This window comes from Meriones unguiculatus, chromosome 10, assembly GCF_030254825.1.
Source record: "Meriones unguiculatus strain TT.TT164.6M chromosome 10, Bangor_MerUng_6.1, whole genome shotgun sequence".
NCBI classification, from domain to species: domain Eukaryota; kingdom Metazoa; phylum Chordata; class Mammalia; order Rodentia; family Muridae; genus Meriones; species Meriones unguiculatus.
The window spans coordinates 112,652,191-112,723,432 of record NC_083358.1 but is presented as its reverse complement, the minus strand read 5'-3'; the positions used below and the strand labels follow the sequence as shown (position 1 = coordinate 112,723,432).

Genomic DNA, 71,242 nt, shown 5'->3' with positions numbered 1-71,242 from the left:
TGGAGGGATGTGTTTTATTTTCCAGTTCAAAAGTTTTTCAGCTTGGTGCAGTGGCACACACCTGTGACCTCAGCACATGCAGGCGGAGCTCAGTGAGTTGGAGGCCAGCCTGGTGTACAAAGTGAGTCCAGGACAGCCAAGACTACACAGAGAAACCCTGTATCAAAAAACCAAAGGGGAAAAAAGCTGTGTTTCTGGGTGTTTTGTTTTTGTTTTTAATTCAAAATCCTGGATGTTTGACTCCAAATGTAGCAGCTGCTAAATAGCTTTTCAAGCCATGCTTACACCTAAATCCCTGAAACCTATAAATTTACCCTTTTTTTGGAGATAAGATCTTTCTCTGCAGCCTAAACTCACTGTGTAACCAGGTTGACCCTAACCTCTCAGCAACCCATCAGCCATCCAGGTGATGTATCAGGCATGAACCACTACAACCGGCTGGAAAAAGATTTGGCAGATGTGAGTGACTGCAGTATTTCACGTGAGGATAGTGTTCTGATTATTCTGGTGGGTTTTAACTGCAATAGGAAGTGTCCTTGAGAGAAAGACATGAAAGAGGCCTGGATACAGAGGAGGAGATGGAGAAGAAAGTGGAGTGCGGTAGTCAAGCTGAACTAGGTTAACACCAGCAGGCAAGACACAGCCTGCGCTGTAGCACATGCATATAATTTCATAGAGGCCTGAGGATCGGGAGTTCAAAGTCATCCTTGGCTATGTAGCTAGTTCTGGTTCAAGGCCAGCCTGAGTTAGTATGGACCCTGTCTACAAATACTCTTTTTAAGGAAATGAATACTCCAGATCTTGTAAAGGGAACCTGGTCTTGCCAATGTGTAACTCAGAGAATAAATTTCACAGGAGACTGGCACACTAAATAAGCTATAGGAGGTCATAGTCGGTCAGTCCACCTGTTCTTAAAAAAAAAAAAGTAGGTGATAAACTAGGAGCTCAATTTTGGAGGACACAGGAGATGGCTCAGAAGGTAAAAAGCACTTGCTGTGCAAATCTGGGAACAAGCTTGGCTTCCCAAACAAGCGTAAATGCCACATGGGTGAGGCAACATGATGGTAATTCTAGCACACAGGAAGCAGAGACAGGGGATCCCCAGAGCAAGCTGGCTAGCTAGATCAGCTGAGTTGGCCAGCGCTGGCTTCAAGTGAGAAACTCTGTCTCAGTATGTAAGGTGAACGGTGATAAGACACCCAACACCAACCTGTGACCTCCATATATATGAGCACACACATGCAAATATACATACATGACTATACATATGTGAATATGCACATAATACACACAACACATACACCTCAAAACAGAAACCATATTTCTAAGAAGGTACCAAAAGGCTGTGAAAGAAATGAGGACTAGATGAACTAAAATTCCAGAAGAGTCCATCTTTTCTGCGGTGTGCTAAGCATAGGCTGAGAATCAGGCTTAACCAAGGCAGAATGCCAAAGCTTTTCCTGGTTGTACAAGGATTAGCTAAAGCTGCAGCAACAGAATTAAACTAAAAGGACTAGTTTTACCCAGAGAGCCTTTGGTCAACATTGGGGATATCCAGGAGGCTGCCGCGTGCAGCACTAAAAGCTTCTATCGGGCTGGAGCTGTTGATGAGAAAATGAGGACCCTGGAACATCTGCCAGGATCTCATGACCACAACTTTCCTGCTGCTCTGTCGGCATTCCCGCAGAAAAAGCAAGAGGTCTGACATGCCCATCCCACAGGGGTATAGCCAAAAGTCATTTCTGCCAGGGGACTGTTTCAAATGCAGCCAAAGGGGATGCTGGTCCTGCAGCTGCCTCAACAAACCATGGCTGCCTGCTGGCAGACTGGCCTCTGGAAGTCAAGAAGCTCCGAGGCAGGCTTGTCCTCTGTGCTCAGCCACGGAAGTTCAACCAGCACAAGAGCCAGCTGACTTCGATGCCAGGTTTCCCCTCACTAGACCCGCCTGGGACTACAATACAGCTGAAGGTAAGTGGCCTCCTAGTCTACCGCTAGGCTCTGTTAGCAGGTCTCAAAGTGGACACTAGATGGATCACAAATCTGACCAAGGTGTACGATGTCAGACAGGAACCTAATGAAAGCCCAGCAGCTTTCTGGAAAGGGTTATGGAGGCATTTTGCCTCCATATACTCCATATGATCCTGAACAGGAGGAACACCGCTCCACGGTGGCTCTGGCTTTCATTAATCAGGTAGCCCCAGACATTAGAAAGAAACTGCAGAAACAGAAAATATTAGGGGAACAGTTACTTAGAGACCTGGTGGCCCTGGCAGAGAGAGTTTAGAACAATAGAGATAGTCTGGAGGAAAGACAGATAAAAGTGGAAAAGCAACAGAATGGGACTTTAGCAAGAGTCCTACTGGCAGCTACTGTGGAACCTGGGCATTGCTAACTTAAGCAGCTGGCTGGAGGAAAAAACAACAAGGGACACTGCTGGACCCACTGGATAAGAACCAATGCACCTATGATATGGAAGAAGGGCACTGGGCCAAGGAATGCCCTAAGAAAAAGCCTAAGCCTAAAATCATGATTGAACCCAGGGTAACCCTTAAAGTGGAAAGGAAGCCAACAGGCTCTTTGGTTGAAACATCAGCAAGTCTGCCTGATGTTTCCCGTAGATATGTTTACTTCCTTTAGCAATTCTGCCGGATGACACCCACCAATAGCAGTAAAGGTCACCTCACTTGCTCAACCCTTGCCCAATCCTGTAACGCCAAGGCTTGGAATTCCCTGCTTGTGGTTCTTTTTCCCTTTATAAACTCTGCTCCCCTAGACTTGAGGCCGCTCTCCTAATCTGCTGTGACAGGGACAGTTTGTGGCCAAAGTTTGAGCTTGCAATAAATACCCTTCTGTGTTTGCATGGGAATTAGCTTCCTGGTGGTCTTTTGGGGGTCTCGTGATCTGGGTGTAACACGAGCATTCCAGTTTCTCCAAGCTGATTTTAGTCCAGTGAGGGTGGTGGTAAGGGAGAAGCACAGCGTCTGTCCTGTTCCTGTTGCTTGGAGCACATGGCAGGTCTCAGCAGTCTGAGAGGCCTCAAGCAGAGGGACAGATGTGCAGGGTAAAAGGCATGTAAAAGGCAAGGCAGAGCAGTTGAGAGAAAGCGTAGTTTTGGGGCATATGTGGTGGAGTGGTGGTTAGGGATAGGTGGAACAGAAGGAAAATTTGTTGTGGGCATCATGGTTGACATAAGGGGTCCTGACATGACCAGACCACTACCAGGCACTACCAGGAGAACCCAATGAAATGATGATGCACACACAGATATTATATAAAAGGTTTATTGTATGGAGACAGAGAGAGAGAGGAAGAGGGAGGGAGGGAGGGAGGGAGAGAGAGATGTGATGGGGGAAGGGAGCAGGTGTCCTGACAGAGAAAGGGGAGAGAACAAGAGAGAAATCAAAAGAGAGCAAGAGAAAAGAGAGCAAGGTAAGAGGCAGGGGTCCATTTACAGCTTCTGCACAGTTGAACCACGCCTGCCAGGTGCATCTACCTGGTGGGTGACACGATGACATCATAGGTTACTAGGCATCTGAGAAGCAGGGTGCCTACATGCTAACAAAGAGTCCCCCCAGCATTCCAATAGTGCACACACACACACACTCACATACACACACATAGAGCACATGCATGTGAAATAAAATTAATAATTACAAAGAGTATACAATAAGTAAGCATGAAGATTAGCAGATGCAAAAAGTGGAAGGGGAAATACTGAGGTAGAAAGGTTTAAGGAGGGGCAGGTAGATGGGGAGAAGATTGAGGGAGGGTAAGTCAAAACTAAAGATGTACAAAAACGCCACAGGGGAAGCTTAGTTACTGAAAAGAAGTTTGAGGGGCTGATGATGTAGCTCAATTGGTAGAGTGCTTGCCTAGAATTCATGAGGCCCCATGTTCAATCCCAAGCATGGGGTGGTGGCTCACTGCCACTCCAGTTTGAAGAGATCTGATGCCCTTTTCTGGCCTTCAAGAGCTTCAGGCATGCTAGTGGTACACAGAAAAGACACACAAAACATCCATGCACACAAAAAACAAAAATAAATGACTCTTAGGAAAAATAAAGAAAGGAATTTAAACTGGGGTGTTGTGTATGGGTAGATTAAGCTGCACAGAAGACAGAGGCTATTAGTGACAATCCCAGAGCTAGGGGCAGGCTGCCTGTCTACGAGATGTTGGTTAGAGTCCCCGAGATTCTCAAAACAACGTAGCCTTTGAGATTTTGAAAGTCTGCACCGTGCCCAGTCAGCTCTCCATTTCCCCTCCAACTTGTGGATCAACTGTGAGCTCTCAGCTTCTGCCTCACCACCCTGTCTGCCATGCATCCTGATGTGACGGCTACATCTTCTCTTAGATTCCCTCTCCCAGTGGTGTAACCATGGTGATGTGCCCATGTGCCTATAAATAACCCTTCACCCATGCTTCATAAGCAACCCTAATTAAACTCCCCAGGCTACACATGTAAACACACAATGATATGAAGGTAAAAGGATTAACTGAGAAGGGGGGGGTCAGGAAGATCAGCTGACATGGGAGGCAGATGAGAGGGTAATAAGGGGTGATTATGATCAGAATATGCGTATACATGTTTAAAATGTTGTAATTAAATCCATTATTATATATAATTAATGCATAGTTTAACATAATATAAAAATAAATCTGATCCCATTATACCACTTTGGGGTATTTGTCTGGGCAAGGGAAGGCAGAATACAGAAGGAATGCCTGCATATTCATTGTTATTGCAGCACTACCCACTGTAGTAAGGTATGGAGTCAACTGGCCTTGGGGCCTGTCAACAGATGAATGAATAGCACACACAAACACGCGTGTGCACACACGCTCGCGCACACACACACACACACACACACACACACACACAGTGTCAGAGTCAGCCATGAATAAGAATGAAATTGTGTTATTCATGTTAAGAACAAAAATCGTACAGAAAAGTTTTATGTTTTCTTGCATATGTAGAAAATAAAAACCAAAACATAAAATACATATGATGCATACATAAGTAAATTAGGGAGATTATGGCCAAACAGATGAAAATATTCAAATTTAAACAGAACTGTAATCAGTAAAGTAATGAAATGTGAACAGTAGCTCACATCTGTAATCTCAACATTTGGGAGGCTAAGAAAAGAGCATTATAAGTTTGAAACCAGCCTGCATGGCTCAGTGAACTTTAGAACAGCCATGGAGTGAGCCCATCTCAAACAAAGCAAAGCAAAATCGAGAATGGGCATTCTAGAATTAAAAAGCTAAAAATCTGTCATTAAAAAACCAAAAATCTGTTTGTGTGAATTTATCAGCAAAACATTCATTAATGAATTTGGCTTATACTTAAAAGCCTAACATTTGGGAGGCTGAGGCAGGAGGATGACAGTTGGAAGCCAGCTTAGACGGTGGAAAGCCTTTTAAATATGCTGGCACACACGCCTCCGCACACAAACAACTTTTAAAAAGTGGAGCAGTGGAAAGGTGGATGTGGCAGCTCTGACAGCTGCTATTGATTCCAGCTTAGTGGGGTTTTATTTCCCTTCTCAGGATTTCAGGGCATTACCTAGAACCAAGGACAGCCTGACACAGAACCAGCTAAGGGATTACTAACTTAAACGCTTGATCTTTGCTGAGGCTGGGTAGCAATGAAAGCCACAGCCAGCATATTTAAAAGGCTCTCCACCATGTGTTGGACCTACTTGCTTTTTTGTGGTTACTGAGACAGGGTGTTAGCCCAGGCAGGCCTGAGACTTGCTATGCAGTCCAAGCTGTCCTCAAATTTGTAGCAATCCTCCTGTCTCAGTCTAGATTCCAGACCCTCCAGATATTCGGCTGAAAAATTTCACCGATCAGGCTACAACTCCTTCTCTCTCTCTCTCTCTCTCTCTCTCTCTCTCTCTCTCTCTCTCTCTCTCTCTCTCCCTCTCCCTCTTTCCCTCTCTCAACCCCCAATCTCCCCCTATCTCTTCCCCCATTAAGAGTTGCTGAGAGGAGCTGATGGGCTGCCCACTGGGCTGCTCACTTTTTGATAAATTATATCAAATTCCTGCCACCCAAGAACTTTAAAACATTTAAGAGTAAACACCACCACCCCCCTTTGGCTGGCAGGACCCCTACCACACTATAACTTTCTTAAAACTTTATAACTTAAAACCTTATAAGTTTCTTAAAACTCAAACTGAAATATCTGACTCAGTGTTTTTTTGCTGGAACTTACTCTCTTTTCTCCTCTCCCTCCCTAAAAAAACAACCAACCAACCAACCAACCAACCAACCAACCAACCAACCAACCGAACAAACAAACAAAAAACCCACACCCATAATTTTACATTTGGAATCCAACATGGCAGGCATGTAATACAAACTTAGACAGAAATCCAGACTTAGAACAAAGGATACAGAGAATAGAAAAGTCCCGGTTGGAAGGCATTTTCCTAGCGGGCTGGGAGCGAAAGGCGGCTTCTCTAGAGCCCCGGCTGTGGCTGCTGAGTACTTCAAGAGGGCTTGTGGACAGCAGGTGACACACGGAGCACCTGAATTCACAAGGAACTCAGCCTGGCCCGTTAAGGGGAGGAGGGAGCTACAGGGGGGATACAACGTGAATAAACTGTAATTAATAAAAAGAAAAATAAATAAATCAAAAGAAAAGAAAACCCAGGGAACCGGCTCTACAGGCACCGCCATTTTGGAGCCTCGGAGGTGCATCGAAGCCTGAAGCTAGGAAACAGACATTAAATTCTTGAGCGAATCAAAATAGAATAATCCCCCAACACTGGAAAGATAAGACAACAGCAATATTAGAACCTGATCCTCAGTTACAATGGTGATCATGGTGGAAAGAAGAAGTTAAGGAGATAGAACAGAAAAATAGGGCTAGAGGTATCAATATTTCCTAAGATGAGTTGTTAGGTGAAGGTACAGATGCAAGTTGTATATGAGGCCACCTTGGCTTTATGCCAAACAGCAGATTTAAGTACTTGGGGCAAGGTTGAAGAAACAGGAAAAAGACTTGAACCTGTTTACTCAGATTTTACAAGGTCCAAAAGAAATGTTCGCTGACTTTTTCCAAAGGTTGACTTCAGCTGTAAACAAGATAGGTATCAGATCCAGAAGCTAGGAAAACACTGACCGAATTTTTGGCTTTTGAAAATGCTAACATTGAATGCAAAAAGGTAATCAGGCCCTTAAATTCAAGATCAGCACCAATAGATGAATGGATTAGAAATACAGCCGATATTGGATCTCATTCATATAATGTAACTTTACTAGGAGATGTAATCACTAAAGGTTTTAATGAATGTCTTAATTGTGGTATGCAAGGTCATTTCAAAAGGAATTGTAGGCTAACCCAAGCTAATCCAGAAAGAAGGCCTGAGCCTTCTGGAATATGCAAAAGATGCAGCAAAGGCCCGCACTGGACTAATGAATGCAGAACAACAAGAGACTAGCAGGGTATTCCCTTGTCAAACGCCCAGTGGGGGCTCTTGAAGGCCTGGAAATCAAATTAAAATCAGCCATCTCAGGTCAGCAGTGGAGAAACTAATCCACAGCACAAGTAATCGACACTGCTTTGAAGATAGACAGTAATAACCCAGATATCAAAGTCGGAACAGATAAAACAAAGAACCAGAAGGCATTAGAAAAAAGTATTTTGGCAAATTTCCAAAGATCAGAGGCCAAAACTAAAGACATTTATAAATAATATCAAAATCGAAGGAACGGTAGACACTGGAGCAGATGTAACAATAATTTCACCAAAATCTTGGCCTCCAGATTGGCCTCTTCAGGAGATATTCAATTTCAAGGGGTTAGAACTTTATTCCAGGTAAAACAAAATGTGAGATGGCTTAAATGTATAGGGCCAAAAAGTCAAATAGGGCAATTAAATTTGTGTGTCTAATACAGCCATGAATTTATGGGGAAGTGATCTATTGCAACAATGGGAAGCATGGATAAGTATTCTTCCAGCTTCGGGGACAAGCCATAAAACAGGAGATGCTCCTGATGAAGGTACTGAAAAATGTTATCAAGAACAGTCATGGACTGTCCAGGTTGTTCATAAATAGGTCACAACAGAGGCTGACTCTCCAACTTCATATGAGGGAGCCACTGCTGGTGGAACACCAAAGGCCCTACTACTAAGGTGGTTGACTGACCTATGACAAAAGGAAAATTACTAGTTCAAGGACAGACGGGGGCTCAGCATATAGAAGAGTCCACCAGCCCTTGCAATTCTCCTATATTTGTCATTAAAAAGAAAACTGACAAATAGAGGATGCTGACAGATCTGAGAGCAATCAATAAAATCATTCAGCCAATGGGTTCTTTACAACCTGGAATCCCATTGCCTTCCTTATTACCTAAGGCCTATTGTAGTGATTGATTTAAAGGATTGCTTTTTCACGATCCCTTTGCATGAGCATGATAAGGAAAGGTTTTCTTTCTCAATACTTATAATAAGAGTTGTCCAATAAGAAGGTATCATTGGAAAGTGCTTCCACAAGGAATGTTGAATAGTCAGTCCTACCTTATGTCAATATTTTGTACAACAGCCATTAGAAACAATTTGTAAGCAATTTCCTCAATCTGTAATTTATCATTATATGGATGATATTTTGCTATTCAAATGGAGATACCTTAGATAAAATGTTTGATGAAGTAAAGAGAATTTTGCCTTACTAGGGATTACAAATTGCTCCCGAAAAAATGCAAAGAGGAGATTCTACTAATTATCTAGGATATAAGATAGGTAGGCAAAAAAATGACACCAAAAAGTACAAATCAAGAAAGACCAATTAAGAACTCTTAATGATTTTCAAAATTTGTTGGGAGATATTAACTGGATAAAGCCCACAGTTGGGTTAATTATTCAAGAAATAAGTAATTTATTTCAAACCTTACAAGGTAATAAGGACTTAAACAGTAGAAAAATTATCAGTGGCACTGAGAGAGAATTGGCTCTGGCAGAAAAAAATCACAAGAGGCATATGTGAACCATTTAGATCTAAAGCAGTTATTTTGCCTTCTATTCACTCTCCCACAGAAATACTTTTGCGGAGAGATTATATATTAGAATAGATATTTTTTAGCACACAAACAGAGTAAAAAAATTAAAGACTTATATAAAAAAGCTTCTGGATTGATTCTGAAAGGAAAAATGAGACTTCATCTATTAACAGGAATAGACCCACAGAAATTGTAGTACCTTTCATTAATGCTGAAATCGCCTCATAATTTGCAGAAAATGAACATTGGCAAAGAACTTGCAGTAATTCTTTTGGAGGAAATTAACAACAAATATCCCCCAAAACAAGCAACTTCAGCTTATGAAAAGAACTAATTAGTCTAGTGCAGTGGCACACGCCTGTAATTCCAGCACTCAGGGAGGCAGAGGCAGGTGGATAGCTGTGTGTTTGAGGCCATCCTGGTCTACAAATTGAGTCCAGGACAACCAAGGCTACACAGAGAAACCCTGTTTCAACATGCCCCTCCAAAGCAAAACTAATTGGATTTTCCCTCATATAGTAAAAGAAACACTAATTTCTGGAGCACTTACATTTTATACAGATGCAAATAAATCAGGAAAGGTGGGTTATAAGTCAGGAAAAATAATTAAAGTGGCTCAGAGCCCTTATGATTCAGTTAAAAAATCAGATATGTATGTCATTCTTATGGTATTATGTGATTAGGTGCTCCAGATACAACCAGTCTGCCACTCCCACCCACTCTCTCTGCTTCTCTGTCTGTCTGTCTCTCTCTTTCTCTCTGCTGTGGTTTTCCCCTTCCCTCCTCTCAGACTTTTCTCTCAGCGGGGTAGGAGGGTGCTCCTACTATGCTCCTCTTTCTCCTCTCCTCTAACTCCTCTTCCTTTTCCCTCCCCCAAATAAATCTTTTCATATCCAGATCTGTTGAGTGTGTGGCATTTTAAAATATATTCTAGCTTTGTCTCTCTCTCTTGATCTTTTGAGGGTTTCTCTGTGTAGCCTTGGCTGTCCTGGACTCACTTTGTATACCAGGCTGGCCTCAAACTCACATCGATCCTCCTGCCTCTGCCTCCCAAGAACTGATAGTAAAGGTGGTCACTACCATGCCCAGCCTGAATCTCTTAATACAGTTACTGACCTACAATATACAGAAAGAGTTGTTTTTTGGAGATCAGGAACCTCTGGGAAGGGGGATGAGGGGGATGGAGCCCATGCAGAATCCCAGGAATCAGACTTCGGAGACCAGACTCAAAGGTGCAGAGCTAACTTTATTGTCCAGTGTAACAGCTTTTAAATGACTGAAAGGTCAACTAGAACATCCCATGCCAGCCTCAAGCACCAGTAACAATCTGGTTGGTGCGACTATAAGGAAAGGTGGGAGATGGGGGAGCAGGTGTGTGTGGGGGGGGTCAAGGTCATCTTAGGAGAATTCTGTAAAGAAGGGAATAGGTGGAATGTCCTAGCCTCGGATCCATTTTGAGACTTCACTAGTGTGTCAGGAGTCCCTAGTGGATCAAGACTGTGTGCAGTGGATCAGGACCTTTTGAGTAGTCTTAGGAATCACTGACACTTCACTCGCCATTCCCCATGGGCTTCCAAAAGGCTTTCCTCAACCTTCCCCACACTGTTTTACATATAGAAACTGCTGAACTTATTCCAGATGGTTCAGAATTAACTTCGCTATTTATTCAACTGTAACAGGTAATCAGGAATAGAATTCATCCATTGTATGTAACACATCTCATATCCCATGTGGGTCTGCCGGGCCCTCTACTGCAAGGCAGTGATAAGAAGTTTATTAGAAGCTTCAGAACTTTATAAGAAACACCATGTTAACAGTAAAGGTTTAAAGAAAGAATTTTCTTGGCAACAAGCCAAGGAAATTAAAAGAAAATGTCCTATTTGTTCTTTGTATAACCAAACTCCATTACCTGAAGGAAGTAACCCAAAAAGTACCCAAAGGAAAGAAATTTGGCAAATGGATGTGTTTGATTTTGCAGAGTTTGGAAAATTAAAGTATGTGCACCATGCTGTGGGCACATATTCAGGATTTCAATCAGCAACTGCTTTGAGTTCTGAAAAGGCTGATTCTGTAATTATACCTTTCTTAGATATTATGGCTATTATGAAGATACCTGTACAAATTAAGACTGGCAATGCTCCAGCATATGACTCTGGTAAAATGAAACATTTTTTGCATATAACAATATAAAATGTATTATAGGTATATTCTACAATCTTACAGGACAAGCAGTTGTAGAGAGATCTAACCATATTTTAAAAGGAATACTTAATAAGCAGAAAGTGGTAAAAAAAAAAAAAGACTCCTAGAGATAGAGTACATAATGCTTTATTAACTTTACAATTTCCAAATGCTAATGAACAAAAAAAAGCTGCTGAGAGACAATGGTTTATGGAAAAAACTGCTGAACTAAACCAGCCTATTTATTTTAAGGATGTCTTAACTTCAGAATTGAAGGCAGGAAATGTGTTGCATCAGGGAAAAGGTTTTGTCTTTCTTTTAACAGGAGAAAAAAGTTAGGGATTCCTTCAAAATTTGTGTTGGTGTTACTTTTTACCTCTGTTTTATTTGAGGTTCCTTAATGCCTATACCTCCCTTCTTCACCCCTTATCCCTCTTAATATCTTACAATACCCTAACACTAAGTAGGAGAAAAAGGTTAGAAGGAAAAGAGGATGTAGACCTCTTTGGACTTAGTTCCTTCTGATTAGGATCATAGGGTCCTTTGGGTCAATACCAATCTCAGTCATCAGGATATCCAGCAGCAGCCTTTTTCCTTCTCCAACCGGCTCTTCAAAGTGTTTGGAATCATCCTTTCTTTGTCAGAGGATCCTTGAAGCCTCCTTTCTCTCTCTGGGCTCTGGTATTTATACCCTCTCTGAGTCCTCAGAATTTAATTGCAGCTGGCAAAGACCAAGCCTGCCTTTGCCTCCCAAGTGCTGGGATTAAAGGCATGTGCCACCACCACCTGGCTGGTCACAATTTGTTAATGGTCTTGGTTAGGGAGGAAACAAATTAAAAGAGATTAGAGTTAGGAATCTTTTCTTTTTCTTTTTTTTTCCCTCTATCCTTCTTTCTCTCCTATCTAGTGTTGGGGAGAAGGGATGAAAAGAAAAAAGGGGGATATAAGAATGATTAGAGAAAAGGGTAGATTATTGAATCTACTTTTGAACTAAAGAGCATTCAACAAGCCAAAATTTGACACTGGTATGATCTTTGTATATTGATACAAATGTAAGAGCATATTTTGTTACAATATTATTTATATTATATATATATATCTGCATATATATGTTTCAACTGTTGTTTTAGATATTGTACCTCTGTGACTCATTTAAAAATGCAGTGTAGGGGCTGGAGAGATGGCTCAGAGGTTAAGAGCTCTGTCTGCTCATCCAGAGGTACTGAGTTCAATTCCCAGCAACCACATGGTGGCTCATAACCATCTATGATGTGACCTGGTGCCCTCTTCTGGCCTGCGGATGTGCATGCACATACAGCATTCAAAATAAATAAAGAAAATCTAAAAAAAAAAAAAAAATGCAGTGTAAAGTTCTAGTCCTTTTAAAAGCTACATTATGGAGGCTGGAGAGATGGCTCAGAGGTTAAGAGTACTGGCTGCTCTTCCAGAGGTCCTGAGTTCAATCTCCAGCAACCTTATGGCAATCATCTCTGATGACATCTGATGCCCTCTTCTGGCTTGCAAGCACACATACAGACAGAACATTGTATACATAATAAATAAATAATTTTTTAAAAGCTACATTATAAACTGTGTAGTATAATTAAGAAATGCAAGTTATTAGTCAGTCAATCAAACTGATGGTCATTTTAGGTACTAGTTTTCAAAGTTAAACAGATATTAAATAGCTAGAAACAAGCTACATTTGCCTATTCATATATACTATAGATAGATGGTCTTCAAAAACCTCAGAGATCTACAGAATATGACATTTAAAGGTGCTTTATTAGTAAAAAGGTTTTTTTCACAGTGAGACATGGCTCCTCCTGGCAGCACCCCTATTCTACTTCAAAGAAGATGATGGACAAAGAAGATGAAGAACCTCCATATGGAGTTCGCCTCAGATGTGCCAAGCTAGGCTCTGGGCAAGAAACTGTCCTTGCTTCAATTACTGACAGTCTGCTGTCCAAACTGGACAAGTGGGAGGTGGAAGAAGTTACTGCTGAACTTTTCAAGGAGAAAGTAAGCAGTCCTTCATAATACCTGCTTCACAGAAATGTCTATCATATCCTGGGCCAAAAGGCTGAAGATGAAGCCCCAAAAATACTGAGAAGCCTTGACTGTCCAGGCAGTAAGCTGTCTCTGTCATTTCTATATTTTTGGAAACTGCTTTCTTTGTACTTCCTGTTTACTCGGGTAACATTTATTTTTCTAAGTTCTTTTACAGGGTTAAAGACTAGATAGTTATAGTCTCACATTAAGTTTAAGTTGTTAAGGATATAAGAAAAGTATTTTAAGGTCTAAGGAAGATACCTATAGGTTGATAAATGCATGTTATAATAGAAAATGATTTAAACACAGAACTCTGAACTCATCAAGATAGGATAGCTAGAAGAGTACTTTCTCCAATATTGCCAAATACAAATGGACTGGACATTGTGAATGTAATTTTTACCTGATAATTTTCATAGTTTTTATTGTATATAGTTTATTAACATGGGAAAAGGGCCTTTTGTTAGACTAAAAGGGGAAAATGTTGGAGGATGTTTTCGTGCATTGTGTATTCAAATGCTGATTTCTGTACCCAGAGATCTGGTTGCAGTCCAGACTTTGGCATTGCCATTTCTATGAAAATCTCCTGTCTCACTGTTGTGTAAAAATTGTTGTCTATCACTTCCTGATTGGTCAAATAAAGAGCGGAACAGCCTATAGTTGGGCAGGAGAGGTAAAGGCAGGACTTCTGATCCCAGTGAAGTGGTCTCTGGGGGGGACCAGAGAGAGAGTGTGTGTTACCATAAAGAAGTCACTATTGGGAGTTACCGTGAGGACATGGAGATGCCAGAGTGAGACTCAGATGGCAGGTAATAGTCCACGTGCCTGGGAAGTAGGCCAGGCCATCATAGGTTAAAATAGCTCGATATCTGCCCAGTTATAGTGCCTGAAGTTTTATAATAAAAACAATAGGTCTCTGTGTCATTATTTGGGAGCTATGGCAGACATAGGGGGAAAAAACCTTATTTTTATAATTATGGGCTTACAGTCTGTAAAACGGCAGAAAATCTTTGCCAGCTATATATCTGTGATAGTCAATTCTGCTTGTCAGTGTGGCAGGGTCTAGACTAACCTAGCAGACAAACTCCTAGGCATCTGTGGGTCTCCTCTTCCTTGGGGGGTTGTTAGCCAGCAGCCCATGCAGGCAGGAGGAGGTGAGGCACAGGGCTCGGAACAGCCTCTGGGAACCACTTCAGCAACGTTCAACTTTCTTCAGGGAGAACAAAGGCTAGGTACCCCGCGGGGAGTGGGGAGTCCCAGGGCATGTATACATAATTGGTTAGAACTGGGCACCTCAAGGATGCTTGATTTGCATTAAACAGCATGTATATGAAGGGGAACACCACACCTAATTATCCCACAGGCAAGGGAGGGGAGAGTTAGCAGGGAACTGTGCCAAAGGCCATATATCAGACATGGTTAGGGGCATCTCTGCCTAAAGTCATTCTCCAGATGAGGTCAGGCAGAGAGTAGGAAGCCCTGCCGGGAGAGGGTATCCTCTCAGAATAGTTCTCCAAACTGGGAGGACTCCAGCCTCAAATAGCAGGGTTCTCCAATAGGCATCTGTGAGGTTGTTTCTAGAATGAATTCAAGTGGGAACACATAACCTAAATGTAGGTGGCACTGTGCCATGGGGTCTGGGACTTAACACAAAGGAGAAAGCAAGTGTTGCAGATTTTTGTATCTCTCTGCTTGCTGCCTGTGTGTGTAATGTGACCTTTACCTCCTGCTGCTCTGTGACTTCACTTCCATGATGATCTGTATCCCTTGGAACTCTAAGCCAAATAAGCCCTTCCTTTCTTGAGTATGTTTGTTTGTTTGTTTGTTTTGATTAGGTATTTGATCAAGTAATGAATATATCATCTGAAGTAAGATTAATATTTAGACTCTATAAAGAAATTTAACACTGGGACTGGAGAGATGGCTCAGCAGTTAGGAGCATTGACTGCTCTTCCAGAGGACCTCAGTTTAATTTCCAGCACCCACATGTCAGCTCACAACCTTGTGTGGTACACAGACACACGTGCAGGGAAAACAACCGTACACATACAACAATAAAAAATTAAGATAAATAAAAGAAACTCCGACATGGAGGGCAAGTGGAGCACACCTTTAATCCTAATACAGGTAAAAGAGGTGGGAGAATCTCTGCGAGGGAGAGGCCCTCCTGGCCTACACATTACATTCCAGGCCAATCAGGGTACATAGTAGGATCCTGTCTGAAGAACAAGAAAAGGAGGAGGAAGAGGGAGGAGGAGGCAGAGGAGGAGGAGGAGGACAGTAATAGGAAAAGAAAGAAGAAGATGAAGAAGAAGGAGGAGGAGGAGGAAGAAGAAGCAGAAGAAGAAACCTTATAGTTAAATTCCTGTCCAATCTTCTAGTCAATAAATGGGCTAATGAATTCTCAATGGAAGAAGTAAAAATGATTGGGAGGTGCTTCAGTTGCTAAACGGCCTACCTTGCAAGTATGAGAAACTGACTTTGATGCCGAGAAACTATATAACAATCTGGACACAGATGCATGCATTTGTAATCTCAGCACTAGAGAAACAGAAACAAGTGGGTCTCTGGTGTTCCTGCTGATGATTATTAATATTTATTATTGATTTGTCTTTTAGTTAAACAGACATTATTCCTAAACCAGCTATATACCGAAATCACCACACAGAGACTGGGATTTATTTAATTCATCTAGAGCACAAGAACATTATACCAACAGGTTCTCATGGGAGGTTGTTGTCTGGCTTCTGCATGCACACCCACATATAAGCACACATGTACACCTGCACACATGAGCATACATGGAAAAAATGACCACTGAATATTTAAAAACATGCATACACATCATTAGAATGTAAATTAAAACTGCTTTGTGACTGTCTTCCAATCCAGCCAGAATATCTATCATAGGGAAAACAGACAATGGCAAAGACTGGCAAAGACGTGGGGGAAGGGACTGCAGAGATGACTCAGGGGTTAAGGCCTACTCTTCCAGAGGACCAAGGTTTGAGTTGTGGCACCCACATAGCAGCAATACAACTCTTTGTAACTCCAGTCCCAGGGAACCCAAAACCCATTTCTGGCCTCAGTGGACAGAAAAGGTACATGGTTGTGGTGCATAGATATATGCAGGCAAAACACTCAAGCACATAAATATAATTTTTAAAAAGTTACTGCTGTGGGAAGGAGCATGTGCATGTTGCTGGAGAGGAGGCGAACTTAGGCACCAGCACAGAGTTTCCTCAAAACAAATAACAAACCTAAAAGTGGATAAATAACCTTGTTTATCTGAAGGACTAAGTCAGCACGACGAGGTGCACTTCCACATCCATGTTTATTGTCACACCATTCACAAGAGCTAAGAAACGGAACCAGCTTCAATGTCCACCAGCAGACGAACAGGTAAAGAAAATGTGCTATCATTCACAAAGGAACTTCACTAAGATACAAAGAAAAAAAAATTATGACATTTTCAAGGAAATGGGTGGAACTAGAGAGTTATGTTAAATGAAATAAGCCATATTCAGAGAAACAACATTTATATTTTCTCATATGTGGAATCTAGGTGGGGTGGGTGTGTCAGGAAAGTAGAAAGGAGACCATATGAGGAAAAGAGGGCTCTTAAGAGATTGGGGTGAAGGGATTAGAAGGTAATAGAATATGTGTCACATGGAAGCACGCAGGATATACTTAGACAGAGGAAGGAAACAAGCAAAAGGAGACAAGAAGATAGGGAAGGGAACAGGGCTGGGGCACCAATAAGAACAGAGTAAAATGGGACCCATTATTTTGCATGCTATCTTGGGTGGAGGCAGGCATTGCTCCACTGTCTCTAGGTCACAGTGGATTCTTTTCCTTCTGCTTAGTAAATGGGCAAGGTCATCTGACAACAAAGAAATGTTCAGTTTTGTCCAAGGTCCCAGGCTGACCAGCCTATCACATATTCCAAGAAGGCATTTTCTTATTAAAAGAACAAACTTGGCTGGGCATGGTCGCACATGCATTTAATCTCAGCATTCAGGGAGGCAGAGGCAGGTGGATCTCTGAGTTTGAGGACAGTCTGATCTACAAAGCGAGTCCAGGATAGGCAAGGCTACACAGAGAAACCCTGCCTCAGAAAGAAAAGAAGAAAAGAAAGAGAAGGAGGAGGAGAAGAAGGAGAAAGAGGAGAAGAAGGAAGAAGGAAGAAGAAATAAGGAAGAGAAGAATAAGAGACGAGGAAGAGAAGAAGAAAAAGGAAAGAAAAACAACAAGAAACTCATTGCTTTTGCTTTATTCACTATTATTGCATGTGTATGAATTCAAGGTGAACACGAAGGTCAGAGGACAAACTTCAGGAGCTGGTTTCATTCTTCCAAGGTGGGACCCGGTGACTAACTTCTTCGCCCACGAAGCACTCCCCCACCCCAGAACAGGGTCTCTCAGTTGTCCAGGTTGACCTGGACCCAGAATGTAGTACTGGAAGCAATCCAGCCCCAGCCCTGAGTGCTAGGTTCCTGGAATGAGCGACCCCCACCCTTTCATTATTCACCACGTAAGTGCCTGGTGCCCTCGAGGCCAAAGGGGGTATTGGATTATTTGGAACTGGAATTACAAATGGTTGTGGGCTATCACGTGGGTGCTGAGATTTGAACCAGGGTGCTCTTAACTTAAGCCATCTCTCCTGCTTGGTTTGTATCTTTTCTGCGTTTTACTGACTGTAACGAGGTAAATCACTGTAGTTCAAGCCTAGGCTTCTTATCTATAAAATGGGTTGATAATGTCTGTTACAAGGACCTGCTTTGAGATGTAAAGCTGTAACAGAGCTTGGGTTCAGTGATTCTTCAAACGGAGTTTGGGATACTGATCCAAACAGAGCATGACAACCGGCTTTGTTGCTTGTCCCACGTGGCCTGTTCCTCCTGAATTGTCAGATGCTCAGATCTAGTCATCCCTACTGTTGGGATCCGTAATCAGGCATCTCCATAGCCAGCCCCCAAGGTACCTGACAAACGGGTCATCAGGCATCTGTGAGGCCACCAGCATGGGCTTCTAAGAGGACTCGCCTCTCTGCCTCTGTCTCTATCTCTCTCCCCCACCTTGACCAGAGGCGGTCTCTGTAACCCCCCCTTCCCCTAATAAAACCTTTCACGTGGAACCAGTTTCGTGGCGTGATTTATGAACCCGCCTTGGAACTCTGCAGCACAATCCTAACAGCTACTGCAGTGGTACACAGGGATGAGAAGCTATGTATTTCTGTCAGTCCCAGCCATTACTCTGGACCAGGATTCCTCAGGCCACTTCATTAGCACGGTACCCGGAAGTCCTGGCGGCTGGACGTGATTGGCAGGAAAAAGAGAGGCGTAGCCGAAAAGAACCACTTCCGCTTCCGGTGACGCAGTGCTTTCATTTCTTCGGCTGCGGTGACTAAGATGGCAGCGCTTTGGGAGTCGCGGGCTGGCCACTGGGCCGGGGGTCCGGCTCCGGGACAGTTTTACCGCGTCCCGTCCACGCACAGCGCCCTCGTGGACCCGGCGTCCGCGCTCTGCGAGGCTCCAATCACTCGGACGCAGTGAGTTGCGCTTTACCCGCGCAGGGACTGGGACGTGGGGGCTGCGGCGCGCGGGCGGTAGCACCCGGGCCGGGCCGCGGCGCTCAGAGACCCTTTTCACTTTCAGGAACCCCATGGTGACTGGGACGTCCGTGCTCGGGGTGAAGTTCGACGGCGGCGTGGTGATTGCTGCAGACATGCTGGGCTCCTACGGCTCCCTGGCTCGTTTCCGCAACATCTCGCGTATTATGCGAGTCAACGACAGCACTATGCTGGGTGCTTCAGGGGACTACGCTGATTTCCAGTATTTGAAGCAAGTTCTCGGCCAGATGGTGTAAGTCGCCAACCAGCGGAGCGGACAGCCCCCCGGTGTTAATTCCCGTAGGTGGAATGGAGGGACCTGAGGCTTTGGGGAATTGATGAGAGCCAAACGTGAGAAATGTTTTGGAATACTTGGTGGGCACTGGGGAGGCTGGAGGTTACACGTAGATCACGGGCGGATGGGGAACCAGACCCCTTCATTGCCTTCTCAACTAATTTGCATTTAAGGATTGATGAGGAGCTGTTGGGAGATGGACACAGCTATAGCCCTAGAGCCATTCACTCATGGTTGACAAGGGCCATGTACAGCCGCCGCTCCAAGATGAACCCGCTGTGGAACACCATGGTCATCGGAGGCTATGCAGATGGAGAAAGGTATTTGCTAACGTCTTTGACCTGCTAACTTAGCACCTACAAAGTGTCTCTCCAAGTCTTTAAAGTCAGACTCTTCTACCGCGTGGATTTGAGGGATTTGACTTGGGTCATCAGGGATGGTGGCAAGTGCCTTCACTCACTGAGCCATCCTGCTTCCCCCACCTCCAGACTCTCTGATCCCAGCGTATTCCCATCTTTTAATTCAAACCTTGTGGTCCCATTCTTCAGAAATAGAAGATTAAGTGAGTTCTTTGATGTGTTTGCCCCTCTAGCTTCCTTGGTTATGTGGACATGCTTGGTGTCGCTTATGAAGCCCCTTCACTAGCCACTGGTTATGGCGCATACCTGGCTCAGGTAGGTAGTGGGCCTAGCAATGGGGAAAAAACAGAAATGAGAAGCTAATCTTGTTACTCTGTTTCCCCTGGAATTCTTCTAAGAGACAGGCTGGGCTCCTGATGTTGGGCAGCTGGTTTTGTTTGTATAAGGAAAATGTTTACATTACCTTCTATCAAAATGTGGCCATGGGAAGAATAAGCTTGTTGCAGAGTGGAGGCCTGGGACTTGCCCTTAAGAGTGTCTTAGCTGGGCATGGTGGTACACACCTACACATCTGTAGTCCTAGTGCACAAGGGGCTGAGGCCAGAACCGTGTTTCCAGACCAGCTTCCACGATACAGCAAGCCTCCATCTCAGAAAAAGAGTATGTGTGTTTGGGGGAGGGGGAAGCTCCCTGGGTAAAGGTAACTTGCTGTCAAGGCTGACACCAGCAGCCCGTGGGGGAAAGAGACAGCCAACTCCTGAAAACTGTTTTCCCATTTCTGTATGCATATGCACACACATACAAAATAAGTAAATGTCATACCAAAAAAAAAAAAAAAGCCAGCCCCCAGGCTGGAGATGAGAGGATAAGAGCACCTATTGCTCTTCCCGAAGGTCCTGAGTTCAGTTCCCAGCAACCACATGGTGGCTCACTACCATCTACAATGAGATCTGGTGTGCAGGTATACATAAAGGTAGAACACTGTATACATAATAAATCTTTTAAAAAACAAAACACCGGATTCCTTTGAGGTAATCTGTAAAAGCCTGTCACTTTGGTGTTTGTTTACATGGGTTGGAGCAGGTTACCTGCTGTTAAGCCAGTGTTTAATTTCTCCAATGTTTTGCACACCTCTGTAGCCTCTGCTTCGAGACGTTCTGGAGAAGCAACCAGTGCTGAGTCAAACTGAGGCCCGGGAGCTCATAGAACGCTGCATGCGAGTGCTGTACTACCGAGATGCTCGTTCTTATAACCGGGTAAGAGATGGACTGAAATGTGCAAGTTGTGGAGCCAGACACAGTGGCAATACCTTTAATCTCAGCACTTGAAAAGCAGAGGTGGGTAGACTGGGTTTGAGGCCAGACATAGTGATACCCTGTCTTAAAAACTAAAGTATAGCCAGGTGGTGGTCGCACATGTCTTTATTCCCAGCACTTGGGAGGCAGAGGCAGGCAGATCTCTGAAGCCAGCCTGGTCTATGGAGTGAGTTCCAGGACAGCCAGGGCTCTACAGAGAAACCCTGTCTCAAAAAAAAAAAAACAAAAGTGCAAATTCTGGGACCTGTTGTCTGTTACTTTTGTTTTCAAATGAGGGCATAACCCTCTGTTGGACCTTTGTTCAGACTGGTTATTTTCATTGCATGTTTTGTTTTCTTTCAGTTTCAAATTGCCACTGTAACTGAAAAAGGTGTGGAGATAGAAGGACCACTCTCAGCAGAGACTAACTGGGATATTGCCCACATGATCAGGTAATTGTTAAAAAAAAGAAAAAAAAAAGGAAGCTCTTGGCTTTCACAGAGCTGTCCTTCTTTCTGGGGTGCTCAACCAGAAATTCGCCAGGTGGGTGGTTTTGGAGGGGCAGCTCCTTCAGAAGCTGATGCCTTTGTACTTCATTTTTTTTTTCCTAAAATGTTTGTCTTTTTAGTGGCTTTGAATGAAATCCAGATGAACTGTCCAGAGTTGAAGCTGTACCTTCCTAAACCTGAACTTGGCTCAAAGACTTTTGTAAAATAAATCAATCCTTTGATGTGTTGATTTTTGTTTTTTGTTTTTGAAACCGGATTTTACTATGTAGCCCTGGCTTGCCTGGCAACAGAAATCTTCCTGTCCCTGCCTCCCAAATGCTGGAGTTAAAAGCCTGTGCTACCAGTGTTTTTATTTTAATGGGGTCACACCAAGAGCTCAACTTCCAAGTACTGCTGTGTGCTACCTCTGTGCTGTTTCCTTCCCTGGACAGAGAACCATTTCCTTCTTTGTGTGCATCTCCAGAGTTTGATGTCACAAGGCTTCCTCAAACATCTTAATTTTTTTTGACATAATTTTTATGAACCCAAACCTACCAATTCAGCTAGGCTAGCCAGCCGTCAGACCCTGGGGAGCCTGTCCACTACTCTAGTGCTTGAATTCTAAGTGTGCAAGCCGCAGCACAGGGGTGTTGAAGGTTGAAGTCAGGTCTTAGTACTTGCATTGCAAGCACTTGCCCGAGCCGTGTTCCATAGCCGCCTCACTGTATCTGAGGCTGGCCTCAAACTCAACAGTCTTTGTGCCTCGGCCTTGGGATTATTAGGTGGTGATGGGGCATTTACAATTTTAGCAGGTATGGGATTCTCTACATGACCCAGAAGACCCCAGACAGTACTAATTTGTAACTGCCCTAGAATGAGCTTCTATCAAGTTTATTTTGCTAACACAATTAACTAGCTTACATATTCTCTTTATTTTCTCCCATTCACTAAATTCTAAAAAGAATTTTTGTTTTTGAAGGGTGTTAATGATGGCTGCAAACCTGACTTGTTAAATACAATTTCATAAGGTATGTAGCAGAGCTACTGTGTGTAAGGTGCTCAGCCCCGAAGTCTCCACATGTAGCCGCATATTCAAGCGACAATAAGCACAAACAAGGTTTATTGTCTGTAATCCTAGTACCTGGTTCTTTGAAGAAGCATTTGTGTTCATTACAAACGCTGAAGGGGGTGGGGCTAGAGAGATAACTCAGCATCTAAGAACAGGTACCTTGCAGAGGATTTTTGATTCCCAGCACCCCAGGTGGGAATCCCAACTGCCTCTTAATCCCAGCTACAGAGGACATCTGGTGACTGGCCCCCATGAGCACCTGTACTCACGTACACACCTACACATACACATAAATAAAATCATTAAGAAAACTTCCTAAATGGGGCTGGGAAAATGGCTCAGTTTCTAGAACACTTGCAGTTTAAGTGTGAAGACGTGAACTTGAGTCCCCAGAACCCATGGTAAAGTTAGATAAAGTAGCTCAAGTATTTGTATTCCAGGTCCTCTACAGGGAGGCGGAGGGGAGGCAGAGGCAGGAAATGCTCTGTACGTTTGAGGGCCAGGTAGCCTGGCATAGGAAACAAAAACAGCCTATCTCAGGCTAGAGAGCAAGGACTGGCACCCAAAGTTGTCACTAGGACTCCCCACTTGTGCCAGCATTCACACGTGAATACACACACAAACTCCTAGGACATAGCTGAAGACCAGAGTTTAATCCCCAGACCCCACAAGTTGGTAGGAGACTTTGAGTTGTCCTGATCTCTTAACAGCATGTGGCGCCTATGCTAAACACAATAAAATGAGCCGTATCCCCTCCCTGGGGTGGTAATAATTTGGTTTGTTGTTTTTTGTTTTGTTTTGTGAGACAGGATTTCTGTATAGCTTTGGGTGTCCTGGAACTCAGAAAGATCTGCTTGCCTCTGCCTCCTGACTGCGGGGATTAAAGGTGTGCGCCACCACTGCCTGACTAAACCTTGGTCTTTAAAAATGGAAAATTGTAGTTCTCCGGCATGATGCTCTCCAGACCCTTTCTAGAATGGCAGAATGGCAGATAGCTGCAGACAAATACACACAAGAAAAATCTTGAGCTTTCAAGTGGGAACTTTTGACATACTTGACCTCAACACAGAAAGTTGTCAATAAATACGTTTATTGATTAAACTGAATTATTAAAAAAAAAAAAAACACAAAAACCTTCCCTCTACTACTAAGCCATGCAGGCAGAGTCGACAAAGACACCTTGCTTGCCAAATCCACTGTACCATGATTGTAAAAAAATAAAAATTACGCATCCAAAGTCAGTGTGCAGAGGCCAGGAACCCAGCTCTGCTAAGGCTGTGGCTGCTACAGAGACGACCAGAAGGGTTGGGTTGTAGACTGAGGTGACCACAGTTCTCCAGCTTTCTCAAAGGCAGGAGGTTGGCTCTCAAGTGCAGTCTGTCAAAAAAAAATGGCAATGAGCAAAAAGCTGGGGAACAGAAGCCAGGTGGATTCTCAGTTCAGACCTCCAATGCCATGGCTTCAGAGCTGACCAAACCCCTGGGACCAGTCCTGGTCACTATGTTACAGTATGCTGGGAGTTAAAAAAACTTCGAGGAGTGATGAGTGGTAACAAATTCTACACCTGTACCGCCAGGTCATCACATCTTGAACATCTCCCAGTCTATTAAAGCCTATTAAACAGGGACACATAGAAAAAAGTTTATAAATCCATTTCCTCTCATTTTATTTAATGTTCCACTTATGTACATTTTGAAGATGAACCACTTACAAGCGTGTGCAGGTTCCTCCTTGGTTCACAGGAGGGAACATTGCTGAAAGCTCAGGATGGACAGAAGGGTGTGGCTGGGAGAAAGGTAGACTTGGTTTTCTGTTCTTTCCCTCTGCGGTACAGTACATTTTGGTTTATCACCACGAGGACAGCATTTTCTTAAAAAAACAAAAACAAAAACAAAAAAACCATGCAAATTGTAGAAAACTTTTCCTTGTAGTTGGCAGTGAAAAATAAATATTCATGTCTTTCTCTGTGCACACCTCTATGCTTCTTTCTTTCGCATCAGTTTCCTCTCTAAACATTGAGAGAAACGGGAAAGCCACATGTAAGCACAAGTTCAAGCGTTCTTTGTAGTTCAACAGTTAACACGCCAGTTAGTACCTGTGCCGAGCAGGTGCGCCGTCAGGACATGCTGCCTGGCAGGTCCAAGCTCAACAGAGCAGGAACTACGATGGGGGCTTGCTGATGAAGACAGGCTAGGAATGACTTCCACTCAACAGTGATCACCTCACTCAGTGCCTCTTACTTGCTAGGGGACAAATGTGTGCCATTGTCTCCCAAGTAAAGGATTGTGAAAATCAGAAAAGGGGTCAAAGGTCACAGAACAAAAAATTGTTTCTGTTGTGTTTTGGAGGAGAGTGGTGAGGAACGAAAAATCTATTCCGGATTTATCAGGGTGGTTCATGCATTTTTTTAAAGCCACAATTTTATATCTAGAGTTGCTGTAGAAACCAACACCTCTGGAGAAGGAGGGGAAGGGAGGAAAAGGAAAGAGTTCAGTGGGATTCTTTTTCATTTTCATTTTTATATAAAAGTGTTAAGACCACAATGAAAAAAATTATCCACATAAGTGATAAACCAGTTTGTGAGCTACATATTTTTCTTTCCCATCTGCAGAAAAGTTCTCACATTAACAATGATTAGATAGTATCATGCCCAAAGACATTGGCCACACAGTACAACAAAACCCAGAAATACTATGATACAATTGAGGTAAAAGGGGAAACAAAACACAAAGGATTGTTTTCCTAGATTTTGTCAGAAAAATAGCAAACACAGTGATTTAAATTAAAGAAGGTCACAGAAATCTGTTTTCAGCAGAAGTGAGCACACAATGGCCACCTCGGCTCAGAGTGGTCACCACCGCACTAATAACCCACAAATTCACAGGAAGTGCCAGTCAATGTCAGGGGAGTGGTGGCATAAAATTAAAAATATAAACCAAGTACCCCACTGGTACCCCCCTTTCTCTAAATCCCTCTACCCTCCCTCAACCTTCCTACCCGACTCCATATGCTCTCATAACCCTAGCACCTAAATCTCCATCAGCTCTAGGTCAGCTTCCTCAAAGCCATAGAAAGATTCCGTTTCACTTTCCCCCTCAAAGAGCTGGTGAAGACTTTCAGGTTCAACTGTCTCTTCAGGAGATGATCTGGGTCGGAGAATGGAAGCTGAGGGCTCCTCAGACTGTTCTCCACTCAGCTTCAGCTGCTCCTCCAGGGAGGCAATGAGCTCCTCCTGCATGTCAGCGTTGCGTGTAGGTGAGTTAATGTTGCCATCAGGACCTGGCAGAACACTAGCCACAAGGAAGGACCGCTGAACTAGCTCTGGGGAGTCCCTAATGACACCCAGCACCTCACTCAGCCAGACCAGTACCAGCTGAAGCAGGACATCAGAATCACAAGCAGCATCTGCCATTTCCCGAGCCTGTTCCTTCCACTTTTTATGCAGGAAGTTCTTAACAGTTCGTTTGATGCATACATCTAATGGCTGGATTTTGGAGCTACAGCCTGCAGGGACCACTGCAGGCAAGGTGCTAGAGGCACTAAGCAGGGCCAGTACCTCTTCTGACAAGTGGGTGCGATGACAGTCCATCACCAGCATGCCTTTGCTGTGCTGACAAGCTGTGTGCTTCTTCCACACAAGGGTTGACCAAAGTTCCATGATCTCATCGTCACTGTAGCCACTCTCTTTGGCCTCTAGCAATATAGAGTCTGGCACATTAGCAGGCCGATTCACTTGTCCTCGGTACAAAACCAGGGTGGGCAGGACAGTGCCATCTGCCAGGATGGCCAGCACTACATCACACCAAGGCTCCCCTGTGCCCACTGTCTGCAGAGCATTCTCCTTCCGGTCATCACTGCTCAGTACCTCTGTGTCCAAGAACAAGGAGATCTCGTCAATAGCCACAATCATAGACAAAGGTAAGTCCTGATTGTGAATCTGCCGCTGCACAAACTCAATGAAGAGTTCTGCATTTTCTGCTACATCCTTCGGTAACGTGTGGGCTACAGCTCGTCGGGCGTGGGGAGTAAGGTGGTGCCGCAGCATGAAACGCACAGCCCACTCATAGGAGATCTTAAATCCCCCTTCCAAAGAGCGTCCGATTTTGGTGGCCTTCTGAAACAAGGTCTCCTCGTTTACTGGCAGCTGCTGCTCTCGCTGGACCAGCACCCACTCAGCCAGTTTCTCTTCGGCCTCAAAGCTGAGATACTTGCCTTCTAAATTCTCTCCCTGAGAGGCCTGGAAGCGTCGAAGCCAACGACGGATCCGACGCTGGGGGTTTCGAAAGTGTTCAGCTGCCTGTTCCGTGTTGCAGCACAGGGCAAACAGTACTACCCGAAGCTTCTTCACGGACAGCTGCTCTTTCTTGCCAACCCCACTGCCACCTCCGCCACCAGATGCGGGTTCAGGTTCCTGAGTGACAGGGCTTCCCTCATCCTGTTCATCAACATTCAGACATTCAGCTTCCTCTGCTCCCAAGGGTGGCAGGGCTGAGGGCTGAGGGTGAGTTGGGGTTGCTGGTGGGGTTGTAGTTGAGGCTGGTGATGGAAGTGCCTGGACCGTGGGCACGGCAAGCTCTGGAGGCTCTGCGGGGGTGGCTCCTACAGGTTTCACAGTGGCAGCTTTGTTAGGGAGGAGGGGAGGTGGAAGATACATATTCTTCACGTTCAGGTCGGACACTCGTTCAGGCGTCTGGCCAGGCCTAAAGGAGTCAAGACGGGGAGCAGAGAGCAGAAGCATCACTTAATCTTTGGAATTTAAATAATAGTATTAGTAAGAGCAAACATTGTGCAAAGCATACGTTAAATCATGAGATGAGTGTTACCTTGAGTGAGACATCCAATTGAGCCCTAGAAAAATAAGATTAAAAAAGGGGGGAGGGGAGGTTAGTTCATTGAGAAAAAAAACAAAAAGCATTCCATAGACATATCTTGAGATTTCAGCATGCTACCCACTGATAGGCTCTTATGGGGCCAGCCTTCCCAGCCTTCCCAGCTTAGAATGTTTGTTTTTTGTTTTTGTTGTTTTTTTTTTTTTTTAGACAGGGTTTCTCTATGTAGCCATGGCTGTCCTGGAACTCTGCTCTGTAGACCAGGCTGTCCTTGAATTCACAGAGATTCGCCTACCTCTGCTGGGATTAAAGGCATGCGCCACCACTGCCCAAGCCTAGAATGTTTACAGTCTGGTGTACTGTGTATTTAAATAGTCAATGAGTGAGGCCAGAGAAAGATGCTCCTGGCTTACATAGTATGGTATCTTTCCCCCAAACCCAGTTTTCCCCACTTACCCCGTGGTAAGATGCTGCTAGATCTGTGAGAGGGGTTGAACACTAAGTGCTTGGCCATGGCATCTCCCACAGAGGTAGCAAAGGTACACGAAGTGCAGGCCAACTTGATTCCACTGGGAGGGGTGGAGAAGGGGAGGAGGAGCAGATTAGATACATTTGGCAGTAACACTGAATACAGTTAAACTTTGAGGCTCACTAAAGGGAGTATTCACATGACCACTCCACAAAAGAAAAGATGTGCTATTAACTACAAAGCACCAAGAAGTAGTTTATTACCTTACAGAATTTTTAAACAAAGCCAAGTACTTGGGGCTCTTCCGTGGAACATGATTGCTAAAAAAGACACAAGAAGCACAGAGTTACCAGCCATGACAATGTCCCAACAAAAGAAATGCCTTCTCAATCCAAACCAGTTTGACAATCAGGCTTCTCAAACTTTAATATAAACACTAAATAACCTGAAGATCAATTACAATCCATGTTTTAATTCAGGTCTAGAATGGGGCTAAGATATGTCCCCTGGAGGCCTGCTTTTTTCTGAGGGGAGGCTAAGGTGGCAAGGGAGACTGGAGGAAGCGGAGGGAGATGAAACTGTGGTCGACTGGGATGTAATATAAGAGAAGAATTAAAAACAAACAGCATTTCTAAAAAGCTCCCAACCAATGCTTGGACTACACTTGCCAGTAGCAAGACCCTAGGGGGTGATTTGGAGCACAGACTAACAAAACCAAATGAATACAGGTTTGCTCTTTTACCTTCTGAGAAGAGATGGACAAACAGCTTTAAAAGTTGAAGAAACAAACAAAACAAATGGGAGGTAATGAACTGAGTTTTGGACTCTAAACTAGAAAGTGAAGACCAGGATGCACAGGTCCTGTTTGATCGTGACTTACTTGATCATGTGATTGGCATAGGCTCGAGAGCAGCAGGTGCTGTAGCGACACAGAGAACAATGCACATAGGTAGGGAAATGATTGGGGAAATCTGGGATCTCAAAGCTGCACTCCAGACAGGTCTGCCGGCCCATGACGCTCCTGTCAAAAACAAAATTCCATTACTGTCTCAGGTATCGTCAAATCATAGGATTCTGACCACTGACAAAGATTGTATCTAACTCCCTAGGCTTTTAGGAAATACCCTACACAGACAGTCCCCACCCGACTAGCATTAGGAATAAGGCACTGACATTTTCCTAACAGCTCTCTTCTGGATGCTGCGTTGAACAGGAGGATAAAGGAGGACAGGCAGGGGGTCTGTGGAGCTCAGCGGCGCTGCCTCTTGCAAGGCGCTACAAGGTGTATCATTTGAAGACACAGGAACAGTTCGTGGCTGTCCCCGGGAAGCCCGGATTGTCACCTGAAGATCAAGGAAGAACAATTAGATAACACTCACAGTAACCTCAGGGTTCTGCCATCTCTACTCTTGGCCTCCCTGGGTCTGTGAAAGCAGCTCTGACGGCTCTTTACCTTGGTGCCTGGTTTCAAGCCTTCCAGTTGCTTAGGTTTACGGAAGGTTTTATGATGCTGAAGTTTGTGTTCAATTTTGTCCTTGGCAAAGAGAAACTGTAGCCGGCATTTGTTGCAGTGATAAACATTTCTCTTCTGAAGTGGAGAAAAACAAACAAAACAGACAAAAGTCCCTTAAAGGTTCCTAGTGAATCAATGTCAACATCATTCTTTCCTTCTTTCTGTTAAGTTTTTTCTTGTTTTTTTGGTTTTCAAGATAGCATTTCCTATGTGGCTGTGCTGGACTCACTTTGTAAAACAGGTAGACTGGCCTCAAACTCAGAGATCCACCTGCCTCTGCCACGGCCTGGCTTCTGTTTAGCTGTGGGTTTTTTGTTTGTTTGTTTTTTTAAATTATTATTTATACAGCATTCTGCCTGCATGTGTGCCTGTGCACCAGAAGAGGGCACCAGATCTCACTATAGATGGTTATGACCAACCATGTGGTTGCTGAGAATTGAACTCAGGACCTTTGGAAGAACAGTCAGTGTTCTTAACCTCTGAGCCATCTCTCTAGGGCCCCTGTTCAGTATTTAGCAAGAGAATAAGAAAAGAACCATTTATCATTGAGAACCATCATCTCCCAGCCCTAGAAAGTGAAGGCCAGGATGCACAGGTCCTCAGTCACCAAGTGGAGCACTTGGACCAATGACACAAGCTTGCTTGCCCCTATCATCTCAGTACTGCAGACAGTACTACCTATTCCTGGATGCATACCAGGCTGGCCTCAAACTCAGATTTCCCTGCCTCTGCCTCCTGAGTGCTGGGATTATAGGTGTGCACCACTATCACCCAGCTTCTTTTCGATTTTTAAGACAGAGAAATAGACATGGTTAAGATGTCAAGGAAACAACAAAGGAACTCAGAATTCTAATTTGTCTTAAATTCTGGTTTGTCTTAAACGCTCACTCTAACAGATTCTCTGGCCTCTTTTCACTAACCATGCATATGCACAGCCACACAGCAAAGCTTATTTTTTGTTTCTTTTTTTCTGATGCTGTTAGGGATACAAGCAAGAAGCCGAGGCCCTCTTTATGCTAAGCAAGCATCCTATTACAAGACACTCTCCAGCCACACACTCCTTTAAAGGTCACAATCAAAAGATAGTACTCCTATCTGTACTGTTGCTTTTTATCCCTTTTTTAGGAGGTGGAATGGGGGATCTTAATCTATCGATATATGCAGATGTTTTTGAGACCATAGGCTGTTACAGTTTGGTTTCCACATAGAAGAGAAGTATGAGTGAAGGAGGCACTTGCTGAAAGTGAATGTGTGGCCACGTGAACGTGGAACACACAGCACTCATGATGTTCTCCTTCCTTATTTCTCTTACAAACCTTCACTCTCCTCTAGGAGGTTCTTTCTTGTAGTATGTTTTTATTTGTTTGTTTGCTTTTTTAAAGACTGTGTAGCTCAGGCTAGCCTGGAACTTATTCAGCAGTCCAGGCAAGCCTCAAATAAATGGCAATTCTACTGCCTCAGTCCTGAGTGCTGCGATTACTGGTGTAAACCACCATACTAGTCTTTCTGTAGTATTTTAAAACAAGGTTATGTCTATTCCATATTGTAAACAAAATACAACAAAACCAGAAGCCCCTCCCCCCGCCTCCTTGCCCTGGATCAACTGTGACTTGCCATCTGTCCTCCTCTGTGTAAGTGAACTTCTTAGGTTGTCTCCATTTACTTTCTCAACTTTCTCAAGTCCTTTGTTTCTCCTAGATCCCTACAAGCTCTTAGTGGTTGTTCAATAAAGGGTCTGTCTCTGGTTTCTTTCTAGCTAAACATTCCTGGCACCTCGGCCATTCTCATCACACCTTTTCTTCAAAACACTTCTTTAAATATACTTGGCAACAAAATTCCTACTAAGACTATGGTGGTTTTGTGGATAGAAACTTCAAGTACCTCTAAGCCTTATTCTTGACCCATCTGGAGGACTATACACTTAAAAGAAAAAAAAAAAGTCTAAAATCAGCTGGGGTGCTGGAGAGATGGCTCAGTGGTTAAGAGTACTATCTAAATATTCAAGTAAGAACAAAGGATTGCTTGGTGCCTGATACCTGGTGCCTCATGTAGTGCTGCTGGAATGCATTGCCATTTTTGAAGACTTTTAGGCAATACGGGCAGAGCAAATGCCGAGTATCTTCATGGATCATCCGAAAATGGACATCTACCTCTGAGTAGAGGGAGGAGCGATACTGACACACCTGAGTTGTGCAAGAAGGGAAATAAGAATAAGAGTGAACAACTGGAGCCATACAAAGAGGTAACAACAAAGACATGGGAGAAGTATTCTTAAGTGCACAGGTATTATTGTTCTGGTTTTGTAATGGAGATCTAGGTCGTTGGTAAGTTTAGCTGTGCCAGAAACAGTAAAGGACAGCAGAGTCTGAGAACAACCCATATACTCTAAGCAATAAAAACATCCTCTATCCTGGGAGGGAAGCTGAGGAGACAGACTCCCTCAGTATGCACAGGAGTCCCCTGTCTAGGTGTTCTCTTCTAGAAAGCCCTAACTACATGGACTGTGCTAGAGCTCTTTCCATATTTCTTGAGAGCACTTAAATGGAAGGTGTATAGTGGGTATTTAGGAACATCCACTAGTGGGTTCTTTACGATTAGTTTGAAAACAAAATGGCTACAATGCTCTGGAGAAAAATATAATACCTGACAAACATAAGGCATCTCTCCAGGTTTATGAGTGTCCTTCATGTGCTGAAGAAACAGCGGCTCACTCTCAAAGGCCCACTCACAGATCTTGCACTTGGCTGTAGAAGAAAAAGAATTGAGACATGCACCTGGACATAAGATCATTGCCCCTAAGATCCTTTCTGACCCTGTATCTCCACTTCCACCTACCAACAAATCGCATATGTACAATAGTTGTGCTAACATGTGCTGCTGACGACCACTAATGTCCTTGTGTCTCTAACTTAGGCTTTTAAAGAAAGCTCTATTCTAGACTGTGAATTATTTGCATTCAGTCTCTCTACTTCTAACCTGAAATCACACTCTGCTTTTACCATTTCCTACCTCTCCTCTTTCTAACTCAATACCCACTGTTGTCTTCATTCAGTAACCCAGGAACTGTCACCTGTTATAATGGGCAAGAACTTGGTTGAAACCCTTACAACTTACTACTGCTTATCAGCTTCTAATGCCTACAGCATGGATCCCTCGTTACTGAAGGATCTTTTTTTAAAACTCTACATGACTTTATGCCTGTACCTAAGAACACAGACTCTCGATAATTCATAAATATCTACTGACTACCCATGATGTATCAGAAGAATTTGTTCTGAAAAGGCTGACAAACACTAAGAGATTGTTTGCTTTTTTGTTTTTGTGACAGGGTCTGTCTACACAGCCCTATATGGCCCGGAACCTACTATGTGCAACAGATAAACCTGGAACTCAGACATTGCTCTGCCTCTGCCTCCCAAGTGCTGGAACTAATGGTGCGCATTACTATGTCCCGCTGAACAGACATTATGTCTGCTGTATCATTTCCCTTCCATATGGACAGACTCAAGATAATTACACTCTGAAACTGGACAATTAGTCAAGTTTGATTAAAAGGATATAATTCTAAACTTTTGATAAAATTTTTAAGTGCTTCACATTTTGAATTATAAAGTATGCCTAGAAAAGGGGCCATATTTATTATGTTATTCTTTGTTCACTGGTCTTTCAAGTTTCTGCAAATATAGACGATATAGACTTAGAGTTTTAAGGATTTATCAGACAACAGCCCACCCCCTGAATCTTTCTGAGCCCTTCCTATATTTGAAACTCTGAAAGGTTAACTATTATTTTTGTGAAACCTGGCCACAAGATCTTTTTCCCTCTTGGAATTATCTTACCCATAACTGCTATCATATAAGGCATGTTTGTTGTTTTGAGATAGGGCTTAGCTTGAACTGTTTACCTCTGCCTTCTAAGTGCTGGGATTACAGGCACAAGTCTGTAAACTTAACATTAGTACTGTCTTATCTCACACACTATAATTATGTAAGCTCCTATACTTAATACAGTTTTTGCATTTTCAACAAAACTGGCAATCTTTTAAAAGACATTAGAAATATTCTGAACAGGAAGGGAGAGATGGCTCAGTGTTAAAATGTTTACTGCTTTTGCAAAGAACTGGAATTCAGTTTCCAACATCCACACTGGGCAACTCACAACTAATTCCATCTCCAGGGAGATCTGATGGCTCTGGCCTCTGTAGGTCCCTGCCTAGGAGCAAGTAGACACAAGACACAAACATAGATACACACACTCCTAAAAAATTAAAATCCTGAATCAGGGCAGCGGCAGCACATGCCTTTAATCCTTAGGATTAAAGCCCTTGGGAGACAGAGGCAGGCAGATCTCTGAGTTCAAGGCTACCCTGGTCTACAGAGTAGTTCTAGAACAGCCAGAGCTACACAGAGAAACCCTGTCCCTAAAAGTCATGAATGAATGAATAAATGAATAAAATCCTGAACACCGGCTCACATCTCAAAATAGAAACTCAATAGAAATGTATATTTTAAACAAATGACTTCATTATTCTAATTTAGTATTGGCTTCCTATTTTGTAAGATATGTAACTGTAACATTCTAGCTTACTACCTATTTCATTAAAAGCACTAACTTAATGGCAAGTACTTTAAAATCAGACTGGAAAGAAAACAGGGAAAGCACTCCTTTAACACTATTCACCTGCATACAATGAGCTCTCTGCTCGTGCCAGTCAGTTAGTGAAGAAAAGGCAGACCCCACCCCTCCGCCAGAGTTTGAGTTTTCAAACTTACTAGTAGATTCATAGGGACTATGAACATTTTCCAAGTGGCACTGGAGTTGGAAGGGGGTGGAGAACTGGCGGTAACAGTGCTGGCAGATAGTATGACCATCCACCTCACCATTTTGCTGATCAAGTTCTACGTGGTGTTTCATATGGTTCATGAATCTGTAGCACAGTGTGAAGAGAAAGTACAGAAAACAAAATCAGCTGTCTTTGAGAGATAGAATAGTTATGAACAAACATTATTTGCTCCCCTCCTCCAACTTCCTCTATTTGGAATAGTCTTTTTCTGAGCCCAGAAAGATGGATTCTTTTCAAATTCTGTGCATGTATGTGTGCCTGGGTATATGGGTATGTAGGTATGTACTCATAGGAGGCCAGAGCTGGAGTTACAGACAATTGTGAACCACCTAATGTGGGGGGCTGGGACTTGAACTCAGGTCCTCTGTAACACACTTTTTAACTTCTGAGCCCTCTCTCCAGCTCCAGATAACAGGTTCTTTCTTTTTAAAATAACTTATTTATTTTTATTTTATATGTACAGCTGTTTTGCCTATATATTTTATATGTGAGGGTGTGAGATCTGGGAGTTACAGACAGTTGAAAGCTGACATGTGGGTGCTGGGAATTGAACCTGCGTTCTCTTAACCGCTGAGCCCTCAGATAACAAGTTCTTACACCTAAAACAGGTTCTGTGCAAAGGTCTTCCATACTCAAACTCAAAAGTATCTCTTATTACTATAATAAAATAATTCAACAGTATTATATACTATAAATTCTAACAAGACTGCATCAAGCCAAGCGGTGGTAGCATACACATTTAATCCTAGCACTTGAGAGGCCGAGGCAGATGATCTCTGAGTTTTGAGGCCAGCCTGATCTACAGTAAGTTCCAAGACAACCAAACTACACATAGAAACCCTGTCTCGAAAAACCAATAAAAGAGAGAGAGAGAGACTGCATCAGTGTCAATATTTTCCAAAAAGAAAAGCTTAACTATGCAAGAAAGCCTGTCTACTGTACAAGGTAGGCTGTGTCATGCTTACCGAATGTTGTTTTTTAGCCTTTTGGTACAATGAGGGCATCGGAAAGATGTGGCAACCTTAGGAAAGCTTGTGAGCTGGGCTACTTTGCCCCCATCCCGTCCATAGTAAAAGTCATCAACCAGCATAATAAGTTTGGTCTGGATGGCATCTCCAGCATTCTCATTTGGCTCTGGTACTTTGGTAGGTGGTGAGAGAGCAGGAATAGGTAAAGAGGAGGGCGTGGAAATAATGGGGCCTGTCTTCTCAGGGGATGAGGGCTTTGCTGCCGATGGGACGCTGGGCTCTGCATCGAGGGACTTGCCTTTCTTCTGGTACTCAACCATTTCGGGGCAGCAGTACTGTAAAAGAAACGACATCATCATTCCACTTACCTGGCACCAGGATGAGTTAAATATGTTTGGTCCAACAGTCCCTAGGAATGATTTGCTAATATAGGCTATAAGGGACATGTTCTTGGGACACTGGGATCTCATCTAAGTTGTTCAGGCTAGCCCACTGGGATCTCATTTAAGTTGTTCAGGCTAACCCACTAGATTCACAAAACCCACCTGTCTTACTCCTCTGGGTAGCTGGGACTGTGGGCAGTCATCATCCAGCTTTCCTTAGTAGTGCCAGAGTCCACATTTCTCTTTTATATGTCCACACAGCCCCGAGCACTGCACCTTTTATTGCTCCCCCCCTGCATGTCTTCAGCTTTGTACTAGAAATCATTTGACCCTGAGCTCTCTAGAGAAAGAAGTTCCAACTTCTCCATTTGGACTGATACCAGAAAGTTTTAAGACTCCAAAAAAAGCAGGAACCAGGTAGGAGGTTTTCATCTTCCCAATGACAGACAGTTAAAACTGGCTGGTTATCAACATTGCTTGAGGTCTTATTGAAGAAATTTGCTGTCCTATGAGATCAAATCTACCATGCTAAGACAGTGAGTGCTTGACCACCTATCAGCCATCTCACAAGTATTCATCATGTCTCCAGTTTACAAAGCCCTTTTCTACAATAGACCAAAAGAGAGAATAGCTTTTAAAGTTCCCAAGTCAGTTTAGGCATCTGCTTTTCACATGCCCAGTATCAGAGGAGGTAGAAGAGGCCACTCAAGCTGGATCCTTATCATAGGTGGTATCACTTACACACATGTGACCTCTCAAAGCTTCAGTGACACGGAACTGAGCATTACACCGTGGACATATTTTCCGTCCACCGTCTTGAAGGTCAAACACTGGCATGGAAGAGGTCACTGGAAGAGGGAGAATAATTGTTAAGATTAATACAGCAGACTGGAAAGACTGCACACTTCCTGAGAAGAAAGCCAAGAGTGAAGAGCAAGCATGAAAAACCATTGTGTGCGAGGCACACTCCTTTCTTTGCTCTAACTCTCCGCCAGGCTGACAAACTGAAGCCCAGAGACCATTTCAACCAGCAGTCAGTTTCTATTTTGACTTATGAGCTAAGAATGCCTTGTTTTGTTTTTAACTATAAACCCCAATTAAGTAGAGTTCCTTTTTATCCCCTCTCCCATGTATGGTTTTTGGAGCTGTTTTCATATAGCATCTTTGTGTAATCCAGGTTAACCTTGAACTCACGATTAAGCTGCCTCCAACCCCTGATGCTGGGATAACAGGAATGTGCCATGTGACTGAGAGACATTTTTCTTTTTTAAGACTGTAATGGAGTGCCAGTACTTGGGAGGTGGAGGCCAGAGGGTCTGGAATTCTGGCAGCTTGGTTTGTATATCTAGTCACAGACCTCCGCCTACACAGGAGGGCCGTTTTAAAACACAACAAAAGTAATAAATTGTGACACTATGATATACAGAAAGAAATACTCTAAAATTTAGAGACCATAAATTTGGTCTCTTTTCAGTGCTAAAAGAGACCATAAATGAAAGAGACCATAAATTTGTAAAAGAGTTGGGGGAGGTATATAGGACAGTTTGGAGGGAGGAAAGGGAAGGGGAAATGTAATTGAAATACAATCTCAAAAATAAACAAAAAGGATTTCTGGAGAGAAAAAAATTACTTCCTTTTAAAACCTAAACAACACACCATCGTATGAACAGGACACATTTTGTTTATCATTCATGACTTGATGATGACTTGGGCTGTTCTGACCTTTTACCTATTGTAAATGATGCTGCTGTGAGCACCAGTGTTTGTTCTAGTCGCTGCTTTCAATTCTTTTCAATATATACTCAAAAGCTGAACTCCTAAAGCATACGGTAATTAAAAGCATTGTTTTGGAGAAACATACTATTCTTCACAGTATCTGTATGGTGTATCACTGCCAATAGGGCATAAGGATTTCACTTTCTCTATATCCTCACCCAAATGTCACTTAAGCTTGTTGTGTGTGAATGTGTGTGATCAGAGAATGTTGTATGGAAGTCAGTGCTGTCCTTCAGTGTGGGTCCCAGAGACCAAACTCAGGTTGTCAGGTTTGGCAGTGAGAATACCTTTGCATGCTGAGCCATCTTATCTTGCTGTCCCCATTTTGTTACTTTTTTAATTACAGGGGCTGGAGAGACAGCTCAGTTATTAAGAGCACTGGCTATTCTCCCAGGGAACCCTGGTTTCTCCAGTATTCACATGGTGGCTCACAACCATCTTTAGCTCTAGTTCCAGGAAGTCTGACAACCTCTTCTGGCTTCTGTGGGCACTAGGCAAGCAAGTGGTACAAAGACATATGTGAAAGCAAAATACCCAAACAGACAAAAAATAAATAAATAAATAAAATTAAGAGAAGCAAAACAAAAAACAACAAAACAACAACAACAAAAAACAATTACGGCTTCCTTTTAGTATAGTCTCACACTGAATTATTCAACTTCCGTCCACACTGAAAAAGGGTAAAATCATTTGGCTAGATCAAGGTATTATTTTTCTCATAGTCTTAAATCCTCTCTGTAGAGATCTTTTTCTCAGTCACACAGATCACTTACAGTTTACATACAAAGTATGTTCTTTATGGCATTTTCACGCACACTGTCTTGGTTGGTCCTCCACTCCTATTCTGCTCTTCTCCCTCACCTACCCGTTCTTGCCTGCACTGTTCAAACCCCAGGATTGCCCCGGCCCTTGCAGTCACATCTGCTCGGTTAATCTCTTCACACCTCCTTATCCCCACCATTTGCCCCTTTCTAGTTTCCTGGCTTCTATCCACACTTAAGCCCATGTAAACACACGCATATAAAAATTATAAACTAGGATCCACAAGAGAACATAAAGTAATCGTCTTTCTGAGCTAGGGTTAACTTTTTAGTTGGGATTGTTTAGTTGGACTGTTTGCTTTTTGAGTCACTATGCTAATGGGTACAGATGGGATTTCACCATGGTTTTTTGTTTCCCTAATAGACTAATGATACCGGCCACCTCGTGTTTACCGGACAGTTCATGACTGTCTGTAAGGATAGTGCCCCAGACCCCCCCTCTTCCGCGGCGGATGGAATCCAGGGCTTCAAACACACTGAGGAGGCATCCGATCACTGCTACTCCTCCATAAGCCCCCTTTGCCTCATTTTAAAAATACTCTTTTTTTTTCTTTATGAGTTAAAGTCTATGTAGCCCTGGCCATTCTGGAACTTACTGTGCATGTAGACCAGGCTAGCGCTGAATTCATAGAGCTCTGCCTGCTTCTGCCTCCCAAAGATTGGGATTAAAAAAACATGGACCGCCTCAACAGGCACAACAACAATAAAAACCCCAACATCTTTATTATAATTTGTGTGTTTGCACACATGCCACAGAGGTGTGTAGAGGCTAAAGGACTAGCTGATGACCCACTCCGCCATGTAGGTTCCAGGAATAGAAAGGACTCGGGTCGACAGGCTTAGCAGGAGGCACCACAGAGCCATCACCAGTCTGCTTTACCTCCTCTTCAATTAGTTGGGTTTGTTATTGTTGCAGAATGCAGAAATTATTTACATATTAGTAGTAAGTTCTTAGCACATTATAACCTCTCCCCCACTCTATAGTTAACGTTTTTACTGTGCTGTTAGTGTTCTCTGATGCATGTAAGTTTAAAATTTTAAGTTTTGCAATTTTTATTCTTGCCTGTTTTTTTGGCATCCAAGAAATTGTTGTCAAATCTAATACTGTAAAGCATTCTTCTTATACTTTTTCCTAGGAATTGACTTCAGTCAGTTGTTTTATGGGAGGACCTCACCCGTGCTACAGCCATCTTCATGCATCAGCCTCCTGACTGCTAGATTACAAGGGCCACCATATTGGTAAAGCAAGCCCCCTCCCTTTTTTTTTTTTTTTTTTTTTTGGTCTCACAAGTACTGACGAGTTTATTTAGAGCCATGTGTAACTGTCCACTTTTTTTTTCATTTTCTGTTTGTACATGGTATACGTATGTGTGTATGTATTATGTATGTGTGGCTATGCTCACTTGTGGAGGCCAGAGGTTGACTTCAGGACTCTTCCTCTAGCACTCTGATTCCTGAGACAGGGTCTTTAACTGAACCTAGCAGCTAACGCACCTTTCCAGCTGGACTGCCTGGCCCTCGAGCTCCAGGACGCGCCTCAGTGCTGAAGTCACAAGCAAGCTCCACCATGCTGGATTTGATCTGGGTGCTGGGATCCAAGCTCGGGTCCTCATACTCAGACAGCAAGCTGACTCCTAATCCTCTATCCCCAGTTGCTTTTATTTTTTTATTCCTGAGGTAAAATCTCACTGTGTAACCCAAACTGGCCTCAAACTCACAGCAAGCCTTCTTCCTCAGGTTCTTGAGTACTAAGATTACTGACATGCATGACCACACAGGCAACCTCATGGCCAGCTAGCTCTCTTCTAAGTTTTACAGCTTCTGCGTTTGCTTAGGTTTGGTTTCCCTTGAGGATTTTATTTTGTTGTTGTTGAGACAGGTTCTCACTATGTTGCCCTGACCTACACTTACTGTATAGACCAAGCTGGCCTCAAACTCAGAGAGCCATCTGTTTCTGCTTCTCAAGCACTAGATTAAAGGCATTTGCCACCACACCTGACTTTGGATTCATTTTTCTATTGCAATAGAAAGTAAGATTTTCAATTTTTTGTGACTATCTAGTTTTTTTTTCAATGTATTTAAAAAGTTTCAACATCTTTAAATAGTTGAAATAAAAGCAAAAGAAAAATTTGAGGCATTGAAAAGTACAAAAAATTCTAAATTCAGAGCCCATAAACAACTTGAGTGGAACACAGTCCAGCTCCCATTCATTTGTCTAGTATCAAAAGCTACTTCTACAGAATGGCACCAGCATATGTAAGTACCCAGGACAGAGAAGATTTTGTGCACAAAGCCTAGAATACTCACAAAAGTTACCAGTCCTTGTTCCGGACTACTGAAAACCCTCACGTTCATATTCTCTATCTTCTTGATATATCTAGTATATATATCTCTAGTATATCTCAACTTTAAAAATTCACCGCAGAGAGCTTGGAAAGATGGCTCAGAGGTTAAAAGCACTGGCTGCTCTTCCAAAGGTCCTCAGTTCAATTCCAGCACCCACACAATGGCTCACAACTGTCCATAACTGTAGTCCTGTGAGGTCTAATGTCCTCTTCTGGTGTGCAGATGTACATGAAGACAAAATACTCACATACATAAAATAAATCAATCTTAAAAAAAAAAAATTCACCCCAGAAAATCTACCCTCCCATGGAGACATCCTTGATCAACCCATCCACATCACCAATCAATCCTCAAAGCCTCTGCAGATATATATTCACCTTCTTACTACATTACCATTTCTGTAATAAATCAAAGCAGCTATATCCTATCTTATTTCTGCATTTCAGAATAGTTTCAATGCGATAAATGCGTTATCAATGCTTTCTGGATGACTGACTGGCCGCCAGCCTCTCACATTACCTTTCATTGAAGATTCGGGTCCACTGGTTCTCTGAGCAGAACTGTTGTTAGACACCACTGGCCCAGGACTCTGGCCCAGGGAAGGGATAGTGTTAAGAGTATTCACCAATTTGGCCACTTCGTTGCTATTTTCACCTGTAACCCCAGGTCGCTTCACAGTGACAAAGCTGGCAATGCTCACTGCAGGTGGAGAGGGGAAGGAGGGAGCTACATTGACAAGTGAAAATCACCTGTTTCCCACCCACTACCCCATGCTGTTCTGCCATCTCCTCATCCCAAGTCTCACCTAGTTTGGGATTCGAGGTCTGGCTGGACTGGCCTGGAGGCTGGACAGCTAGCTGCCCCAGTGAGGTTGGCTGTGTGGCAGTGGGAGTGGTGGAAGTGCTGGGAGTGGACTTGGTCTGCTGGGACTGGGACTGTGGGACAGTGCTCCGAATGGTGAGGGTAGCTGGGATGACGGTGGTGAAGGTGTTGGTAGAGGGCCTCACAGGCATTGTGGAGCCTGGCCTCACGGGGGTCATCTGAGAGAACACCTGTGGGACGCCAACTGTCGGCTTAACAAACTGTGTACCTGGGGCTTTTAAAAAGAGACAAAAAAAGTCCCAAACCTTTATCAGTGAGCTCTCCTATACCATTTTCTCGCCTTTCACAGAAACACAAGAACAGGAAAAAGTTATTTCTCTAAACTGACTAAGTGAGCATCAGAGGTTACCAAGAGTAGGATTGAGCTTAACATCTAAGAGAGCTGTAGCTGTCCACTAAGTAAAAGGAATTATCCTATGTAATGTAAAGCAGCAAAGAAGGTAATTCCCATCACCTCCTCTCAGACACCTTCCACGCTACCTTTTACCTCAAGAATACAAACAGTAGCTTGGCCTCTGTTTTAGAAGTGGAGAAGAATGGGCACATACAGGCCAAAGGGCAGACTTAGTCCTTCAAATCCATTTTCAGAACTCTAAAAGAATTTTCTTTTTTCTTCTACATACTCCAATAGGACAGCCTACCTACCCTTCTAGAATGTCCCACAGGGGAAATGTTTTTCTATTGTAGACAATTCCACTGAGAAATATTTATGGAGCACCCAAATGTTATAGAGAAATCTGACCAAACTTATGACCTAAAAAGCCCCGTGGGTTCTAAGAAGGCAAACTACAGAGGCGCCTGTTTTTTTATATTTATTTGTGTACGTATATACTTGTGTGGGTGACATGCATACCACGGTGTGCAAGTGGAAGTCAGAGTACACCTGTGGGAACTGGTTCTTTCCTTCCATCATGTGGCTTCTAGGGAGTGAACACAGGTAGTCAGGCTTGGAGGCAAGTCCCTTTATCACTCCTACTGGTCCCGAGGACCCGTTTACACAATTAAATAAAGCTATTTTCTTTTTGAGATGAACTATTGAAAACTGAATACATAAGAAATGTAACTTGAGGGGAAATTATAAGTTTATTTTGGGACTGGAAGTTGAACCCAAGGCCTCAAGCAATGATAAGAATGCACTCTACCCTTGGCTACAACCCTCAGTCCTGAGACTCCTTAATATCCCATTATATGGTCATTGGTACTATCATCCTCAAAGGATATATCATTTACTTAATTTGTATCTATAAAGTCCCCATGACCTCTGCCTTTGTTTGTTTCTTGAGTCAAGACTGGCCTTGAATTCACAGTAATCCTCCTGCTTCAACCTCCAGGAGTGTGCCACAATGCCTGGCTGCAAATCTAAAACCTATGCTTTAAAATTAAAGTAAAATTCAACGTATAATCCTACCTCATAAAATCAATTCATGTGTATGGAGTATTAGATTTGTGAGCTTGCATTAACAATATATTTTCAGGATAACAAATAATAGCTGACTTTATCAGCAGATACTGACAGTAAGTAGATAAGACTTATTTTACCTCATGAAAGGCAGAGAAAAGCTAAATATAAAAATAAAATTACCACCCTAGCCAAAGGTTAGAAATATCTTTTAGAATTGGGCTTAAATTGTTAAGATGGTATTTTATACTTTTCTTTAAATACATGCATTTAAATGACCTAGACTATTTTGAAATAATAAAAACAAATATCTGGGGGCCAGGTTATTCCAAATGGATAAACATTTCCTTACCTGGGACCAGTGTAATTGGCCTAACTGTTTGGCCTTGCTGTACATTCAGCACAATCCCAACCTGATTCATTGCATTTTGTACAGGCCGCACATTCCGTACAGGAAATCCCTATATTAAAAAGCAAAATGATTGTCAAGACAGAGAGCAACCAGCCCTGACACTGACTGCAATATGACTGAAATGGAGGTTTTTAGTAAATTCTGCCATGATAGGTTTTTGTGAGATGTTTTTGGTTTTTGTTTTTGCCTTTTGAGACAGGTCTTGCTATGTATTCTAGGCTGCTCCCAAACTCCTAATTCTGTTGTCAAACATCTTTGTTTTGAGGCAGGATTTTGTAGCCCGGGCTGACCTCAAACTTGCTATGCAGCTCAAGCTAAGCATGAATTTATGGCGACTCTGCCTCATTTCCCTAAGGGTTGGAGTTACAAGCGCCACTACAGCCAGCATGTTTGGTAAACTATTAAGTAACCGAACCCAAGGAAATGACGTATCTACAGACTTGTGCTGTGGAGGGGAAAAACCAAAATCACTAACAGTATTTAATCTAGTGTCCCAAAACATAACAATCCTATGTGGCCCCCACAGCCACACCCCTCCGATAAACTAAGAGACTACAGAAAATAGGAAGCCTCAGGCAAAGAGAAGCATGTGCCTTCAAATTCCACTCCTTTTGTTTGGTTAGTTTTTGATTTTTGTTTTTGTTTTGTTTTTTGTTTGTTTGTTTGTTTTTTGAGATAGGATTTCTCTGTGTAGCACTGACTATCCTAGACTCACTTTGTAGACCAAGGCCTCAAGTGTTGAGTCCACAGGAGTGCGCCATCCCACCTGGCTTACCCACTTAGATAAGGGCTTTCAGCTTCCAGCCAGTACCCTGTAGAGCAAGCCTTTCTTCTTCAAAGACCACTTATTTATACATATATCTTCCTAGGGGACAGAAACAGCCCAGACAAAAGGCAATGCTTGCAAGGCAAGTGTACAGGCTTTAAAAATGTTTTGTTTTGTTTTCTTGAGATTTACTTTATGTGTCTGAGTATTCTGCATCATGTATGTATGTGCACCATGGGAGTGCCTGGTGTCTCCAGAGGTCAGGAAGAGGTATCAGGCCCTCTGAAAAGTAAAGTTACAGACAGTTGTGAGCTAACATATGGGTGCTGGAAATTGAACCTGCATCCTCTGCAAGAGCAAAAAGTGCTCTTGAAGTGTAAGCCATCTCTCCACCCCTGTGTGAAGGCTTTCTAATTCTAACTTTCCCAATGATTTCTGCCCAGACTTGAATCAACTCAACAGATCTCTAAGGTGTATGGACAGAAAATATTACACAGTCATGGAATGCTGGGCATTCCACAAAGAAGAATTCCATGAAACAGTACAGAGAATCTCAGCTCAACAGAGAGACCTCTAATGGTGATGAAGACCCTGTCCAAAGCAGAGCCTCTGGCAGCTCACAGTCTGCTTCCTCTGCCAGGCCCCAGAAGTCAAAGTCCCACTCACCTGGGTAGTGATGAATATAGGTTGTGAAGCCACTGTCGAACTAGTCACGTGATTGGCATTCTGCATGACCTGCACAGGTCTCAATACTGGTTGAGTAACCATTGTTCCCAGACCCGGTGTTGGATTCTGGGTCAGAATGAGTGGCTGTCCACCTTGCTGGACCAAAGTATTACCAGCTAAACAGTAAAAGGCAGGCAAAACAAAGCAAAACAACAAGAAAGTGATGTTAGAAGCATTGCTAAACTTGTATTCTATAAGAAATATTTTGTCTCAGTTAAGATATAGTGTATCAGATATCAAAATTATTTAACTGCTACTACTCACCTCAGGCTTAATGTCACCAAACCTAAGCCTCACCCAACTCTACAACTAAGAATACAAGTGGGTTTGGGGCAGTCTGCTAACCTTTACCCATGTCTTAACTAAGGCTGAAAGACACCAGTGCCCATCTTCACACTGATGACTTAAGTGACCACACAATTCTCCCCAATCTGCAGAGCTAAAAAAGGTAAGACTTTCCCTATTTTAGGTAAAATCTTTTATTAAGACAGTAATTTGTTATTAGTAATACCCTTAAAACTTTTAAACACGTACTCATTGTAAATGAGTGTGAGTGAGTGTGTATGCCAGGCCTGCGTGTGGGGTCCAGAGGATAACTTGTAAGAGGCAGTTCTCAGGTCCCCAGGCTTGGCAGCAAGTACCTTTTACTCACTGGGCCATCTTGCTGGCCCTAAACTTGATTGTTGCTGTTTGAGAAAGTCTCAAAGTAACAAGAGACATTCTTCTATAGAAACTACCAACTGTCGTGGTTTCGGTGAGAATGGCTACTGTAGGCTCATGTTTGAATGCCTAGGCCACAGTTAGCCAAACAGTTGGAGAAGAAATGGGAGGTATAACTTTGTTGGAGGAGATATTTTCTGAGATAGCCTTGTGATAGCCCAGGCTGGCCTCAAACTTCCTAAGTGCTGGGTTTACAGGTAATGTATGCACATTTCTATCCAGTGCTCACTGTCGCTCTTTAGAAAGAAATGCATATAACCTGTTGTTAACACATTAGTCAAATAAAGGAAGTGAAGTTATCAAATGATGGAAAATGTAGTTATCAAAAAACAAAGGGGCTGGAGATATGGCACAGTTGCAGTGCTTGTCAAATGCATGAGGCCGTTGGTTCGAACCCCAGCACTGAACGGCCAGGCTTGTGGCGCATGCCTGTGACCCTGACAGGCATCAGGAGGGGAAGGAGGTCAAGGCCATCCTGTTGCTACAGCAAGTTTGAAGCCAACCTATAAAAAACAGAAGACCAGGCTCAAAAAAGCAAAACATACAAAAATGTATGCGCGTGTCTACACCTGTAAACCCAGTACTTAAGAGATAGAGGCACTAAGACCAGATATGCCAGGCTAGCCTCAGCTAAACAGGAAGTTCAAGGCTAGCCTGAGCTATATGAATCCCTGTCTCAAAACAAAGCAGAGAGCTAGAGGGTGTTGGCTCAACAGTTAAGAGCTTCTGTTGCTCTGGTAGAAGATATGGGTTCAACTCCCATTGCAACCACCTGTAACCCCCAAAGGGATCCAATGACTCTTCTGACCTAAAATGGCTCCAGGCTCACATATGGCACATAGACATATGTGCAGGCAAAACTCTAATACACATAAAATAAATAAACTAATTAACTTAAAAAGCAAAACAGCCAGGCATGGGGGCACACATTTTTAACCCCAGTACCTGGGAGGCAGAGGCAGATGAATCTCTGTTGAGTTCCAGACCTGTCTAGTCTACAGACTGAGTTCTAGGGCAAGACCCTATCTAAAACCAACAGGAAAAAAAAAATTAAAGTTATAAGTAACTATTAAAATCACAAAATATTCACTAAAAAAATAAAAGTAGGGGAAATGTAGTTTGTATGGTTCTATTTTTGTGAGAATCACATGAGTACACATAGTAGATATGAAAGTGTGTGTGTGAATGTAAGCATAAATCAAGTATTACAAATAGTCATTGCCACCTGATAGGACAGTTACTTTGCTGCCTAGATTTTCTCTATTTTTCTTCTCTCCTACTGCATTTTTCTTTAAGACAGGTTTTGCTATAGCAGACTCACACCCTGATCACAGGCATGTGCTACCCGCCACACTTTGGCCTGTCTCTAGCATGCTCTACAATGTAATATTTTTATTTTGCGCATGAATGTGTATGTTAGTGGGGGATGATGGCTAGCCTCGGGTACTGGCTGTCTCATTTTGGCTTTGGCTTTAGTTTAAGACAAGGAGCTGGATGCGAAGGCTAGGCTGGACAGTGAGCCCCAGGGCTCCCCCTCTTTCCATCTCCTTGGTGGCCAGGACTTTACATGGGTCCTTGCACGCACTTTAATGAATGAGCCATTTCCCCAGCCCCTACTCTTCTTTTTCTGCGAGAGAGTCCCATGAAACCCAGGCTGGCTTCAAATTCACTATGTAACCAAGGAAGACCTTTAACTTCTGAGGCTCCTGCCAACCTGTCATGCTGGGATGTCAGTGGTGTGCTATCACACCTAGTTTATGTGGAGTTGAGGACCCAACCCAGGGCTTTGTGCATGCTATGCATGCATTCTAACTGAACAACATCCCAGCCCTACGTACTATTCTTATAGCAATAAATTTATTTCTAAAGGAAATAAAATCCCTACTTAGGCCAACAAAGCAGAAGAAGCCAAGTTTAGGACCAGCCTGAGCAGTTTAGCTAGACTCTACCTCAAAATAAAAACCTAAAAAAGGGCTGGGAGATGGAAATATAGCTCAGTGCTAAAGTGTGTATCTTGGTATGAGTGAGGCCTTTATATTCAATTAAAAGGATGTGTGTGGGGTACAGGGGGAGGATGACACAATGACTCTGTTCAGTTCCTAATAACACACACACATATACACAAACACACAAAGCCATACACAAAAAATATCTCATGAGATGGTGGTAGCATGCCTTTTATTTCCAGCATTCAAGAGATTTGTAAAGGCAGGTGGATCTCTGCAGGTTTGGGACCAGCCTGGTATATATACCAAGTTCCAGGCCATCCAGAGCTACATAGAGAGACCCTATCTCCAAAACACTTATCAACCAGCCAATAAATAAATAAGTAAATTTCTTGTAGCAATACAATGATTCTGTGAAAGCATATATTGATATGAATCCTAAAATGGAAACTATCAGGTAGAGGTAGGAGAACTAAGAGTTCAAGGCTAGGGCTGCAGAGATGGCTCAGTAGTTAAAAGAGCACATTTTTTTTCTTACAGAGAACCTAGGTTCAATTCCTAGCACCCACATGGCCGCTCACAACCACCTGTAATTCCAGTACCAAGGGCCCCAACACCTGCAGAAGGCGCCAGTCATGCAAGTGGTACACAGAAGTACATGCAGGCAAAACACCCACACACATACATTAAAGAAAAAAAAAAAAAAAAAGAGTCACTGGCCAGCCTGGGCTAAATGAGACACTGTTTCAAAACACCAAACCAAACTAACTAAATTTTAGTTTCTCTAATCAAGAAAACACCCTGAAAATGCCATTTCATTCTAGTGGGAAACAACTCTTATCATTAATACCAAGGAGCCAACCAATAAATCTCTCAGAGAAAATATACAACATGAAGCTGCCTGGGAAAACTCTTAACCAAATGAACAGGGCTCTTCTAATTTCAAGTGTGTATGTTTGTGTAAACAAAAACCAACTAACAGCCCCAGATCTCTAGAATAATTAGCACTGTTAAGTTCACCTTTTCTCTTCCAGAAATTATCAGTAGCAAGAACCTGCTGACCTGACTCAATCCAGCACTGACTGAAGGAGCAGCCGCACCTGCAGGGTTCCTTCCACATCAACAACAGTCCCTATAGACACCTCCAGCCAACACAGCCATGAGACTACCAGAACAGCTGGCTGCAAGATAGGTCATTTTTATTCTCTCATGTCTCTATCCCAGAAACCTTTCTCCCAATAATCCCACTTACCATTGTTGTTGGCAATTAGTGTGACAAAAGTCTTCTTTGTACTGTCGCTGTTCTGTGCCCCACTGCTGCTAACAGTAGTAGAGGCAGACAGGTGCCCAGCAACAGAAGCATGGGCAGCAATGGGCACTGGAGCTGAGACTGGCTGCTGGCTCACAGAAACTGTGGGGAAGGGAAGGCACAGTCACTTGAAGATAGGGACAGGTGACACTAAAGGACTCTGCTCCTACTCTTTCCTTTTTACGTTGACTCAACAGCCAAAAAAATTTTCTACTTCATTCAAAATTCCAACCATTGATAAGATTTCTCCTCCTAACTGTCCCTGAGACTACCATTTAGACACAATCTCTTTGGTCTTCATGTCCTTTCCTACTGATGTTGTAAATATCTTCACAAAAGCAAATAAGGGAGAATGGGCTTATCTGGTTCACAATTTCAGATCAACAGTCCATCACTGTGTGGAACACAGGCTGCAAGAATTTAAAGCTGCTCATCACATACTGAGCGAAGAGCAGAGAACACACATGAATGCATGCATGCTGGTGGCTCAGCTTATTTACTCCATTCCTAAACAGTTCAGAATTCTCTTCTTAGGGAATGATGCCATCCACATGGGTGGGCAGGACTTCTGATATCAATTAGGGTCCACAGGCCAACCTAATCTAGTCTCTAGCGATTCTAGATTGTGTCAATCTGACAAGTAAAACTAACTGTCATTCGTTCTTTGTCTTACATTTCCTGGTCAGTTAAGTTAGGTTAATGAAGGGCCAAGAGATGGATCAGCAATGAAGAGTACAGGCTTCCAGATGACCCAGGTTCAATTCCCAGCCCCCACATGGCACCTACACCGTCTGAAATGTCATTCCGGGGGTTTCTGTGCCATGTTCTGGCCTCTGCGCACACCACATACGCATGTGGTGCAGACGTACACTCAGGCAAACACCCCAACATACTTAAAAAACACAACAAACAAACCCAACAACTCAACAAAGTTAGGCCATTGACCTCTGAGTCAGGACTTGAATATTTTGTATCTTTAGGACTCCCAAATTCACTATCACCACTACTAGAATTTATAATCCTTCATAACAAGCCACCTGTAAAACCTGTACTGTTTCCTTTTCAGCCTAAACCAATACTATCTTCAGGTCTCAAGGAAAGACAAAAAACAAAAAAACAAAACAAAACAAAAACAACAAACAGCAACTAGTATAATTTAGAAAAAACCCTACTTTATGAATTCAGGGCAATCTAAAATTTTACCCCTTATCACTGATAAAATAAAAGGTAACACCTTAATTTTAACTGGCCACTAAGACAGATACAACGTGATCTTTTCTTAGCTCATAAAGGAAACCAAAGGAAAACAACTAGTGCACTCTCACTAGGGACACAGATAAGCTCTAACATACACCACTTTCCAACCTTGCTCACGGGTGTTTAGTAAGGGGATATTTGATAAACATTAGTTAGCCTAATCTCTCCATGTTTTAAGTGAATTAAACAGCATTTTACAAACTTTTAAGAAGTCAGTACTCATATGCTACAGCATGGAAAAGAATGTCCTAGATATTCATATTCATTTATTCTCTCTCTCTCTCTCTCTCTCTCTCTCTCTCTCTCTGCAGGGCTTCACTCTATATCCCTAGTTGGCCTGGAACTCATTATGTACCTCTGGCTTGAGGCAATCTCTACAGTTAGGATTATAGGTGTGAGCTACTATGGCTCTCTCTGGTCTTTCTTTCTTTCTTTTATTTATTTATCTTTTTTTTTTGTGAGACAAGGCTGGTTTCAAACCTGCTGTGTAACTAAAAATGACTCTGGGTTCGAAGTCCTCCTGCCTCCACCTCTACTGCTGAGATTACAGGTATGTACCACCAATCCTAGTTTATGTGGTGCTGGAGACAGAGCCCAGGCAAACAATACATAACAAGCAACACGCCCAGCCAGCTCTCTCTGGATTCTTAAATTCCTTCTCTGTATTATATTCTTTTACAATTAGATATAATTGATGTAAACAACCTAAAAAACAAAGGAGCATTAGTTACCTGGAGTAGTTTTATCTACTGAATTGTAATCTTCAACTACAGAGTCCTCAATGACATCACTGATTTTCTGCCATGGCTCCAGTTCCTCCTCCTCACATTCCATAAACAGGTCGGTGTCCGCCATGCTACAAGAAAAATAGTTACTTAGATAGTGATCTTGAATCGGAGAAATAGTTTAATACCAAATGTGAAATATTTTTGTTTAAAAACGGTCTCATTCTGTAAAATAGAATGGCTGGCACTTACTATGTTGCCCAAGCTGCTCTTTAACTCATGGCAATTATCCTGCCCTGGCCTGCCAATTGCTGGAATAGGGTGAGCCACCATATCCAATCAAGCTCATGACCTGATTAGTAATCTACCCTCTCAACTGGATCAGAGTGACATTTTGACTCTTAAATATTAATCCTTTCTACAGCAAATTCTATACTAATCAGGCTTATTAAAGTTGAAGGTAATGTTCAACGTCCTTAGCCATCAGGGAGATGCAAATCAAAATGACCCTGAGATTTCACCTTACACCCATCAGAATGGCTAAGATCAAAAACCCAAGTGACAAAACATGCTGGAGAGGATGTGGAGAAAGAGGAACCCTCCTCCATTGCTGGTGGGAATGTAAACTTGTACAACCACTTTGGAAAGCAATCTGGCACTTTCTCAGACAATGAGGAATAGTGCTTCCCCAAGATCCAGCTATACCTCTCCTAGGCATATATCCAAAAGATACTCAAATATACAACAAGGAAATTTGTTCAACTATGTTCATAGCAGCTTTATTTGTAATAGCCAGAAGCTAGAAACAACCCAGATATCCCTCAGTTGAGGAATGGATATAAAAATTGTGGTACATTTGCATAATGGAATACTACTCAGCAATTAAAAACAAGGAAATCATGAGATTTGCAGGCAAATGGTGGGATCTAGAAAAGATCATCCTTAGTGACATATCCCAAAAACAGAAAGACACACATGGTATATACTCACTTATAATTGGATATTAGACATACAATATAGGATAATCATACTAAATCTGTACACCTAAGGAAGCTAATCAAGAAGGAGGACCCTGGGTAAGATGCTCAGTCTTCATTCAGAAAGTCAAACAAGACAGACATCAGAGGAGGGAGAAAACAGGGAACAGGTCAAGAGCCTATCACAGAGGGCCTCTGAAAGACTCTACCCAGCAATGTATCAAAACATATGCTGAGACTCATAGCCAAATAGTGGGCAGAGTACAGGGAATCTTATGATAAAAGGGGGAGACAGAAAGACCTGGAGGGAACAGGAGCTCCACAAGGAAAGCAAAAGAACTAAGAAATCTTGGGTCTTTTCTGAGACTGATACTCCAAACAAGGACCATGCATGGAGATAACCTAGAACCCCTGCACAGAAGTAGCCCATGGCAGCTCAGTGTCCAAGAGGGTTCCCCAATAATAGGAACAGGGACCATCTCCGACATGAACTCATGGGCTGGCTTTGATCACCTCCACCTGATGGGGAAGCAGTCTTACCAGGCCACAGAGGAAAACAATGAAGCCAGTCCTGATGAGACCTGAAAGACTACAGTCAGATGGAAGGGGAGGAGGACCTCCCTTATCATTGGACTGGGGGTGGGGCATAGGAGAAGAAGAGGGAGGGAGGATGGGATTGGGAGGGGGTGGGGAAGGGGGCTATTGCTGGGATACAAAGTGAATAAACTAATTAATATAAAAAATAAAAAATAAAAAAAAGCTGAAGGTGGTGGGTGCAGTGGTGCAAGTGCATGTCTGTAATCTCAGCACTGAGGGAGACAGGCAGGCATATCTCTATGAGTTCAAGGCCAGCCTAGTCTACAGAGCGAGTTTCAGGCCAGACAATGCTACATAGAGAAACCCTGCCTCAAACAAACAAACAAGAAAATCAGAAAAAAGAGAGAAGAAAAAAGTTGAAAGCATACCACCACAAGGGTCAGGGTGAAGCAAATGCAACAGCATTTCAAGGACAGGGATGGAACTATTTTTTTCATTAGAAACTATTTCCCATAACTACTGGTTTTTTAAAATTATTATAAATAGGGCTGGAGAGATGGCTCGGGGGTTAAGAACACTCAGTTCTTTCAAAGGTCGTGAGTTCAATTCCCAGCAACCATGTGGTGGCTCATAACCATCTATAAGATCTGGTGTGCAGGCAGAATGTTGTATAAATAATAAATAAATCTTTTAAAAAATTATTATATATAGTATTTATTTACTTGGTGTATATAAACTATTATATATAGTATTTATTTACTTGGTGTAATCTTTTAAAAAATTATTATATATAGTATTTATTTACTTGTATGTGTGCCACAGCACATATGTGGAGGTTAGAGGACAACTTTCAAGAATTGATTCTGTCCCACCACTTAGGTCCCAGGAATCAAACTCAAGTTGTCAGGCTTGCCAGCAGCACTTTTATCTGCTAAGCCATCTAGCTACCCCAATACTTTTATTTATTTTATTTGAGACAGGTAGTCCTAATTGGCCTTGAACTTGCTATGGCCTTGAACTCATAGAAAATTGCCTGCTTCTGGTTCCCAAGTGGAGAATTAAAGGCATATCCAAAAAATGGCATGCTATAAGTGACATGAAAGCTAAAAGGAGGCTAGAATATGGGGGCATCGGGGGGTGGGGGTGAGACAGCAATGGTTGAAAGGGACAAGTGGAGAGAAGCTAGGAAGATGGAGAAGGACCTGAGCTCAGCCCCCAGAACCAACATACAAAACAAAACCCCCAAACCAAAAGGTAAACAATCAAAACACCAAGTGAAGTGGTGAGGTACTTTTAATCAAAGCACTGGAGAAGGAAAAAGATGAGCAGATGCTGAGTTCTCGCTGACTAGCCAAAGCAGCAGCTTCAGTTCAGTGAGGACCTTGTCTATGGAAGACACCTGAGGGAAATACCTGACATCAACTTCAGGCACAGGCACAGGCACACACACACAAATTTTGTTGGAAAATGCCACAATGAAGCCAAGTACTGTAAAAGCTTAAAGTATTTTTTAATCATGTGTTATGTCCAGTGCTTGCCAGCATGTGCAATGCTCTCTAGCACACACACAAATTAAAATCATGTTAAGATACTACTTAGTGATGGTGGTGCTTAGGGTCTTTTGCTTTGGTGGCCTGTTTTGCTTTGGTGTTCTGTTTTGCTTGAGTCTCACTAAGTAGCCCTGGAAATTGATCTGTAGACCTGGCTGGCCTTGAACTCACAGAAATACAACTATTTTTGCCCCCCCCCCAAGTTCATGTCTGATGCAGTTGTTGTTTGTTGTTGTTTTGCTTGTTTGTTTTGGTTTTTCTGAGACAGGGTTCCTTTAGGAAGACCTGGATGTTTTAGAACTCACTATATAGACCAATTCAAGAGATCCACCTTCCTCTATCTCCTGAGTGCTGGAATTAAAGGCATGTGCCTCCATGCCCAACCTTGTATTAACAACTTGATAGTTTTGTCGTTAATACAATCTAGAATCATATAAGAAGAGAATATCAGTGAAGAACTGCCTATGATGGATTGACCTGTGTGCACATCCTGAGAAACTCTTTTTTACTGTAATTTTTTATTTCATTTTAACCATCTCTCCAGCCCCTGAACTGTCTTAATTGCATTAGTTGATGTGGGAAGACCCACCTCATGTGGACATCACCGTTTCTCAGACAGGGAATGCTGAACTGTGTAAGCGTAGAAAAACTGAGGTGACAGCAGTTGAGCACATGGACTATTCTTCAGGATCCAGATTCAATTATCAGCGCCCACAAGGCAGCTCACAACTGACTGCAACTCCAGTCTCAGTGGATCTGGCCCCTCATACAGACAAACAACGTAAGCAAAACACCAAAGAATGAACAAAAGAAAAAACTGAGCTGAGCACAGGAAGCAGGAAAGCATGTATGTGTACATTTCTTTTCTGTTCTTGACTGGATACAATGTGACTAGCTATCCACTTCCTGCCCTAACTTCCCTGAAATAACCTGGAGCTGTACTTCGCCTTGATCAGTGGTTTTGCCTGCATTTGCACTATGTGTATATGGTGCCCACAGAGGTCACAAGAGAAAGTCAGTTTCCCTGGAGTTACAGATGACTGAACCACTTCCTGAGTGCTCGTAACCAAATTCAAGTCTGCACTGAGAGCAGCAAGTGCTGCCTAAGGTGCTTTATGCCCAGATTTTTTTTTTTTTTAAATCACACACAGCAGGAATTAAACTAGGACAATGGTTACTGATTCTTCCTCAAATTTTGCACCTAAGGTAAGAACCCCAATTTTCATACTCTACTCTGGTATTTCCTGTCTAGGAGGTCTGTAAACTCTTCCCCAGTACCCTGGAGTCTGCATTAATTTGCAAACACTGCCTACATTATATGCCTCTTTCCAAAACAAAACTTTTCAACTCTGCACTACAAAGAGCAGCTGCTGTGGTACCCTCCAGTATGAGCTAAGACAGGGTCAGTGTCTTTGTCTTGACGAAAGTAATGTTATCCTCAGTGCTCACATAAAGCCTTCATTGCAAAGGTTATCCCTGTCCTCAAGAGTCTTACAGCTTTCTATCCCAAATCCACAAAACCTGTAAGAGCAAAGCAAAATAGCCAACCACACCACTCTGTGTATCAGTGTACAAACTTGACAGCCATACTTTGGGTAATGCCCAATAGATGGCACCATCTGCTTTGAAAATGTCAAACATCCCACAATGAGTCAATGAGTCAGGGACAGGCAGGAGCCAACTTGACTCTAGAGGCTTCTAATCATCTACTTTAATTATGCATATCTTTTCAAATCAAAACCACAAAGGGAGCAAAATACCTAAAGAATTTACTTAAGTCCTCTCATTCTGCTTAACATATATAGATACTAGATAATGCTAGCCAGAGACTGAACTCTAGAAATTGAAAAACAAAACTACAGGACTGACAGGATGGCTTGGGTAAAGACACCCCGCAACGATGCCTGACAAACTCCCAGCCTCAGCATCCACACGGTGGATGAAGAACAAACTCCCACAAGTTGTCCTCTGACTTCCACAGGCATGGTCTACTATGGGTCCCATTTAAACAAAGGAGGGAGATGACTTTCAAACAATTCAACAGTATTATGTTATTGTTCTTTGCTGTATAACCTTCTTCCAGTAAAAAAAAAAAAACCAGAAAAATGGCAATTACATCTGCAGAGGCAATTAAACCACCTGCCTCTGCAGATGTTTAAAGGACACCCATTCAGAGGTGACCTGAAAACAACCACCCCGCACACATGCCACGATACAGACAGCTCTCTTCTAAATAAACAGCTATCTGAAAACAGACTGTGATGATCCTTTATATCAAGTATTCATAATCTCCCTCATCAATTCCTCTAATCCAGACAAGATCTTGCTTGTAGCTCAGGGCTGGCCTCAAATCTGCAATCCTCTTGCTTCAACCTCCAAACACTAGGATTACAGACTGCACCACTGGGCCAGACTACAACTCCACCTCTTAAGATATTCTAAATAACTGAGATAAATGATTTTTGGTTTTGTGAAATAATAAATTTAAATGACACAATTTTCCAGATGATTAAATTATGTTGTTCCTTCCATGAAAAAGGCTAACTCTAAAACTAAAAAAAACAAATGGGAAAGCAAGATTTTTACGTTTTAAATAGTTTGAAACAAGTAAGAAAAATAACTTTTCCCCTTACTTGTAAGTACTGCCAAGTAGCCAACACAATTAAAATATTCAAAATGTAAAGAAAATTCAAGTTATCAAAAAACAGTTTTCTTTCTTTCATGTAGAAGAAACACAGAATTGATCAATAAGGCTGTTCAGTTAGCACCTGACTGCTGAGAACATATTTTATACTTAACATAAAATATATTTTCAGAAGATTTTCAAACAAAAACTTGATTCTGACCTAAACTATATCTCAGAATGTGACCAAATCCTTTTACTTGAGCATGCAAATAGTTTGGGGTGAAAATAGAGGCTACAGGAGGCATCAACGTGAAATACTTGGTTGAATTTTAAAATTAACATCCTTCTTGTAGCATTCCAGTTTTTCTTCAGGGCTTGGGTGATAACTAAGTTGAAGTCAGCAGTGGGGAGCAGGAAACAAGAGGGTTCTGGGGGCTATGGGGCCTGTGAACCTAGCCTCTCACGTGAGAGTCCTAAACCAATGATGAACCTTGTCAAAAAATACAAGGTAGATGGGGCTGGTGAGATGGTCAGTGTTTTAAGAGTGCAGAATGCTCTCATTGGGGCATTCAAGGTCAGTTTCCAGTACCCACGTCAGGTGGCTCACAACCAACTGTAACTCCAGGAGATCCAACACCTCTTCCTTTAGTGGGCACCTGCACTTATGTGCATACACCCACACAGGCAAATCTTTTTTTTTTTTAAGGCAAGATAGTAGCACCTATAGTAAGACAGCAAGGGTTGTTCTTCACACCTATGCACATACACAAACTTGTAAATAAATGCACCCCCCAAAAAAACTTCAGTGATGAGAAAGTGCTGTATTTGATGAAGATACTCAAGAAAAAAAAATAAGCATTGTATCTGATTTTCCATTGTGTCTGATTTTCTTTGGTTTTTGTTTGCTTGTTTAAGACAGGGCCTCATTATGCAGCCCTAGACCCCACTCCACTAGACCAACCAAGCTAGCCTTAGGCTCACAGAAGTGCACCTGACTACACCAGGAGTGCTGGAGTAAAGGTCTGGACCACTGCACCTGGCACTGTATCTTCTTTAAAAAGAAAGTATTATCAAGTATGCAGCAATGAAAAAGTACCAGCACTGTCAGGAGGTGGCGGCAAATGCCTTTAATCCCAGCACTCGGGAGGTAGAGGCAGGCAGATCTCTGAGTTCAAGGCCAGCCTGGTCTGCAGAGCAAGTTCCAGGATAGCCAGGGCTACACAGAGAAACCCTATTATTAAAAAACAAAAACAAAAACAAACAAACAAAAAAGCCTTGAGAGACAGAAAGTACAAATTTATCCACTTACATTTGAAACCTTTCTACATCATCCTTTATGGGCAGCGCATAGAGGGAACATAGTTGGGACAGGGTTTAAGTTGATCCGGCTGCCCTAGAGCCACTCAGGAAGTCCTTGAACCTGTAAGCCGCCTGCATCAGCCTCCCTAGTAAGCGAAAATAACAGGCTTGGGCCAAGAGGTACAACTTTTTTATATCAAAATGGGTTGTTTTACTAGCTTCCTTAAATTGACCAATAGGCTTGTTCTTGCTCAATAAGCTGTCCTTACACCAAAAACCAAATGTATTTAATGTCCTGACTCATGCAGCTCATCCTATAATACTCAATGCCCTATTCTGATCAGTGAGAATGTCTTCCATTGACTCCAGAGTCCTTCAGCGATGTAGGATACAAATCCTTGATTTCTGACAAGATATTCCAGGCTCATCTCACACATTTCCTGCCCTCAACCAAGAACCAGCCATTTCTCCAAGGAACAATATTGGTGAGAGGCAAAATTCAAGACCATAACCTAGATGCTACTAGTGGCCTCTGTGCTCATTTTGAAAATAAACTAACCCGCTAGTACTAGTTACCTGTGCTCAATTTTGCTATGTCATCTCAAAGAAAAATTCTATATCCACAATATGTATTACAGAACCTTTAAAAAAATCTCCTGAAAATCTTCGAAATGCCCCCTTCTGATCAGCAACCGCATTACTCAGTAATCGTCCTCATTCTTATTTAGTGTGTGCGCTATGTATGGACGGGTCTCTCGGTGGCCTGGAGATCAACAATTAAGCTGGACTGGCTGGCTTTGGGCCCCAGGGATCTTCTTGTCTCTTTCAGCCTCCCAGCTTCCAGGGATCTACTTCCCCAGCTTGCTTGCTTTTTTATACCATGTATTCCCTTTCCTTCCCCTCCCCCAGTAAGCTACTTAGACCATTTTCCCTATTGGCATAATCTATAGTTAAGAAAACTTAAGGACAATATAATGAAATCAAGGCTACCCCACATACACACTTTTTTTTTTAAATATTCAGTTTATTTACTCTACATCCCAAAGGTGGCTCCTCCCTCCACACGTCCCAGTACCCCTTTCTCCTTCTTTCCTCTCCCTCTCCCCACAGAAAAGGGAGCCTCCCCACACTCTTTTTTTTCTTTTAATTTTTATTAATTACAATTTATTCCCCCACACTCTTAATATAAGTAATTTTAAGGCCATTAAAAATAATTATTTTAAAAATATTTCACGATTGGGCTGGTGAGTTGGCTCAGTGGTTAAGAGCACTTATTGCTCTTGAAAAAGATCCTGGTTCAATTCCCAGCACCCACATGGAACTTGTACCTTGGGGAGTCCGAAGCCCTCTTCTGGTTTTTGAGGGTAGTAGGCATGCATGTGGTGCCCATCTGACATGGAGGCAGAACACCTATATACATAAAAAATCTTAAAAACACATTTAAAAACATTTCGTGTTTCTTGTTATTTTTTTCTTTTTATATATGCAGACAGAACATTGTATACATAATAAATAAATCCTTTTTAAAAATTCTTTTTTAATTTGTGTAGGGGTGTTCTGCCTGGTTACCAACGGAGGCCAGAAGAGGGCACCAGACCCTCTGGAACTAGGGTTTACAGATGGTTGTGAGCCACCATGTCAGTGCTAGCAATCAAAACCAGGTCCTCGGGAAGAGCAGCCAGTGCGCCTGCTGAGCCATCTCCAGCCCAGTTTTTATTTTTATTTTTTATTATTAGTATTTATTTATGCGGGTACTCATGAAACGTGGTACACATGCAGAAGTTATAGAACAACATTGTGGAAAATATCTTTTTTTTAACCAGCAGGATTTGTCAGATCACCACAAAGATATCAAATAAAACTACTTCTAAGCCAGTGAGATGGCTTAAGTGAGTAAGGGTGCCTGCCACTAACTCTGAAGACCTGAGTTCAATCCTCTGGACCGACATGGTGGAAGATGAGAATCAACTTCTTCCAAGTTGTGCTCTGACCTCCAAACATACTGAACACAGAAGAATAAAATGTAATAAAAAGCTTTAAAACCATTCCTAACAAAAATGGCTGGGAAGAGAGCTCAGTGTTAAGAGCAAACATTGGTTTTGTAGAGGAGCCAAATCCAGTTCCCAGCTTTTACAACTTCCCGTAACTCCAGCTCCAAAGCAATCACATGTCTTTCGCCTCCATGGACGCCTGCACTCACATGCACACAACCACACCATATAAATACATATACACATAATTCAAAATAATAAGAATCAAAATCTCAATTAAAAAATGAGGCTTGGGGCTGGAGAGATGGCTCAGCAGTTAAGAGCACTGTCTGCTCTTCAAAAGGTCCTGAGTTCAGTTCCGAGCAACCACATGGTGGCTCACAACCATCTATAATGAGATCTGGTGCCCTCTTCTGGCCTGCAAGCACACATGCAGGCAGAACACTGTATACATAATAAATATTAACAACAAAAAATGCTTGTATACACCCTAGCTTTGTCTTTTCCTTTTCCCTTCTTATCTCCCTCCATTCCTCTCCTACTACAAGGAAATGAGATGGACATTCCATAGGAAAACAACCAGAAACACAAAGTAGTGGACATTCTAGAAAACACTAAGATGGTCCCTTTGAAAATGTCAATGTCACAAATATATAACAGTGGGGAAGGAACCACATTAGAAGAAATTGCAAATACAAAAGCAAATGAAACATATAAACCTTTGCTAGGTCTTGGTTCATCAAAAGGCTCTGAAAGGCATTTTGGAACCAAGTGACAGCAAAGGCCTCTAATCCTAGCCACTGCAAATCAGAGGCAGGGGAATCACAAGTCCAAAGCAAATACACAGTTAGGGCATGCCCAGGCTGCAGGGGACCCTGCTTTCCTCAAGGAACAGACGGGCTGGAGAGATGGCTCAGCAGCGACACTCAAGCTGCTCTTCCAGATGTGTGTACTTCATTTCCAGTTCACAACCACCTCCAATTCCAGCTCCAGAGGATTCAACCCCATTCTTCAGGGCTTGGAGGGCACTCAAACACGTGGCACACCCACATGCACAAATAAAAAATAATATGTCTTTAAAAAGAAATCTGGGGAACAACCAGACTATTTTAATATGGACTACACATTGGAAGACATTCAGGATTTTTCTTAATTTTATTATGCAATAGTATAATTGTTACAGAGGATAAAATACTTACTCTTGGCAAATATATAAATAATTGAAACTAATAAGTAGAAATGTCAAAAATGTGACTTTAATATGATTTAACAGATATTCTGGCCTTTTTATAGCATCTGTCAATCTTTTCATATTTGGCACAGGCTAAAATATTAACAAGCACTGTTGTCTAGGTCACACATAGGTCATGGTAAGTGCTCACTGCATTCTTTAACCTCTTCTACATACACGGACTCTTTAAAGACTGGAGTGGGTCTGGGTATAGTAGTACAAGCCCTTAATCCCAGCACTCCAGCGGCACAGGCAGATGGATCTCTGTGAGTTCCAGACTAGCCTTGTCTAAAAATCAAGTTCTAGACTAGCCAGGGCTACATAGAGAAACCCTGTCTCACAAAGAAAAAAGTGGGGGAGGAGGAAGGTGTGCTATAGGAGCCTAGCAACATAGTTTTGGCTAGTAGCAATTTTGATTGAATTTTCGAAGTTTTCCTACAAGCAATTATTAGGGCTTATATATACACACATTTCTCAGACACTAAAAAAAATAATAATAAAAAAATCAGAAATGGGGGGAGGGTTGTTTAAGAAACGAACCCTAGAGCCAGGTGGTGGTACAATCCCAGCACGAGGAGGCAGAGGCAGAAGGATCTCTGGGAGTTTGAGGCCAGCCTGGTCTACAAAGCAAGTCTAGGACAGCCAGGGCTATACAGAAAAACCCTGTCTCAAAGAAACAAAATAAAAATTAAAGGAAAAAAAGAAAGAAAGAAAGAAATGAAAGGAATCCTGGGTAGATTCCATAGGTCACCAAAGACATACTGTGCGATACACTGTCTTCCGTTAATCCTATTAACATCCTGGCACACTAGCTGGTTTCTGCATTTCACGACAATAATTGTACTGGTAACATGACTCTTATGCACTGTATAGGCTGTATTTCACGATGAAGTTCACCCATCAATCCTTCCATCCATGACAGAGCATTTGCCCAGCATGTGCTGGGTCTTCATTTCAATGCAAAGCACTACAATTTGTTTTCTGCTCACTGATGTAACTTGTATTTTGGTAGATTCTTTTTACTTCTGCATTTAAAAAAAGTTCTGCTTGTGTATGTATGTATGAGCACATACATGAGCTTCTGCATGCATGCAGGGGTCAGATCAATGTGCCAGGCATCTTCTGTCACTCTCCCATCTTAGCTAAGGTGGAAGCCACCAAGCCCCATAGATACTTCTGTCTCCACTGCCAGCAAAGCTGGGGTTACAGGTATATACAGGTTGCCCAGCTTGTTAAATGAGCTGAGCTAGGATCTGAGCTGTGGTCCTCAGGATTTCAGTACCAACATTCAACTGCTGAGCCTTTGCTCCAGCCCCTAGCCTTGTATTTTCTTATACCTGGCATTGATTATCTGGAAAACAGTTATGCCACCTGCCAAATGGCATTTAAGATTTTTTTTTTAAGATTTTTTAAGATTTTTTTAAGATTTTTTTTTTTTTTAAGATTTCATGCACCATGTAACCTTTCAATCTCTCCTTTCCCACCTCTACTCCCTTTTGAGGCTCTCTCCAGGATACCCTTGAACTCAAGTCAATCCTGCCCTCAGCCTCCCTTCCACTGGGATTACCAGCATGCACCATCACAGCCAACTATTTTTAAATATAGTCAGTTATTAACTAGTGCTATTTTTTAAAGTTTGTCAAGTCCTGGGAGTATGTTAAAACTCAAACTGTTAAGTTTTTATAATCCTATTTGCCTGTAATTTTATCTCTAGAAACAAATGTCATTGTTTTCCTAGTACTGACAAAACTAACTCCATTTATTTTTCAAGAAGGAACACTGAAGTATCAAATCTACTCTGTCAGTTATTCTTTCTGTTAAAAATGAATTTCTATGTAACAAGGGGCTGGAGAGGCTACTCAACCACTTTCTGATTGAATCTGAGGACCTATCCACAGGAGTAAATTTATATCTCATACTTTAAACTTCATCAAAAGCTGAGAAGGTCATAGATTCTAGTGGGGAAGCTTCAGCTGTTATTTTGATAAATGGACATTATATGTCCATCACACGACCTTCTCAACATGTATGTTTATGGCCACAGTGCTGCTGTCTGCTTTGGCTGGAGAAGCACCTTTCTGCAGTGTGTTTCATCATGGATTTCTTTATACACAAACTCATCACTGGCCGAAGTGCTGAGCATAACAGGCTGCAGAATGCTCAGCTCTGCATGGACATTCTCTATGTGCTGTGGAGCACTGACATGGACTCTTGAGCTCACAGCTGCTATGACTGCCTGCACAAACCTGTGCAGGACTGTCCAACGTGCAATCATGAAAGGATCTATAGTCAACTAATGGTTGCTAATGTAAGAAGAGACATTTTCTTCTTGGTGAGCTGCCCACATTCTAGTAAGCAACACTAATTAAACTCACCAGGTCAACCACCCCCAGGGCCAAGATATGAAAATAGGAGGGAGCTTGAGGAACAGTAATGTGGTCTCAATATGATGAAAACAGATTATATACATGTATGAAAGTGTCATAATGAAACAAAAGTCAAGTAATTAATATATGCTAATGAAAAACTTTTAAAATGCCTCTATAGGGGCTGAAGAGATGGCTCAGTGATTAAGAGCACTGGCTGCTCTTCCAGAGGTCCTGAATCCAGTTCCCAGCAACCACATGGTGGCTCACAACCATCTATATTGGGTCCCAATGCCGTCTTTTGGCATGCAGGTGTACATGCAGACAGACACTAATTTACATGAAATACATAAATCATAAAAAAAAAACAAACTCCACAGACAATATAAATGTTTGGTACATGCCTTTCACTTTTATTAAATTCTTAAAAATTAAAGATATACTCTAAAGCTGAAGTTTAATAACAGTAATGGTTTTATGATAAGCTGACCATATTCCATCAAGAATATTCTCAAGTAAGCACATCAGAACTGGGTGAAAACACCTTGCTTTTACCTAACTTCACTTTGGATCACCAGTACAAAAGTCACAGAAGCAAATTTAAAGTGCTGAAGCAAATTAAAAATCCTGAAGAGTTATAGTCTGAGGGATGTCCCCGAGGATCAGCTAACCACAATGTGGATTCTACTCTCCTGGATTATACCCTCCATTCAAGATGTGGGTGGCAGCTCTTACACCCCGGTTCTATTTTTTTTTTTTTTTTTTTCAGTTTGACATACCCCACCAATACAGGAAAAAGAACAGAAATCAAGGGGACAATCTAATTGTTCTGTTTTTCGAGTCAGTGTTTCTCTGTGTAGCCTCCACTGTCCTGGAACTCACTGTGTAGACAAGACTGGCCTAGAACTCAAAGATCTGCCTGTCTCTGCCTCCAGGGTGCTGGAATTAAAGTTGTGTGCCGCCACACCACCTGGCTCAATATAATTGCTTTAACATTATATTTTGATCACCTTTGCACAGAACCAAGAATTTTTAACGTACCAATTATTTTAGTTGAAGGTTGTCCATTGTAGAGATACTAGCCCTCCACTCCACCCCACCCAGAAACCATTAAGCACAAATTCCCTAAACTTTACGTTTAATATTGTCTCCAAAATGTCATTTTTTTAATGCACTCTAAAGTTAAGAACTATGATGAATAAGTCATCGCCCAATCTCCTACTTCCAAAACAAGAAAGGGGTCTGTGAAATCACTGTCCAAAAGCAAAGGCAGCCCTCCTCCTCCCTTTCCCCTTCATCCGGGGAAATTCCTTTAAAACCTCATTTTTGTGGCGTTTTGTGCTACAAAGGGATGTGAACAGAAGTGTGAAGAAAAGGGCTTTCCTCTGCACCGTTGTAAGATACTACTATTAGACCTCCTTTCCTCCTAGAGAACGAAAAGGCCAAAAGACTCTCAGCGCTTTTTCTGAAGGCTTAAGTGAGACCACAAGCCTGCCGTGTTATTGACAGTTTGCAAGAATTCGACAACCGGAGAGAGGAAAGCCACGGGCAGAAACCAGGGAGCGCAGGTGGCTCGATGACATTACTCCTTTTCAGTAGGTGCTGGAAAACCTAAAGAAAATAGTCCTCGGGCTAAACATGGCGTCTAGAGCGGCAGGACATAATCACCAGAAAATAGATTCTGCCCCATGCCATTTTGTAAATCACGGCGCCATCCTCGCATAAATTTGGGAGCGGAGGGAGGAGACTTCGCCAACCAGCCGCAGAGGCTTGGGATGTCCTCGCCGACGGGGCGGGATTACATAACCCAGGGGACCGGCGGAGCCACCATCCCTCGCGTCCCTCCTCCCGCTCAAACCCGGCGCTCACGCCTCCACGCGCGGGGGCGGCGGGAAGCCCGGGCTCGGCCGCCGCGCGGCTGCGGCCCCGCGCGCCCCCCCGCGCCGCCCACTCCGCCGAGACGCTCGCGTCCGGCGCCCGAGCGGACGGCGGCGGCGCGGGGCACGGGGCTGTGGGGCGCGGGCGGGCGGGCGCGCGCGCGGCGCCGGGGGGGACGGGGGCGGCCCGCGGCGCGCGCCCTCCACGCGCACCCGCCCTCCGGCGCGCGCCCGCCCGCCCGCCCGCCGCTGCCCGGGGGCCGCGCCGCCACACTCGGGGGGCCGCGGGCGCGCGCCCCGCCCCTCCCCCGCGCCCCCCCTCCCGCGCGCCCCATCCCCCTCTCATTGTCTCGCCTCGGCACGCCTCGCCCAGCGAAAAGATAACGGAACCCCCGGGAGAAGGGGGTGGGGAGCGCCGGGGCTCGCTCGCTCACTCACCTCCCGTGGTCGTCGCCGCCGGTAGTCTGACCCGAGGAAGGCGCCGTCGCCTTAAAGGGACCTCGCACCCGGCGCCGGGAGTAGGGGGTGGGAGCAGGGGAGGGGACGGGGGCTCGGGGGGAGACGGAGGAGAGGGAACCGTGGAGGGCTCCTCTCCCCGAGGGTGAAAGGAAGCCTCCCTCAGGTTCGAGTGATTGGGGTGGATTTTTTTTTTCCCGAGGGGGGCGGGGGGGGCCCCGAGGGAGGGGGTGGGGGGGCCAAGGAATGCGGCTCCGTGTACGGGAGCTGGCGCGGGGGAGAGAGACGCCGACTCCCCCCACCGACCCTCTCGCCCTGCGGAGGAATACCTCTCGTCACTTCCGCCTTCCCCTTATCGTGCCCTTTCAATTGGCTGGATCGTGTGCTACGTCATCGCTCATCCTAACTGTCCGGGCTTCTTTTCCAGTCAAGTTTGTCTGGGCCTGCAAATAAATAAAGAAAGAAAAAGATTTCATGGAAAAAAGAATAATTAGCTTCACAAACAGTACCCAGATATTGCTGAGAAAAATGGCACTCCCAAAGAAAATACTTCCCAGTTTACTTTCTTAGACTTTCCAGACGAATTTGGACTTTCCCTACTTTCCACTCAAGGTTGATTCCCAATGCAAGAGAAGAACTTCATGCCACAATCAAGATGGTGAGTCCCAATGGCACCAACAACTGTCGTTGCAACTAAGAACAAGATCATACTCTTTAAGACACCCTTGTCCAAGTAGCCTTGTCTAAGTGGCCTTGTCTAAGTTCTGGTTTTTTATTTGTTTTGTTTTTATTGTTGTAGTTGTTTTTGAGGCGGGGTCTTTTTACAGAGCTCTGCCTGTCCTGGAACATGCCATGTAGACCCCGAACTCAGAGAATCCACCTGCCTCTGCTTCCCAGGTGCTGGGCCTAAAAGGGATTTGTCACCACACCTAAAATAATGAAACACTTTTAAAACAAGTTTCGCCATTAAGCTCTTCTGGAGTCTGAGGAGAAAGCCCGTGTGGTTGAATATGAAGGTTATTCTGGTGGGAACTTCTTTGAAACCGTAGCGAATAGACTCAACAGATAGCCCCAGTCTCAGAAACCATAGATTCCATGACCCTGTTGGATTGGGTCAAATAAGTTGATTAATCCATTCAAGATTATCTACCACTTTCCACACAAAAAAACTAACTTCTGGTAGCTAAGAAGTGTTGTCCTTTATTGTGTCCTGCGATGATAAAATTTAAATACTTTTCTTGGGTATTTGAGAATGATCTTTAAGCCATACATTGGTACTTGCTCCAAACCAAATTCCAAACAAAGGTACTTGGTGCAGGGATAGGTAGATCCAAAGCCATATTTACTCCTTTGTATATATTCTCCAAACTACCAGTCACTTTCAGCCAGTGAAGGATCACTCTGCATATTGTAACATGTACTATTGATGTACCATTATTTCATTCAATATTTATTGCCTATTCTTCATGGTCCAGGCACTGTTCCTGGTGCTAGGAATACAGTAATAAAGCAAAGCCCCTGGGGCTGGAGAGATGCTTCAGTGGATAAGAGCTGTTTTCACTCTTCTAGATCAGAGCTCAGTTCCCAGCACCCCATCCTTCTGCTCGAAAATGCCAAGTGCCACTCCAGCACACCAGGGCAATACCTCAAAGGGCGCTGGGCATGGCAGTGCATGCTTACAATCAGGTGATAAAAAGTTTACGATCACCCTCGCATATGGGACCTTTCAGGCCAGGCTTTGGAAACAAAAGAAAACAACACTCCGAAGCTCAGGTAGTTCCTGTAGTAGAGGAAATGTCCATAGTAATTTGGTCAGTCCTGGGACATTTGGGCATCATCACTTAACACTTGGTTTCTACAATGAATAAACCTGGTAACTGTGGTCTTTCCAACACACCTAGTGCCCTCTTCTGGCCTGAGAGGCACCTACACCCACATGCACGCACCCCACACTTCCCTCCTACATACATAGAATTTAAAATAAAATCACAAAAACAATGACGAATTTTTAGTTAAAACATAAAAATATAGAAAAACAAAAACAAAACCCCCTGTACATGTGAAACTTATACTCTACCAGGGAAGAGATGGAGTGTACACATAATAAAACTCTTCCATCGGTTATTAGTAGATATCAAAGAATCTCAAAATTTAGTGATATAAAATGATAAGTCCTGTCTCCCGTGATTCAGGAAGTGATTGGCTGAGCTCACTGGTTCTCCTCTCTCTTATTGGTTGGTACTCAAGTCATCTCAAAAACTTCCGCATGTTTGGTAGACAATACTATTGGGTTGGACCACAGCTGGGCTATTGGTTAGGATGTTTACAAGTAATCTCTTCATGTGACCTTTGCCTCCTCCTATCAGAATGACTAAATTCTTAGACCGAGTACCTCAAGAAGACCAGGTAGAGATCAGTGGCTTTTGTGACCAGGACATCAGCTGCTTCCTAGAAATGCAAACCACAAGTGTTATATATAAGTAAATCTATGCTTTGGAGAATGCTTTGGCAATGGATAGGATTCAGGGCTGGAATCCTGGTGTAGGGAATGGTAAAGAAGTTAATGTGGAGTTGTTGGAAAAAGCCTTGTGAAAGCGACATGTGGGCAAAAATCTGAAAAAAAAAATGAAGCAAAGTTCAGGGCTTAGTTCCTAATGAAAGCAAAACCACTGGAGGATTTCAACCCCCTGAGTGATATCACCTGTTGCTTTTAAAAAGGCTTCCTCTGGCTGGGGGGGAAGGGGGGTTACTAGTAGGCACAAAGGCAGCCAGCCACAGGGAGCCTGGTTAGGATATTCTGCTTTCATCCTGATGAGAGATGACTGGCTCGGACCAGGGTGGCAGTGGTGAAACCACGGCTCCAGCTGCGTGATGTCTGTAGGGTTTCTGTTGTTGTTTTGTTATTAACAGGTGTTCCATAACCTGTTTTTCTGTCATTTAGTGTGTGCCCTGGGAGACACTTTTGACCCATGATAGCAAACAAAATTGTGTGAGTGATGGTGCTATGATTTCCATAAAGGAAGTCATACATTCAACATGCTGAATGTAAAAAATGGGAGCTTTCCTAAGCCTGGAAGCAGCTTTGGAGGAATGGGTGGGCAGAGGGAAAAGATTAGCAAGCATAGAATGGAGAGGACACCATATGTGCTCAGAATTAATGAATGTTTCAATGATGGGTAGCTGGTGGACAAAGAGATTTTGTAAAGAGAGTAAACTGCCAAGTGCCACTCCAGCACACCAGGGCAATACCTCAAAGGGCGCTGGGCATGGCAGTGCATGCTTACAATCAGGTGATAAAAAGTTTACGATCACCCTCGCATATGGGACCTTTCAGGCCAGGCTTTGGAAACAAAAGAAAACAACACTCCGAAGCTCAGGTAGTTCCTGTAGTAAAGGAAATGTCCATAGTAATTTGGTCAGTCCTGGGACATTTGGGCATCATCACTTAACACTTGGTTTCTACAATGAATAAACCTGGTAACTGTGGTCTTTCTTTTGAACCATTTTGATAATTATGGGAAACAGAAGCAAGAGAACAACTTGAGTCAAGAACTTAGAAATCAAGTCACATGTGCCTCTGAATCATGCTGGAAAGCGGTCTGGACAATGGTATAGTTTGATCTATTGAAGAAATCAGGCCCTAGCAGTAAAACAAACAAACAAACAAAAAAAAACCCTACTGTCTTCAGTAGCCAAATTAGAAACATTGAATCCTTTCCATGTAGGTTTCTAGGAAAGAAAGTTAAAGGTTAATGGAGGTCCCCAGTGGAGCTCTTCAGTTGGATGGCAAGAAGAAACATTGTTCACTTATGGAAACACTTACTCGATTCTCCGCCTTAAGGTTTCTGCTACAGGTTGAAAACTGAGGCCACCTGTCACTTAGAAAGTGTCAAATGCTCCTAATAAGTCTTCAAAAGCAGAAGTGGCCTCTGTGGTGTCCTTCTGTTAACACACAGACCCAATCACTGTATGTAAGGTTCAGTGTGAGCTTACATATGAGTTGCTGTGGGCAGTGTGATCGGGTGTGGGGAGGATCAGATTGTAATGTCAGTCCCGGCAGAAGTAGCTTTAAGGGAAAATGACGCTCTATTTAAACCAACCAACAAACAAAAGCCCTCAGAGCAGTAGAAGGTGTGGAGAGATTTCATTTTGGGAAATGTAGTAGAAAAAAAAACAAAAACAACAAAAATTTTCACCATCTGAGCAGTTCCCAAATTGGAAAGATTGACAGTTTACTGCACTGAGTCTGGAGGACCTGGGAGGGTGCCCACCTCCAGGGAAGTCATTAGGAAGTAAAAGCAAGTGCAGACTGTTTGAGCTTGTCACAGAATGAGGAGCTTAGAAGCTGTGCCTGGCTTTCATTTGCAAATATTTGCTACCACCTTACATTCAAGACACTCAGGAGGTGAGGAAAAGCCAGAGAACTTTGCAGACTGGGTTTTGAAAGAAAGGGAAATTCCTCACTAGATTTTAGCAAAAAGCAATTAAAGGTATCTAGCCTCAAAATATATTTGGCAAAAAATTCCCAAGAGCAGCTTCCTCACTCATCAAGCTTTCACTGTGAACTACTACCTGATTTCATAGGCAATAATGACTTAATATAGCTTCATCTTACTATTATTTAAGCGATACCCACAAGCAAAACTATGCTGTTGCTATAGGGTTGGCCAGGTGTGATTATCTAGTAATTCAATTAATGTTATAAAGCTTCATGGAAATATACATTTGTTTTATTTTATAGATACTTGATATCTGACTTCCTGAAATTTATAACAGACTGCTGAGCAAAATTTAATGATAATTTTTCTCTTTCTCTAGGTTGTACTCTTCTCAAATTTAGTTATATGTGCATTTTGTTATAGTCATGAATTATTTCCAGAAACCAACCAAGAAAAGTAAATAATTTACCAACTTATTTTTTGAAGGATTTTGATAATTAATCATCGTAGATGAGATGAAATCTTTCAGAATCAAGGTTCAGAGATTTGTAGTGTACACAGAGGTCAACTCTCTATTGAAAATGTTTCTCTCTCTCCTTCGTGTGTGTGTGTGTGTGTGTGTGTGTGTGTGTGTGTGTGTCTGAGTCAGAGGGACACTATGCAGTCCTGGCTCTCTTCAGACTAGCTATGAAGAGAAAACTGGTCTAGAAATTGGAGTGATCCAGGCTGGAGGGATGGCTCAGAGGTTAAGAACACTGGCTGCTCTTCCAGAGGTCCTGAGTCCAATTCCCAGCAACCAACCACATGGTGGCTACAACCATCTATCATGAGATCTGGTGCCCTCTTCTGGAATGCTGGTGTACTGTATATGTAATAAATAAATAAACCTTAAAAAAAAAGAAAAAAAGAAAGAAATTGGAGAGCTCCCTCTGCCTCAGCCTCTGAAGTGCTGGGATTATGGGCATGTACCGGTCTCTTGTTATTGAGGAGGCACAGTAAAAGTAGAAAAGGAAACTAAGCCATTGCCCATGATAGCGAAAGAATCCATTCTGAATGCCTCTTTTGTACCCTGAAACACAAAGGTAATAAAATCTGAAAACATCTGCCAGCCAAGATTTTTAAATATTAAGAAAGAAAGAAAGAAAGAAAGAAAGAAAGAGAAAAGAAAAGAAAAGAAAAGAAAAGAAAAGAAAAGAAAAGAAAAGAAAAGAAAACAGGATCTCAATACTCATGATGATCCTCCTGACTCAGTGTCCTGAGTGCTGGGAGTGTATCAGCACGCATGGCTTGAAATGATTTTATAGAAAGAAATTACTTCACTTTCTTCTGTCTGGAAACTAATTCTCATCACTGAGTTTGTATGAACACAGTTATGCTGTGACTCAGGCATGAATATCAACTTCTTTCCTACCCGACTTGCCTGGTAGGCTCAGGTCTCTTCTTC

The 71,242-nt window shown here is 42.9% G+C and overlaps 2 protein-coding genes across 5 annotated transcripts; one reads left to right on the top strand and one right to left on the bottom strand.

Moving 5' to 3' along the window:
• Positions 1-18,604: 18,604 nt before the first annotated feature.
• Positions 18,605-21,538, top strand: Psmb4 (proteasome 20S subunit beta 4). Its single transcript, XM_021648084.2, has 7 exons — positions 18,605-18,793; positions 18,900-19,106; positions 19,322-19,468; positions 19,741-19,822; positions 20,647-20,763; positions 21,166-21,254; positions 21,431-21,538. Exons 1-7 carry the CDS (start codon positions 18,654-18,656, stop codon positions 21,441-21,443), a joined length of 795 nt encoding a protein of 264 aa, XP_021503759.1. The 5' UTR covers positions 18,605-18,653; the 3' UTR covers positions 21,444-21,538.
• Positions 21,539-24,000: 2,462 nt separating this feature from the next.
• On the bottom strand, positions 24,001-65,475 carry Pogz (pogo transposable element derived with ZNF domain). 4 transcript variants are annotated; one of them, XM_021648094.2, is made up of 19 exons: positions 65,342-65,475; positions 50,456-50,580; positions 48,411-48,569; positions 44,433-44,608; positions 42,941-43,049; positions 41,113-41,403; positions 40,827-41,033; positions 36,106-36,212; positions 34,979-35,316; positions 33,943-34,097; positions 31,814-31,914; positions 31,207-31,353; positions 29,111-29,245; positions 28,831-29,000; positions 28,538-28,678; positions 27,921-27,977; positions 27,645-27,757; positions 27,183-27,207; positions 24,001-27,059 (listed from the first exon to the last, which is right to left on the bottom strand). In XM_021648094.2, the coding sequence occupies exons 2-19, from the start codon at positions 50,577-50,579 to the stop codon at positions 25,388-25,390; spliced, it is 4,227 nt and encodes a 1,408-aa protein (XP_021503769.1). In that variant the 5' UTR covers position 50,580; positions 65,342-65,475; the 3' UTR covers positions 24,001-25,387. The 4 variants fall into 4 exon arrangements, with proteins under 4 accessions (XP_021503769.1, XP_021503771.1, XP_021503770.1 ...); XM_021648096.2 differs by lacking the exon at positions 41,113-41,403 and having other exon boundaries at positions 40,827-41,006; XM_021648095.2 differs by lacking the exon at positions 48,411-48,569.
• Between the last annotated feature and the right edge of the window lie 5,767 nt (positions 65,476-71,242).

Bases quoted from the DNA above. Each gene is read 5' to 3' on its own strand.
- Psmb4 (XM_021648084.2), top strand. From the start codon at position 18,654: ATGGCAGCGCTTTGGGAGTCGCGGGCTGGCCACTGGGCCGGGGGTCCG. The intron at 18,794-18,899 runs GTGAGTTGCGCT...TTTCACTTTCAG, and splicing joins GCTCCAATCACTCGGACGCA to GAACCCCATGGTGACTGGGA. The intron at 19,469-19,740 runs GTATTTGCTAAC...TTGCCCCTCTAG, and splicing joins GGCTATGCAGATGGAGAAAG to CTTCCTTGGTTATGTGGACA.
- Pogz (XM_021648094.2), bottom strand. From the start codon at position 50,579: ATGGCGGACACCGACCTGTTTATGGAATGTGAGGAGGAGGAACTGGAG. The intron at 43,050-44,432 runs GTGAGTGGGACT...TTTTTAATATAG, and splicing joins CTATATTCATCACTACCCAG to GGATTTCCTGTACGGAATGT. The intron at 27,978-28,537 runs GTAAGTCACGAT...TGTCTTTTTTAG, and splicing joins TATGCCAATCACATGATCAA to CAATCATGTTCCACGGAAGA.